General features: G+C 46.9%; 1 protein-coding gene and 1 long non-coding RNA gene across 2 annotated transcripts; both read left to right on the forward strand.

The window, feature by feature from the left end:
- Positions 1-10276: 10276 nt before the first annotated feature.
- On the forward strand, positions 10277-11126 carry LOC124023966 (probable glycosidase CRH1; the record flags this gene model as incomplete). The annotated part of the gene is given in 2 exon segments (XM_046338127.1): positions 10277-10402; positions 11067-11126. Coding segments are annotated over 2 exon segments (186 nt in total), but the record flags the coding sequence as incomplete, so codon positions are not given.
- Positions 11127-13765: 2639 nt separating this feature from the next.
- LOC124023965 lies at positions 13766-34359 on the forward strand. Its single transcript, XR_006836817.1, has 3 exons — positions 13766-13962; positions 33652-33749; positions 34144-34359. It is a non-coding gene; the product is annotated as an uncharacterized LOC124023965 (long non-coding RNA).
- Positions 34360-72089: the final 37730 nt, after the last annotated feature.

Consider the following 72089-nt stretch of genomic DNA (forward strand, 5'->3'; position numbering starts at 1 on the left):
CTCCCTTCATACTGTCATCTAATACCTCACACAGTGGTTCTCCCTTCATACTGTCATCTAATACCTCACACAGTGGTTCTCCCTTCACACTGTCATCTAATACCTCACACAGTGGTTCTACCTTCATACTGTCATCTAATACCTCACACAGTGGTTCTACCTTCATACTGTCGTTGTCTTATCTAATACCTCACACAGTGGTTCTCCCTTCATACTGTCGTTGTCTTCTTCTCTAATACCTCACACAGTGGTTCTACCTTCATACTGTCGTTGTCTTATCTAATACCTCACACAGTGGTTCTCCCTTCATACTGTCGTTGTCTTCTTCTCTAATACCTCACACAGTGGTTCTCCGTTCATACTGTCGTTGTCTTATCTAATACCTCACACAGTGGTTCTCCCTTCATACTGTCATCTAATACCTCACACAGTGGTTCTCCCTTCATACTGTCGTTGTCTTCTTCTCTAATACCTCACACAGTGGTTCTACCTTCATACTGTCGTTGTCTTCTTATCTAATACCTCACACAGTGGTTCTCCCTTCATACTGTCGTTGTCTTCTTCTCTAATACCTCACACAGTGGTTCTCCCTTCATACTGTCGTTGTCCTATCTAATACCTCACACAGTGGTTCTCCCTTCATACTGTCATCTAATACCTCACACAGTGGTTCTCCCTTCATACTGTCGTTGTCTTCTTCTCTAATACCTCACACAGTGGTTCTACCTTCATACTGTCGTTGTCTTCTTATCTAATACCTCACACAGTGGTTCTCCCTTCATACTGTCGTTGTCTTCTTATCTAATACCTCACACAGTGGTTCTACCTTCATACTGTCGTTGTCTTATCTAATACCTCACACAGTGGTTCTCCCTTCATACTGTCGTTGTCTTCTTCTCTAATACCTCACACAGTGGTTCTACCTTCATACTGTCGTTGTCTTCTTGTCTAATACCACACACAGTGGTTTTAGTGTTAACAGAGAATTTTAATATTTCATCTGACAGTTAAGCTCTCTCTGTTCTCTCTGTTCTCTCTGTTCCCCAAACCTCCTCATGCCTCCTGTCAACAGATATATTGTAAAATATGATTAGTCAACAAGTAGTCAAGTATTTCTACACTCATAAAGAGATGACCCCCACCCCCCAACCCTCATAAAGAGGTGACCCCCCCACACACACTCATAAAGAGGTGACCCCCACGCACACACTCATAAAGAGGTGCCCCCCACTCATAAAGAGGTGACCCCCCACACTCATAAAGAGGTTACCCCCTCCCCCACACTCATAAAGAGGTGACCCCCCACCCACACACTCATAAAGAGGTGCCCCCCACTCATAAAGAGGTGACCCCCCACCCACACACTCATAAAGAGGTGCCCCCCACACTCATAAAGAGGTTACCCCCCCTCCCCCACACTCATAAAGAGGTGACCCCCCACCCACACACTCATAAAGAGGTTACCCCCTCCCCCCACACTCATAAAGAAGTGACCCCCTCCTCCCACACTCATAAAGAGGTAACCCCCCCCCGCCCACACTCATAAATAGGTGACCCCCCAACCCACACTCATAAAGAGGTGACCCCCCACACTCATAAAGAGGTGACCCCCCCACACACACACCCTAAACATCTCTCCATCCAACACCCAAACCTTCACTATGCAATATGTCAACAACAGGCTAGCTAGCGTAATTCATGTCTTCACAAGGCTCCTCTACAATTGTGGTGACACACCGTGGTAACGTTAGTGTGTTGGGTTGTGTTTATGTCCAGCATACTACAACCAGGGTAAAGGTGACATAGAAATGTATTTTACCTCGTGGGGTCACTCAATATGGCCGACTATTTATTTCTATAGGGGGGAGATGGTGAGTTCCCCGTGTCTGACTGCTGAAGGCAACCAGGTCAGGCCACCATCATGTCTGGTTCCTGGGTCTCAAATGTTCCTCAAATTAGATCCTTCGAACCAATAGTGTGTGTGTGTGTGTGTGTGTGTGTGTGTGTGTGTGTGTGTGTGTGTGTGTGTGTGTGTGTGTGTGTGTGTGTGTGTGTGTGTGTGTGTGTGTGTGTGTGTGTGTGTGTGTGTGTGTGTGTGTGTGTGTGTGTGTTAACTAACTAATAGGGTCCGCTGATGGAGGTGAGGTGACTACTCAACCAAACGTTTGAAACCTCAAACCTGACACAGAGAAGCCTCTAAACGGTGCTTTCCTTCTTTCACCAAGCAGCAGAACACGTTCGGGACAGAAGGGGACAAACCACAATGTAAAAAAAAGTGCTTTAACTGGAAATGGTGGAGAGAAAAGAAAAATGAGGGGAAAAAATGAAAGGTCCAGTCGTCTGTCTCTTTAAAAATCTAGATTTAGGTCTTTTAGATAATTGTGTTTGTCTGTGTCCCAGACCTGCCCTCTTAAGTGATTTCCACCCTGTTTGTCAAACATCTGTAGCCCGACACGTCACCATTTATAGTCAGTAATCAATGGAGAAAACATCTTTAGCCCGACACGTCACCATTTATAGTCAGTAATTAATGGAGAAAACATCTTTAGCCCGACACGTCACCATTTATAGTCAGTAATCAATGGAGAAAACATCTTTAGCCCGACACGTCACCATTTATAGTCAGTAATCAATGGAGAAAACATCTTTAGCCCGACACGTCACCATTTATAGTCAGTAATCAATGGAGAAAACATCTTTAGCCCGACACGTCACCATTTATAGTCAGTAATCAATGGAGAAAACATCTTTAGCCCGACACGTCACCATTTATAGTCAGTAATCAATGGAGAAAACATCTTTAGCCCGACACGTCACCATTTATAGTCAGTAATCAATGGAGAAAACATCACGTCACCATTTATAGTCCGATCACGTCACCATTTATAGTCAGTAATCAATGGAGAAAACATCTTTAGCCCGACACGTCACCATTTATAGTCAGTAATCAATGGAGAAAACATCTTTAGCCCGACACGTCACCATTTATAGTCAGTAATCAATGGAGAAAACATTTATCTTTAGCCCGACACGTCACCATTTATAGTCAGTAATCAATGGAGAAAACATCTTTAGCCCGACACGTCACCATTTATAGTCAGTAATCAATGGAGAAAACATCTTTAGCCCGACACGTCACCATTTATAGTCAGTAATCAATGGAGAAAACATCTTTAGCCCGACACGTCACCATTTATAGTCAGTAATCAATGGAGAAAACATCATTTTTAGCATCCGACACGTCACCATTTATAGTCAGTAATCAATGGAGAAAACATCTTTAGCCCGACACGTCACCATTTATAGTCAGTAATCAATGGAGAAAACATCTTTAATTGTCACGTCACCATTTATAGTCAGTAATTTTAAATCTATTGATGAGTGTCTGAAATAGTCTTCTCTGAAATAGTCTTCTCTGAAATAGTCTTCTCTGGAATTGTCCAAACAACCCCTGGCTGTCATTGACCACTGTCTGTACGATTACAATTTCAGGGAGAGAGAACGAGAACAGAACTGAAACAATTATTTTAACTTCAGGACTTTCCCCAGGAACCATTTATAGTCAGTAATCAGAAAACATCCCCGGGTGATGTTGTCAGTAATCATGGGATGTCTCCCAAACGGAACCATTTATTCCATAATCAATAGTGCACTACTTTTGACCAGAGTCCATTTATAGGTAATCCTGATGAAAAAGTAGTGCACCATTTATAGTCAGGAATAGGGTTCCATTTGAGATGTAGCCCAAACCTCTACATGTTAAGGAGCATTTCTGACATGGTTGTTTTGAACATCCCACATTTGTTCTTTCTCTGGCTATTTCTGCTTCATTCCACCATGACACACAATAGGTATCCTTTCCCTCTCTCTCTTTCTCCACCCTCGCTCTCTCTCTTTCTCACCCCCTCTCTCTTTCTCCACCCTCGCTCTCTATCTCTCTCTCTTTCTCACCTCCCTCTCTCTCTCTTTCTCACCCCCCCTCTCTCTCTCTCTCTCTCTCACTCTCTCTCTCTTTCTCCACCCTCGCTCTCTCTCTTTCTCACCCCCTCTTCTCTTTCTCCACCCCCGCTCTCTCTCTCTCTCTTTCTCACCCCATTTCTCTCTTTTCTCTCTTTTTCACCCCCCTCTCTCTCTCTCTCTCTCTCTGACACACAATCTCTTTCTCACCCCTCTCTCTCTCTCTCTTTTCACCCCCATCTCTCCTCTCTCTTTCTCTCCCCCTCTCTCTCTCTCTCTTTCTCACCCTCTCTCTCTCTCTTTTTCACCCCCCCTCTCCTCTCTCTCTTTCTCCCCCTCTCTCTCTCTCTTTTTCACCCCCTCTCTCTCTCTTTCTCACCCCCCTCTCTCTCTTTCTCCACCCTCGCTCTAGTCTCTCTCTCTTTCTCCCCCTCTCTCTCTCTCTTTCTCACCCTCTCTCTTTTCCACCCTCGATCTCTATCTCTCTCTTTCTCCCCCTCTCTCTCTCTCTTTCTCACCCCCTCTCTCTCTTTCTCCCCCTCTATCTCTCTCTCTCTTTCTCACCCCCTTGTCTCTCTCTCTCCCCCCCTCCCTCTCTCTTTCTCCCCCCTCTCTCTCTCTTTCTCACCCCACTCTCTCTCTCTTTCTCACCCCTCTCTCTCTCTTTCTCACCCCCCCTCTCTCTCTCTTTCTCCCCCCTCTCTCTCTCTTTCTCCCCCCCTCTCTCTCTTTCTCACCCCACTCTCTCTCTCTTTCTCACCCCCTCTCTCTCTTTCTCACCCCCCCTCTCTCTCTCTCCCCCTCCTCTCTCTCTCTTTCTCACCCCCCTCTCTCTCTTTCTCACCCCCTCTCTCTCTTTCTCACCCCCCCCTCTCTCTTTCTCACCTCCCCCTCTCTCTTCTGCTCTCTCTCTCTTGTGCTCTCTCTCTCTTTGTACTCTCTCTCTCTTGTACTCTCTCTCTCTTGTACTCTCTCTCTCTTGTGCTCTCTCTCTTGTGCTCTCTCTCTTGTACTCTCTCTCTCTTGTACTCTCTCTCTCTTGTGCTCTCTCTCTCTTGTGCTCTCTCTCTCTCTCTTGTGCTCTCTCTCTCTTGTACTCTCTCTCTCTCTTGTACTCTCTCTCTCTTGTACTCTCTCTCTCTTGTACTCTCTCTCTTGTACTCTCTCTCTCTTGTACTCTCTCTCTCTTGTACTCTCTCTATTGTACTCTCTCTCTCTCTTGTACTCTCTCTCTTGTACTCTCTCTCTCTTGTACTCTCTCTCTTGTGCTCTCTCTCTTGTGCTCTCTCTCTTGTGCTCTCTCTCTCTTGTACTCTCTCTCTTGTACTCTCTCTCTTGTACTCTCTCTCTCTTGTACTCTCTCTCTCTCTTGTACTCTCTCTCTTGTGCTCTCTCTCTCTTGTGCTCTCTCTCTTGTACTCTCTCTCTTGTACTCTCTCTCTCTCGTACTCTCTCTCTTGTACTCTCTCTCTCTTGTACTCTCTCTCTTGTGCTCTCTCTCTCTCTTGTGCTCTCTCTCTTGTACTCTCTCTCTTGTACTCTCTCTCTCTCTCTTGTACTCTCTCTCTTGTACTCTCTCTCTCTTGTGCTCTCTTGTCTCTTTCTCTCTCTCTCTCTTGTGCTCTCTCTCTCTCTCTGCTCTCTCTCTCTCTTGTACTCTCTCTCTCTTGTACTCTCTCTCTCTTGTCTCTCTCTCTCTCTTGTGCTCTCTCTCTTGTCTCTCTCTCTCTCTTGTCTCTCTCTCTCTTGTACTCTCTCTCTCTTGTGCTCTCTCTCTCTTGTACTCTCTCTCTTGTGCTTCTCTCTCTCTTGTACTCTCTCTCTTGTACTCTCTCTTGTCTCTCTCTTGTACTCTCTCTCTTGTGCTCTCTCTCTTGTACTCTCTCTCTCTTGTCTCTCTCTCTCTCTCTTGTACTCTCTCTCTCTACTCTCTCTCTCTCTTGTACTCTCTCTCTTGTACTCTCTCTCTCTTGTACTCTCTCTCTCTTGTACTCTCTCTCTTCTCTCTCTCTTGTGCTCTCTCTCTCTTGTACTCTCTCTCTCTTGTACTCTCTCTCTTGTACTCTCTCTCTCTTGTACTCTCTCTCTTGTACTCTCTCTCTCTCTTGTACTCTCTCTCTCTTGTACTCTCTCTCTCTTGTACTCTCTCTCTCTTGTGCTCTCTCTCTCTCTTGTACTCTCTCTCTCTTGTGCTCTCTCTCTTGTACTCTCTCTCTCTTGTGCTCTCTCTCTCTTGTACTCTCTCTCTTGTGCTCTCTCTCTCTTGTACTCTCTCTCTTGTACTCTCTCTCTTGTACTCTCTCTCTCTTGTACTCTCTCTCTCTTGTGCTCTCTCTCTCTTGTACTCTCTCTCTTGTACTCTCTCTCTTGTACTCTCTCTCTCTGTACTCTCTCTCTCTTGTCTCTCTTGTACTCTCTCTCTTGTGCTCTCTCTCTCTTGTCTCTCTCTTGTGCTCTCTCTCTCTTGTGCTCTCTCTCTCTTGTCTCTCTCTCTCTCTTGTGCTCTCTCTCTCTTTCTTTCTTTCGGTCTTTCTCAGAAGCTGGAGGCTGGAACACTCTGAATGTTCCAGATCGGTCCCAAACACAGTCACCCAAAATGTCCACGTTTTTCCCCCTGCCTGTTATTTTAGTGAAAGTGTGACTGTGTTTCTCTGACCACAATGCCTTGAAAAACAAATTTTTTTCCTTCTGGAATAAACACACACACCTAAATGACACTCTATTTCCTATATAAGTGCACATATGTTGACCAAGCCCCATAAAGGCTCTCATTAAAAGTAGTGCACTATATCTCTCTAGGGTGTGATTTGGGATACACGATAACACACAGCACACTTGGTTAAACTAGACACAATAAGCTCAGTTCCAGCCCTTTAGCTTTAAGGGATAATACACATCATGTCTTCTGCTGTGAGCAGACCCAATGACCGAGTAGTAGATAAACATCCCCTGCATGATTACTGTGGTGTTCAGAGAAAGACAGGGAACCTGTGAGCACACAGCAAGGCAGATAGTGTTGCCATCTTCTGTTCCTAAGGGGTCCGTGTTGATATCCCCTGCATGATTACTGTGGTGTTCAGAGAAAGACAGGGAACCTGTGAGCACACAGCAAGGCAGATAGTGTTGCCATCTTCTGTTCCTAAGGGGTCCTGTTGATATCCCCTGCATGATTACTGTGGTGTTTGATATGCCATCCCCTGTGAGATTCCCCTGCATGATTACTGTGGTGTTCAGAGAAAGACAGGGAACCTGTGAGCACACAGCAAGGCAGATAGTGTTGCCATCCTCTGTTCCTAAGGGGTCCGTGTTGATATCCCCTGCATGATTACTGTGGTGTTCAGAGAAAGACAGGGAACCTGTGAGCACACAGCAAGGCAGATAGTGTTGCCATCCTCTGTTCCTAAGGGGTCCGTGTTGATATCCCCTGCATGATTACTGTGGTGTTCAGAGAAAGACAGGGAACCTGTGAGCACACAGCAAGGCAGATAGTGTTGCCATCTTCTGTTCCTAAGGGGTCCGTGTTGATATCCCCTGCATGATTACTGTGGTGTTCAGAGAAAGACAGGGAACCTGTGAGCACACAGCAAGGCAGATAGTGTTGCCATCCTCTGTTCCTAAGGGGTCCGTGTTGATATCCCCTGCATGATTACTGTGGTGTTCAGAGAAAGACAGGGAACCTGTGAGCACACAGCAAGGCAGATAGTGTTGCCATCTTCTGTTCCTAAGGGGTCCGTGTTGATATCCCCTGCATGATTACTGTGGTGTTCAGAGAAAGACAGGGAACCTGTGAGCACACAGCAAGGCAGATAGTGTTGCCATCTTCTGTTCCTAAGGGGTCCGTGTTGATATCCCCTGCATGATTACTGTGGTGTTCAGAGAAAGACAGGGAACCTGTGAGCACACAGCAAGGCAGATAGTGTTGCCATCTTCTGTTCCTAAGGGGTCCGTGTTGATATCCCCTGCATGATTACTGTGGTGTTCAGAGAAAGACAGGGAACCTGTGAGCACACAGCAAGGCAGATAGTGTTGCCATCCTCTGTTCCTAAGGGGTCCGTGTTGATATCCCCTGCATGATTACTGTGGTGTTCAGAGAAAGACAGGGAACCTGTGAGCACACAGCAAGGCAGATAGTGTTGCCATCTTCTGTTCCTAAGGGGTCCGTGTTGACATCACCTGCATGATTACTGTGGTGTTCAGAGAAAGACAGGGAACCTGTGAGCACACAGCAAGGCAGATAGTGTTGCCATCTTCTGTTCCTAAGGGGTCCTTGTTGATATCCCCTGCATGATTACTGTGGTGTTCAGAGAAAGACAGGGAACCTGTGAGCACACAGCAAGGCAGATAGTGTTGCCATCCTCTGTTCCTAAGGGGTCCGTGTTGATATCCCCTGCATGATTACTGTGGTGTTCAGAGAAAGACAGGGAACCTGTGAGCACACAGCAAGGCAGATAGTGTTGCCATCCTCTGTTCCTAAGGGGTCCGTGTTGATATCCCCTGCATGATTACTGTGGTGTTCAGAGAAAGACAGGGAACCTGTGAGCACACAGCAAGGCAGATAGTGTTGCCATCCTCTGTTCCTAAGGGGTCCGTGTTGATATCCCCTGCATGATTACTGTGGTGTTCAGAGAAAGACAGGGAACCTGTGAGCACACAGCAAGGCAGATAGTGTTGCCCATCTTCCGTTTCTAAGGGGTCCGTGTTGATATCAACAAAGCCAAAACAATGAACCTGTGAGCACACAGCACGGCAGATAGTGTTGCCATCTTCCGTTTCTAAGGGGTCCGTGTTGATATCAACAAAGCCAAAACAATGATTCTCAACCTTATATACCGAGTGGGGTTGTTTGTTGTGTTGGGTGCCCAACATAGATATCTCTGCCACTCGTGGGGGTGCCCTGATTTGTTATGGGTGTTCCCAGAGCCCCCCCCCCCCCGAACCCACCTTGGGGGTGCCCTGATTTGTTCTGGGTGTTCCCAGAGCCCCCCCCCCCGAACTCACCTGTAAGTTGAACCCTGCTGTCAACACAACTAATGTACTGTAACCGAAATGGTACGTCTTGGAGAAAGACACCAAATAGCTCCTTCTCACTAGTTTCAAATGAACAAGACAATCTCACCACTCAAAATAAGGAACCGTTCCTCATCCCGGATGATGCTGGGGCACAATTGGCCCAGCGTCGTCCGGGGTTTGGCCCGGGGGTAGGCCGTCATTGTAAATACGAATTTGTTCTTTAACTGACTAGCCTATTTAAAAAAAAAAAACATCTGTTCATTACAAAGATTCTGATGTTGGACTCCTGATCAAAACCTGTCACTTTACTGCCATCTATTGGCAGGATTAAGTCACCATTTGTTATAATTTCCCATTTATTTTCTTGACCAGACAGAGTCAACACTTTAGGGTAATTCTAACCTCATCACAAGACTAATTGCGGATAGCAATAGGAGGAAGTGTCTGGTAAATGAGATTAGGGTGAATCCGTATTAAAAACAACGTAAACAGGACGTGCTGACTGGACTCCTGTCCTGTGGTAATGACTCAGTGATTTAACATTGAAGTCAAGGTGATGGGTTGTGATGAACTTTCTGCTCCATCCTGCTCACTGCATCACAAAGTCCTCATGGAGAAAAGCAGCCCAGACTGTCAGTGGTGGATGTATGTGTTCATGGTCTCTGTGCAAACTGCCTCGGCACTTCATGTGAGGTTTCAATGGCTCAGGACCGATTCATCTGAGTAGAAACATAGAAACATTGATCCTCAATATCACCTCTGCCTCCTCATCCCCTCCTCCCCCATCTCCACCACCACCATCCTCCTCCTCTTCCTCCCCCATCTCCACCACCACCATCCTCTTCCTCATCCACCACCAACATCGTCTTCCTCCTCCACTTCCTCCTCCTCCACCACCACCACCCTCATCCACCTCCACCATCCTCTTCCTCATCAACCACCACCATCTTCTTCCTCCTCCTCTTCCTCCTCCACCACCACCATCCTCATCCACCACCACCATCCTCTTCCTCATCAACCACCACCAACTTCTTCCTCCTCCTCTTCCTCCCCCTCCTCCACCACCACCATCCTCTTCCTCCTCCTCCCTCTCCTCCTCCATCACAATCCTCTTCCCCCTCCTCTTCCTCCCCCTCCTCCACCACCACCATCCTCTTCCTCCCCTCTCCTCCTCCATCACAATCCTCTTCCTCCGTCCTCATCCACCACCACCATCCTCTTCCTCCTCCTCTTCCTCCCCTCCTCCTCCACATACACAATCATCTTCCTCCTCCTCCTCCTCCCCCCTCCTCCACCACCACAATCATCTTCCTCCTCCTCTTCCTCATCCCAATCAGCTTCATAATCATTCTCTTCATGATCCTCCTCCTCCGTTTCTTCCTCAATATCCTCCTCTTCATTACCATCGTCATCAACATTACTTACCCCATCAACATCAACATTACCTTCCCCATTAACATTACCTTCCCCATCAACATCAACATTACCTTCCCCATCAACATTACTTTCCCCATCAACATCAACATTACCCCCCCATCAACAGCACCATTACCCCCCAGCAACATCACCATTACCCCCCCATCAACATCAACATTACTTTCCCCATCAAAACATCACCATTACTTTCCCCATCAACATCAACATTACCTTCCCCATCAACATCACCATTACTTTCCCCATCAACATCAACATTACCTTCCCCATCAACATCAACATTACCTTCCCCATCAACATCAACATTACCTTCCCCATCAACATCAACATTACCTTCCACATCAACATCAACATTACCCCCCATCAACATCACCATTACCCCCCCATCACCATTACCTTCCCCGTCAACATTACTTACCCCATCAACATCACCATTACCTTCACCATCAACATTACCTCCCCCATCAACATCACCATTACCTTCCCCATCAACATCACCATTACCTTCCCCATCAACATTACCTTCCCCATTAACATCAACATTACCTTCCCCATCAACATCAACATCACCTTCCCCATCACCATCAACATCACCTTCCCCATCACCATTACCTTCCCCATCAACATTACTTTCCCCATCATCAACATTACCTTCCCCGTCAACATTACTTACCCCATCAACATCACCATTACCTTCACCATCAACATTACCTCCCCCATCAACATCACCATTACCTTCCCCATCAACATCACCATTACCTTCCCCATCAACATTACCTTCCCCATCAACATCAACATTACCTTCCCCATCAACATCAACATCACCTTCCCCATCACCATTACCTTCCCCATCAACATTACTTTCCCCATCATCAACATTACCTTCCCCATCAACATTACTTTCCCAATCATCAACATGACTTTCCCCATCACCATTACCATTACCTTCCCCAACACCATTACCTTCCCCATCACCATTACCTTCCCCATCAACATTACTTTCCCCATCATCAACATTACCATTACCTCCCCCATCAACATTACCATTACCTTCCCTATCAACATTGCTTTCCCCATCAACATTACCATTACCTCCCCCCTCAACATTACCTTCCCCATCAACATTACCTTCCCCATCAACATTACCTTTCCCATCAACATTACTTTCCCCACCATCGTCATCAACATTACCTTCCCCATCACCATCAACATTACCTTCCCCGTCAACATTACCTTCCCCATCAACATTACTTTCCCCACCATCAACATCAACATTACCTTCCCCATCAACATCAACATTACCTTCCCCATCAACATCAGCATTACCTTCCCCGTCAACATTACTTTCCCCATCATCAACATTACCTTCCCCATCAACATTAATTTCCCCATCAACATTACCTTCCCCATCATCAACATTACCTTCCCCGTCAACATTACCATTACCTTCCCCATCAACATTACCATTACCTTCCACATCAACATTACCATTACCTTCCCCATCAACATTACTTTCCCCATCATCAACATTACCTTCCCCATCAACATTACCATTACCTCCCCCATCAACATCACCATTACCCTCCCCATCAACATTACCTTCCCCATCAACGTTACCATTACCCCCCCATCAACATCAACATTACCTTCCCCATCAACATCACCGTTACCTTCCCCATCAACATCACCATTACCTTCCCCATCAACATTACCTTCCCCATCAACATCAACATCACCTTCCCCATCACCATTACCTTCCCCATCAACATTACTTTCCCCATCATCAACATTACCTTCCCCATCAACATTACTTTCCCAATCATCAACATGACTTTCCCCATCACCATTACCATTACCTTCCCCAACACCATTACCTTCCCCATCACCATTACCTTCCCCATCAACATTACTTTCCCCATCATCAACATTACCATTACCTCCCCATCAACATTACCATTACCTTCCCTATCAACATTGCTTTCCCCATCAACATTACCATTACCTCCCCCCTCAACATTACCTTCCCCATCAACATTACCTTCCCCATCAACATTACCTTTCCCATCAACATTACTTTCCCCACCATCGTCATCAACATTACCTTCCCCATCACCATCAACATTACCTTCCCCGTCAACATTACCTTCCCCATCAACATTACTTTCCCCACCATCAACATCAACATTACCTTCCCCATCAACATCAACATTACCTTCCCCATCAACATCAACATTACCTTCCCCATCAACATCAGCATTACCTTCCCCGTCAACATTACTTTCCCCATCATCAACATTACCTTCCCCATCAACATTAATTTCCCCATCAACATTACCTTCCCCATCATCAACATTACCTTCAACATTACCATTACCTTCCCCATCAACATTACCATTACCTTCCACATCAACATTACCATTACCTTCCCCATCAACATTACTTTCCCCATCATCAACATTACCTTCCCCATCAACATTACCATTACCTCCCCCATCAACATCACCATTACCCTCCCCATCAACATTACCTTCCCCATCAACGTTACCATTACCCCCCCATCAACATCAACATTACCTTCCCCATCAACATCACCGTTACCTTCCCCATCAACATCACCATTACCTTCCCCATCAACCATCACCATTACCTTCTCCATCAACATCACCATTACCTTCCCCATCAACATCATCATTATTTTTTCCACCCCATCAACTTCATCACATTCATCTCCATCATCTTCACAATCATCAAATTCCTCCTCATCCTCTTCCTCATCATCATCATCATCATCTCTAGGCCAACCCTCATCTCCACTTCCACTTACCCCTTTATCCCTATAGCAGGTAATGTAAAGCAGGTAGCCTTGTGCTTAAGAGTGTTGGGCCAGTAACTGAAAGGTCACTGGTTCGAATCCCCGAGCCAAATATGTGGACACAAATCTGTCAATGTGCCCTTGAGCAAGGCACTTCAAACCTTATAATACAGCATTAATACACAGTACAGCATGTAGCTTCACACAGCGCCAGCAGATGTCCCCTTCTCCTCGCTGCTGCTGCGCTCCTTGACCCGTCTACAGCCAGCCGCGACGGCCCGGGCGTCGCAGGAGAGGAGGGGCTGGCACATCACGGTCTGTAACGTACAACGAGGGCTCTGTGTGAGGTTGTGTGATTCTTCCGGTGGCGGTTCATTCTCGCGAGGTGAGCCCTGAATGGTGTCATCTACTAGCCGTTAATCAGTGGATTCTCTGAGGAAATCTGTTATTTTTAAATGTATGATTTTCCTATCCTGAGTTTTAGAAGCGGACAGGAAACGGAGGGATATGCGCCTAGGCAAATGTGGATACATCTTACCGAAAACGCGAGGAGGGAGACATGTAACCGGGCGTTCGGAGCGGCACCTGACACTTCGCGAGCAGGACTCTCTGTCTGTTGTATCCACCCGTTATTTTATTATTTGAATTATTGACACACGGTATTTTTGTGTTTTTCGTTGGATATTATCGTCGAGCCAAGACTGCAAAAATGAGCGAGGAAGTATCGGAGGTCCCCAAAGAACTGCTGGGTAAGACATGTGAACACCGGTCTGTTAACGGTAGCTATTAACGGCTAGTAAAGGCAACCCGCGGTGTCTTATTGTGATCCAGGGAAACCCACGGGCTTGTAATGATGCGGGATTTTACTGTGTGGCAAAATGTAGTTACTGATATTTCAGTAATAACCATCCAACAGAGAAACGCTGTATTCGGGGAATTCCATTGTTAGACTATAATTTAACATTTATCCAGACTGGCTGGGTTTAGCGACATAAAATCGTATATTAGCAGAAAACCCGTTTAGATAGAGAGGCATCCCAGTGTAGTCTCAGTGAGATTGTCTTTCATCCCTTTTTAAATCGTGTCTTTATCCCAGTAAGTCATTGTCCCGTTGTATTGGGCTACAGCATTATTAAACCCGTGAGTTCATCTCTAACCGTTTGGAAACCTCAGGCATGGATGGCCGAGTGCAGCTTCAGACGGTCTTTGTAGGTGTTGTTTTGGTGTTTCTCTCTGGTAATCACCTTGTAAAACGTAGAAATGTCTGAGCTAATGTCACCTACGTGTAACATCAGTCAGGTAACTCATCTCGTTCAAACCTCACGGTCCACGTGTGTGTCTATGTTATTAGTCCCCAGCTACGACACCAGATGGACCTGCACCTGCTGGATGTAGAGGAGTTAATGTAAAGGACAAGTCATGATACAGTGTAGTCCTAAAGCATGGTGTGTGTTCATTGGCCTTCATGCTATACAGTGTAGTCCTACAGCAGGGTGTGTGTTCATTGGCCTTCATGCTATACAGTGTAGTCCTAAAGCAGGATGTGTGTTCATTGGCCTTCATGCTATACAGTGTAGTCCTACAGCAGGGTGTGTGTTCATTGGCCTTCATGCTATACAGTGTAGTCCTAAAGCAGGGTGTGTGTTCATTGGCCTTCATGCTATACAGTGTAGTCCTACAGCATGGCCTTCATGCTATACAGTGTAGTCCTAAAGCAGGGTGTGTGTTCATTGGCCTTCATGCTATACAGTGTAGTCCTACAGCATGGCCTTCATGCTATACAGTGTAGTCCTAAAGCATGGTGTGTGTTCATTGGCCTTCATGCTATACAGTGTAGTCCTAAAGCATGGTGTGTGTTCATTGGCCTTCATGCTATACAGTGTAGTCCTACAGCATGGCCTTCATGCTATACAGTGTAGTCCTAAAGCATGGTGTGTGTTCATTGGCCTTCATGCTATACAGTGTAGTCCTACAGCATGGTGTGTGTTCATTGGCCTTCATGCTATACAGTGTAGTCCTAAAGCAGGGTGTGTGTTCATTGGCCTTCATGCTATACAGTGTAGTCCTAAAGCAGGGTGTGTGTTCATTGGCCTTCATGCTATACAGTGTAGTCCTAAAGCAGGGTGTGTGTTCATTGACCTTCATGCTATACAGTGTAGTCCTAAAGCATGGTGTGTGTTCATTGGCCTTCATGCTATACAGTGTAGTCCTAAAGCATGGTGTGTGTTCATTGGCCTTCATGCTATACAGTGTAGTCCTAAAGCAGGGTGTGTGTTCATTGGCCTTCATGCTATACAGTGTAGTCCTAAAGCAGGGTGTGTGTTCATTGACCTTCATGCTATACATTGTAGTCCTACAGCATGGTGTGTGTTCATTGGCCTTCATGCTATACAGTGTAGTCCTACAGCATGGCCTTCATGCTATACAGTGTAGTCCTACAGCATGGTGTGTGTTCATTGGCCTTCATGCTATACAGTGTAGTCCTACAGCATGGTGTGTGTTCATTGGCCTTCATGCTATACAGTGTAGTCCTAAAGCAGGGTGTGTGTTCATTGGCCTTCATGCTATACAGTGTAGTCTTAAAGCAGGGTGTGTGTTCATTGGCCTTCATGCTATACAGTGTAGTCCTACAGCAGAGTGTGTGTTCATTGGCCTTCATGCTATACAGTGTAGTCCTACAGTATGGTGTGTGTTCATTGGCCTTCATGCTATACAGTGTAGTCCTACAGCAGGGTGTGTGTTCATTGGCCTTCATGCTATACAGTGTAGTCCTACAGTATGGTGTGTGTTCATTGGCCTTCATGCTATACAGTGTAGTCCTACAGCATGGCCTTCATGCTAGACAGTGTAGTCCTACAGCAGGGTGTGTGTTCATTGGCCTTCATGCTATACAGTGTAGTCCTACAGTATGGTGTGTGTTCATTGGCCTTCATGCTATACAGTGTAGTCCTACAGCAGGGTGTAGTAAAGGCAACCCGCGGTGTCTTATTGTGATCCAGGGAAACCCACGGGCTTGTAATGATGCGGGATTTTACTGTGTGGCAAAATGTAGTTACTGATATTTCAGTAATAACCATCCAACAGAGAAACGCTGTATTCGGGGAATTCCATTGTTAGACTATAATTTAACATTTATCCAGACTGGCTGGGTTTAGCGACATAAAATCGTATATTAGCAGAAAACCCGTTTAGATAGAGAGGCATCCCAGTGTAGTCTCAGTGAGATTGTCTTTCATCCCTTTTTAAATCGTGTCTTTATCCCAGTAAGTCATTGTCCCGTTGTATTGGGCTACAGCATTATTAAACCCGTGAGTTCATCTCTAACCGTTTGGAAACCTCAGGCATGGATGGCCGAGTGCAGCTTCAGACGGTCTTTGTAGGTGTTGTTTTGGTGTTTCTCTCTGGTAATCACCTTGTAAAACGTAGAAATGTCTGAGCTAATGTCACCTACGTGTAACATCAGTCAGGTAACTCATCTCGTTCAAACCTCACGGTCCACGTGTGTGTCTATGTTATTAGTCCCCAGCTACGACACCAGATGGACCTGCACCTGCTGGATGTAGAGGAGTTAATGTAAAGGACAAGTCATGATACAGTGTAGTCCTAAAGCATGGTGTGTGTTCATTGGCCTTCATGCTATACAGTGTAGTCCTACAGCAGGGTGTGTGTTCATTGGCCTTCATGCTATACAGTGTAGTCCTAAAGCAGGATGTGTGTTCATTGGCCTTCATGCTATACAGTGTAGTCCTACAGCAGGGTGTGTGTTCATTGGCCTTCATGCTATACAGTGTAGTCCTAAAGCAGGGTGTGTGTTCATTGGCCTTCATGCTATACAGTGTAGTCCTACAGCATGGCCTTCATGCTATACAGTGTAGTCCTAAAGCAGGGTGTGTGTTCATTGGCCTTCATGCTATACAGTGTAGTCCTACAGCATGGCCTTCATGCTATACAGTGTAGTCCTAAAGCATGGTGTGTGTTCATTGGCCTTCATGCTATACAGTGTAGTCCTAAAGCATGGTGTGTGTTCATTGGCCTTCATGCTATACAGTGTAGTCCTACAGCATGGCCTTCATGCTATACAGTGTAGTCCTAAAGCATGGTGTGTGTTCATTGGCCTTCATGCTATACAGTGTAGTCCTACAGCATGGTGTGTGTTCATTGGCCTTCATGCTATACAGTGTAGTCCTAAAGCAGGGTGTGTGTTCATTGGCCTTCATGCTATACAGTGTAGTCCTAAAGCAGGGTGTGTGTTCATTGGCCTTCATGCTATACAGTGTAGTCCTAAAGCAGGGTGTGTGTTCATTGACCTTCATGCTATACAGTGTAGTCCTAAAGCATGGTGTGTGTTCATTGGCCTTCATGCTATACAGTGTAGTCCTAAAGCATGGTGTGTGTTCATTGGCCTTCATGCTATACAGTGTAGTCCTAAAGCAGGGTGTGTGTTCATTGGCCTTCATGCTATACAGTGTAGTCCTAAAGCAGGGTGTGTGTTCATTGACCTTCATGCTATACATTGTAGTCCTACAGCATGGTGTGTGTTCATTGGCCTTCATGCTATACAGTGTAGTCCTACAGCATGGCCTTCATGCTATACAGTGTAGTCCTACAGCATGGTGTGTGTTCATTGGCCTTCATGCTATACAGTGTAGTCCTACAGCATGGTGTGTGTTCATTGGCCTTCATGCTATACAGTGTAGTCCTAAAGCAGGGTGTGTGTTCATTGGCCTTCATGCTATACAGTGTAGTCTTAAAGCAGGGTGTGTGTTCATTGGCCTTCATGCTATACAGTGTAGTCCTACAGCAGAGTGTGTGTTCATTGGCCTTCATGCTATACAGTGTAGTCCTACAGTATGGTGTGTGTTCATTGGCCTTCATGCTATACAGTGTAGTCCTACAGCAGGGTGTGTGTTCATTGGCCTTCATGCTATACAGTGTAGTCCTACAGTATGGTGTGTGTTCATTGGCCTTCATGCTATACAGTGTAGTCCTACAGCATGGCCTTCATGCTAGACAGTGTAGTCCTACAGCAGGGTGTGTGTTCATTGGCCTTCATGCTATACAGTGTAGTCCTACAGTATGGTGTGTGTTCATTGGCCTTCATGCTATACAGTGTAGTCCTACAGCAGGGTGTAGTAAAGGCAACCCGCGGTGTCTTATTGTGATCCAGGGAAACCCACGGGCTTGTAATGATGCGGGATTTTACTGTGTGGCAAAATGTAGTTACTGATATTTCAGTAATAACCATCCAACAGAGAAACGCTGTATTCGGGGAATTCCATTGTTAGACTATAATTTAACATTTATCCAGACTGGCTGGGTTTAGCGACATAAAATCGTATATTAGCAGAAAACCCGTTTAGATAGAGAGGCATCCCAGTGTAGTCTCAGTGAGATTGTCTTTCATCCCTTTTTAAATCGTGTCTTTATCCCAGTAAGTCATTGTCCCGTTGTATTGGGCTACAGCATTATTAAACCCGTGAGTTCATCTCTAACCGTTTGGAAACCTCAGGCATGGATGGCCGAGTGCAGCTTCAGACGGTCTTTGTAGGTGTTGTTTTGGTGTTTCTCTCTGGTAATCACCTTGTAAAACGTAGAAATGTCTGAGCTAATGTCACCTACGTGTAACATCAGTCAGGTAACTCATCTCGTTCAAACCTCACGGTCCACGTGTGTGTCTATGTTATTAGTCCCCAGCTACGACACCAGATGGACCTGCACCTGCTGGATGTAGAGGAGTTAATGTAAAGGACAAGTCATGATACAGTGTAGTCCTAAAGCATGGTGTGTGTTCATTGGCCTTCATGCTATACAGTGTAGTCCTACAGCAGGGTGTGTGTTCATTGGCCTTCATGCTATACAGTGTAGTCCTAAAGCAGGATGTGTGTTCATTGGCCTTCATGCTATACAGTGTAGTCCTACAGCAGGGTGTGTGTTCATTGGCCTTCATGCTATACAGTGTAGTCCTAAAGCAGGGTGTGTGTTCATTGGCCTTCATGCTATACAGTGTAGTCCTACAGCATGGCCTTCATGCTATACAGTGTAGTCCTAAAGCAGGGTGTGTGTTCATTGGCCTTCATGCTATACAGTGTAGTCCTACAGCATGGCCTTCATGCTATACAGTGTAGTCCTAAAGCATGGTGTGTGTTCATTGGCCTTCATGCTATACAGTGTAGTCCTAAAGCATGGTGTGTGTTCATTGGCCTTCATGCTATACAGTGTAGTCCTACAGCATGGCCTTCATGCTATACAGTGTAGTCCTAAAGCATGGTGTGTGTTCATTGGCCTTCATGCTATACAGTGTAGTCCTACAGCATGGTGTGTGTTCATTGGCCTTCATGCTATACAGTGTAGTCCTAAAGCAGGGTGTGTGTTCATTGGCCTTCATGCTATACAGTGTAGTCCTAAAGCAGGGTGTGTGTTCATTGGCCTTCATGCTATACAGTGTAGTCCTAAAGCAGGGTGTGTGTTCATTGACCTTCATGCTATACAGTGTAGTCCTAAAGCATGGTGTGTGTTCATTGGCCTTCATGCTATACAGTGTAGTCCTAAAGCATGGTGTGTGTTCATTGGCCTTCATGCTATACAGTGTAGTCCTAAAGCAGGGTGTGTGTTCATTGGCCTTCATGCTATACAGTGTAGTCCTAAAGCAGGGTGTGTGTTCATTGACCTTCATGCTATACATTGTAGTCCTACAGCATGGTGTGTGTTCATTGGCCTTCATGCTATACAGTGTAGTCCTACAGCATGGCCTTCATGCTATACAGTGTAGTCCTACAGCATGGTGTGTGTTCATTGGCCTTCATGCTATACAGTGTAGTCCTACAGCATGGTGTGTGTTCATTGGCCTTCATGCTATACAGTGTAGTCCTAAAGCAGGGTGTGTGTTCATTGGCCTTCATGCTATACAGTGTAGTCCTAAAGCAGGGTGTGTGTTCATTGGCCTTCATGCTATACAGTGTAGTCCTACAGCAGAGTGTGTGTTCATTGGCCTTCATGCTATACAGTGTAGTCCTACAGTATGGTGTGTGTTCATTGGCCTTCATGCTATACAGTGTAGTCCTACAGCAGGGTGTGTGTTCATTGGCCTTCATGCTATACAGTGTAGTCCTACAGTATGGTGTGTGTTCATTGGCCTTCATGCTATACAGTGTAGTCCTACAGCATGGCCTTCATGCTAGACAGTGTAGTCCTACAGCAGGGTGTGTGTTCATTGGCCTTCATGCTATACAGTGTAGTCCTACAGTATGGTGTGTGTTCATTGGCCTTCATGCTATACAGTGTAGTCCTACAGCAGGGTGTAGTAAAGGCAACCCGCGGTGTCTTATTGTGATCCAGGGAAACCCACGGGCTTGTAATGATGCGGGATTTTACTGTGTGGCAAAATGTAGTTACTGATATTTCAGTAATAACCATCCAACAGAGAAACGCTGTATTCGGGGAATTCCATTGTTAGACTATAATTTAACATTTATCCAGACTGGCTGGGTTTAGCGACATAAAATCGTATATTAGCAGAAAACCCGTTTAGATAGAGAGGCATCCCAGTGTAGTCTCAGTGAGATTGTCTTTCATCCCTTTTTAAATCGTGTCTTTATCCCAGTAAGTCATTGTCCCGTTGTATTGGGCTACAGCATTATTAAACCCGTGAGTTCATCTCTAACCGTTTGGAAACCTCAGGCATGGATGGCCGAGTGCAGCTTCAGACGGTCTTTGTAGGTGTTGTTTTGGTGTTTCTCTCTGGTAATCACCTTGTAAAACGTAGAAATGTCTGAGCTAATGTCACCTACGTGTAACATCAGTCAGGTAACTCATCTCGTTCAAACCTCACGGTCCACGTGTGTGTCTATGTTATTAGTCCCCAGCTACGACACCAGATGGACCTGCACCTGCTGGATGTAGAGGAGTTAATGTAAAGGACAAGTCATGATACAGTGTAGTCCTAAAGCATGGTGTGTGTTCATTGGCCTTCATGCTATACAGTGTAGTCCTACAGCAGGGTGTGTGTTCATTGGCCTTCATGCTATACAGTGTAGTCCTAAAGCAGGATGTGTGTTCATTGGCCTTCATGCTATACAGTGTAGTCCTACAGCAGGGTGTGTGTTCATTGGCCTTCATGCTATACAGTGTAGTCCTAAAGCAGGGTGTGTGTTCATTGGCCTTCATGCTATACAGTGTAGTCCTACAGCATGGCCTTCATGCTATACAGTGTAGTCCTAAAGCAGGGTGTGTGTTCATTGGCCTTCATGCTATACAGTGTAGTCCTACAGCATGGCCTTCATGCTATACAGTGTAGTCCTAAAGCATGGTGTGTGTTCATTGGCCTTCATGCTATACAGTGTAGTCCTAAAGCATGGTGTGTGTTCATTGGCCTTCATGCTATACAGTGTAGTCCTACAGCATGGCCTTCATGCTATACAGTGTAGTCCTAAAGCATGGTGTGTGTTCATTGGCCTTCATGCTATACAGTGTAGTCCTACAGCATGGTGTGTGTTCATTGGCCTTCATGCTATACAGTGTAGTCCTAAAGCAGGGTGTGTGTTCATTGGCCTTCATGCTATACAGTGTAGTCCTAAAGCAGGGTGTGTGTTCATTGGCCTTCATGCTATACAGTGTAGTCCTAAAGCAGGGTGTGTGTTCATTGACCTTCATGCTATACAGTGTAGTCCTAAAGCATGGTGTGTGTTCATTGGCCTTCATGCTATACAGTGTAGTCCTAAAGCATGGTGTGTGTTCATTGGCCTTCATGCTATACAGTGTAGTCCTAAAGCAGGGTGTGTGTTCATTGGCCTTCATGCTATACAGTGTAGTCCTAAAGCAGGGTGTGTGTTCATTGACCTTCATGCTATACATTGTAGTCCTACAGCATGGTGTGTGTTCATTGGCCTTCATGCTATACAGTGTAGTCCTACAGCATGGCCTTCATGCTATACAGTGTAGTCCTACAGCATGGTGTGTGTTCATTGGCCTTCATGCTATACAGTGTAGTCCTACAGCATGGTGTGTGTTCATTGGCCTTCATGCTATACAGTGTAGTCCTAAAGCAGGGTGTGTGTTCATTGGCCTTCATGCTATACAGTGTAGTCCTACAGCAGAGTGTGTGTTCATTGGCCTTCATGCTATACAGTGTAGTCCTACAGTATGGTGTGTGTTCATTGGCCTTCATGCTATACAGTGTAGTCCTACAGCAGGGTGTGTGTTCATTGGCCTTCATGCTATACAGTGTAGTCCTACAGTATGGTGTGTGTTCATTGGCCTTCATGCTATACAGTGTAGTCCTACAGCATGGCCTTCATGCTAGACAGTGTAGTCCTACAGCAGGGTGTGTGTTCATTGGCCTTCATGCTATACAGTGTAGTCCTACAGTATGGTGTGTGTTCATTGGCCTTCATGCTATACAGTGTAGTCCTACAGCAGGGTGTGTGTTCATTGGCCTTCATGCTATACAGTGTAGTCCTAAAGCATGGTGTGTGTTCATTGGCCTTCATGCTATACAGTGTAGTCCTACAGTATGGTGTGTGTTCATTGGCCTTCATGCTATACAGTGTAGTCCTACAGCAGGGTGTGTGTTCATTGGCCTTCATGCTATACAGTGTAGTCCTACAGCAGGGTGTGTGTTCATTGGCCTTCATGCTATACAGTGTAGTCCTACAGCATGGCCTTCATGCTATACAGTGTAGTCCTACAGCAGGGTGTGTGTTCATTGGCCTTCATGCTATACAGTGTAGTCCTACAGTATGGTGTGTGTTCATTGGCCTTCATGCTATACAGTGTAGCCCTACAGCAGGGTGTGTGTTCATTGCTGATTGGGTAGCGTATTAAACACTTTGCATTAATTGGCCTTTATGCCAGTAATCACATCCAAATGTTATTTATCACATGTGCTGAATACAACAGGTGTAGTAGACCTTACAGTGAAATGCTGAATACAACAGGTGTAGGTAGACCTTACAGTGAAATGCTGAATACAACAGGTGTAGGTAGACCTTACAGTGAAATGCTGAATACAACAGGTGTAGGTAGACCTTACAGTGAAATGCTGAATACAACAGGTGTAGGTAGACCTTACAGTGAAATGCTGAATACAACAGGTGTAGATAGACCTTACAGTGAAATGCTGAATACAACAGGTGTAGTAGATCTTACAGTGAAATGCTGAATACAACAGGTGTAGGTAGACCTTACAGTGAAATGCTGAATACAACAGGTGTAGGTAGACCTTACAGTGAAATGCTGAATACAACAGGTGTAGTAGACCTTACAGTGAAATGCTGAATACAACAGGTATAGTAGACCTTACAGTGAAATGCTGAATACAACAGGTGTAGTAGACCTTACAGTGAAATGCTGAATACAACAGGTGTAGTAGACCTTACAGTGAAATGCTGAATACAACAGGTGTAGTAGACCTTACAGTGAAATGCTGAATACAACAGGTGTAGTAGACCTTACAGGGAAATGCTGAATACAACAGGTGTAGGTAGACCTTACAGTGAAATGCTGAATACAACAGGTGTAGTAGACCTTACAGTGAAATGCTGAATACAACAGGTGTAGTAGACCTTACAGTGAAATGCTGAATACAACAGGTGTAGTAGACCTTACAGTGAAATGCTGAATACAACAGGTGTAGTAGACCTTACAGGGAAATGCTGAATACAACAGGTGTAGGTAGACCTTACAGTGAAATGCTGAATACAACAGGTGTAGTAGACCTTACAGTGAAATGCTGAATACAACAGGTGTAGTAGACCTTACAGTGAAATGCTGAATACAACAGGTGTAGTAGACCTTACAGTGAAATGCTGAATACAACAGGTGTAGTAGACCTTACAGTGAAATGCTGAATACAACAGGTGTAGGTAGACCTTACAGTGAAATGCTGAATACAACAGGTGTAGTAGACCTTACAGTGAAATGCTGAATACAACAGGTGTAGTAGACCTTACAGTGAAATGCTGAATACAACAGGTGTAGTAGACCTTACAGTGAAATGCTGAATACAACAGGTGTAGGTAGACCTTACAGTGAAATGCTGAATACAACAGGTGTAGTAGACCTTACAGTGAAATGCTGAATACAACAGGTGTAGTAGACCTTACAGTGTAATGCTGAATACAACAGGTGTAGTAGACCTTACAGTGAAATGCTGAATACAACAGGTGTAGTAGACCTTACAGTGTAATGCTGAATACAACAGGTGTAGTAGACCTTACAGTGAAATGCTGAATACAACAGGTGTAGTAGACCTTACAGTGAAATGCTGAATACAACAGGTGTAGTAGACCTTACAGTGAAATGCTGAATACAACAGGTGTAGTAGACCTTACAGTGAAATGCTGAATACAACCGGTGTAGTAGACCTTATAGTGAAATGCTGAATACAACCGGTGTAGTAGACCTTACAGTGAAATGCTGAATACAACCGGTGTAGTAGACCTTACAGTGAAATGCTGAATACAACAGGTGTAGTAGACCTTACAGTGAAATGCTGAATACAACCGGTGTAGTAGACCTTATAGTGAAATGCTGAATACAACCGGTGTAGTAGACCTTACAGTGAAATGCTGAATACAACCGGTGTAGTAGACCTTACAGTGAAATGCTGAATACAACTGGTGTAGTAGACCTTATAGTGAAATGCTGAATACAACAGGTGTAGTAGACCTTACAGTGAAATGCTGAATACAACAGATGTAGGTAGACCTCACAGTGAAATGCTGAATACAACAGGTGTAGTAGACCTTACAGTGAAATGCTGAATACAACAGGTGTAGATAGACCTTACAGTGAAATGCTGAATACAACAGGTGTAGATAGACCTTACAGTGAAATGCTGAATACAACAGGTGTAGATAGACCTTACAGTGAAATGCTGAATACAACAGGTGTAGATAGACCTTACAGTGAAATGCTGAATACAACAGGTGTAGATAGACCTTACAGTGAAATGCTGAATACAACAGGTGTAGATAGACCTTACAGTGAAATGCTGAATACAACAGGTGTAGATAGACCTTACAGTGAAATGCTGAATACAACAGGTGTAGATAGACCTTACAGTGAAATGCTGAATACAACCGGTGTAGTAGACCTTACAGTGAAATGCTGAATGCAACAGGTGTAGGTAGACCTCACAGTGAAATGCTGAATACAACAGGTGTAGGTAGACCTTACAGTGAAATGCTGAATACAACAGGTGTAGTAGACCTTACAGTGAAATGCTGAATACAACAGGTGTAGTAGACCTTACAGGGAAATGCTGAATACAACAGGTGTAGTAGACCTCACAGTGAAATGCTGAATACAACAGGTGTAGTAGACCTTACAGTGACATGCTGACTGACAAGCCCTTAACCAACAATGCAGATTCAAGAAAAATACGTGATAATAAATTATTCACTAAAATAAACTGAAGTAAAACATAAATAAATAATTTAAAAAATACAAATGAAAAGATAATAGAAAAATAACAAATAATTAAAGAGCGGGGTCGCCGGTTAGTGGAGGTAATTGAGGTAATATGTACATGAATGTATAGTTAAAGTGACTATGCATAGATGATAAACAGAGAATAGCAGCAGAGTAACAATTGGCAGGAGGTGGGGGGGTCAATGCAAATAGTCTGGGTAGCCATTTGATTGGCTGTTCAGCAGTCTTATGGCTTGACGCTAGAAGCTGTTTAGAAGCCTCTTGGACCTGGACTTGTCTCTCCTGTAACATCTAAACAATGTAGGACTACGATGTAAACAAATATGTGATTGAATTGTATTGAAATGAAGCTGGTCAAATCCTGACTCCAGTTACTAGTTTAGTTGCATGTAAGGACACCAGATTACACCAAAGCCCGTGGATAAAGACCTCTCTGTTTCAGAGTGATATGATAGGATTCGGCTTGGTGACGTTTACCCTCCCGATATGACACCAGACGTGTGTAGTTGACGTGAGACGTTTCTAGATTCCAGTATCATTGAGGTTGATCGACCAGCTCCTGATAAACTCACACTCTGTCCTCATGATGGAATTCTGTTTGGAAGCACCACAGTAACACAAGCAGTTGTAAAAGCAGAACAGTATTGGGGCCAGTTCTCCCATCAGAACAATCATGCATTGTGATGGTGTGACTGAGAGAATGAGGGCTGACAACATCATGTGTTGTGATGGTGTGACTGAGAGAACGAGGGCTGACATAACATCATGTGTTGTGATGGTGTGACTGAGAGAATGAGGGCTGACAACATCATGTGTTGTGATGGTGTGACTGAGAGAATGAGGGCTGACAACATCATGTGTTGTGATGGTGTGACTGAGAGAACGAGGGCTGACATAACATCATGTGTTGTGATGGTGTGACTGAGAGAATGAGGGCTGACATAACATCATGTGTTGTGATGGTGTGACTGAGAGAACGAGGGCTGACATAACATCATGTGTTGTGATGGTGTGACTGAGAGAACGAGGGCTGACATAACATCATGTGTTGTGATGGTGTGACTGAGAGAATGAGGGCTGACATAACATCATGTGTTGTGATGGTGTGACTGAGAGAACGAGGGCTGACATAACATCATGTGTTGTGATGGTGTGACTGAGAGAATGAGGGCTGACATAACATCATGTGTTGTGATGGTGTGACTGAGAGAATGAGGGCTGACATAACATCATGTGTTGTGATGGTGTGACTGAGAGAACGAGGGCTGACATAACATCATGTGTTGTGATGGTGTGACTGAGAGAACGAGGGCTGACATAACATCATGTGTTGTGATGGTGTGACTGAGAGAACGAGGGCTGACATAACATCATGTGTTGTGATGGTGTGACTGAGAGAATGAGGGCTGACATAACATCATGTGTTGTGATGGTGTGACTGAGAGAATGAGGGCTGACATAACATCATGTGTTGTGATGGTGTGACTGAGAGAACGAGGGCTGACATAACATCATGCATTGTGACATCACAGTCAACGGCAATAGAACAGAACAGGGGAGTCACGGCAGAATGAGGATCTCATTTCTTCTAGGAGCTGTTGTAACACAGAGCAGCACGGAACAGTCAGTCAGCACGCAGCAGTCAGTCAGCATCAGCAGTCAGCCAGCATGAAGCAGTCAGCCAGCATGAAGCAGTCAGCCAGCATGAAGCAGTCAGCCATCACGGAGCAGTCAGTCAGCACGCAGCAGTCAGTCAGCATCAGCAGTCAGCCAGCATGAAGCAGTCAGCCAGCATGAAGCAGTCAGCCAGCATGAAGCAGTCAGCCATCACGGAGCAGTCAGCCAGCATCAGCAGTCAGCCAGCATCAGCAGTCAGCCAGCATGAAGCAGTCAGCAGTCAGTCAGCACGCAGCAGTCAGTCAGCACGGAGCAGTCAGTCAGCACGGAGCAGTCAGTCAGCACGCAGCAGTCAGTCAGCACGCAGCAGTCAGTCAGCACGCAGCAGTCAGTCAGCACGGAGCAGCCAGCACAGAGCAGTCAGTCAGCACAGAGCAGTCAGTCAGCACGGAGCAGTCAGTCAGCACGGAGCAGTCAGTCAGCACGGAGCAGTCAGTCAGCACGGAGCAGTCAGTCAGCATGGAGCAGCCAGCACAGAGCAGTCAGTCAGCACGCAGCAGTCAGCCAGCACAGAGCAGTCAGTCAGCACGGAGCAGTCAGCACGCAGCAGTCAGTCAGCACGGAGCAGTCAGTCAGCACGGAGCAGTCAGTCAGCACGGAGCAGTCAGTCAGCACGGAGCAGTCAGTCAGCACGGAGCAGTCAGTCAGCACGCAGCAGTCAGTCAGCACGCAGCAGTCAGTCAGCACGGAGCAGTCAGTCAGCATGGAGCAGCCAGCACAGAGCAGTCAGTCAGCACGGAGCAGTCAGCACAGAGCAGTCAGTCAGCACGGAGCAGTCAGTCAGCACGGAGCAGCCAGTCAGCACGGAGCAGTCAGCACAGAGCAGTCAGTCAGCACGCAGCAGTCAGCCAGCACAGAGCAGTCAGTCAGCACGGAGCAGTCAGCACAGAGCAGTCAGTCAGCACAGAGCAGTCAGTCAGCACGCAGCAGTCAGCCAGCACAGAGCAGTCAGTCAGCACGGAGCAGTCAGCACGCAGCAGTCAGTCAGCACAGAGCAGTCAGTCAGCACGGAGCAGTCAGTCAGCACGGAGCAGTCAGTCAGCACGGAGCAGTCAGTCAGCACGGAGCAGTCAGTCAGCACAGAGCAGTCAGTCAGCACGGAGCAGTCAGTCAGCACGGAGCAGTCAGTCAGCATGGAGCAGTCAGCCAGCATGAAGCAGTCAGCACAGAGCAGTCAGCCAGCATGAAGCAGTCAGCACAGAACAGTCAGCATGAGAATTCTCTGTCAGAACACAAGAGGAAGAGAAAGTAGCTGCATTGTCTGAGTGATGCTCATTGTTCTGTTCTCTCTCTCTCACACACAACCAAGAGGATGCTCTCATAGCCCTCACCTGGATTGTGTGTGTGTGTGTGTGTTTGTGTGTGAGAGAGAGAGAGAGGGGGGTGAGAGAGAGAGAGAGAGAGAGAGAGAGAGAGAGAGAGAGAGAGCGAAAGGGGGGATGAGAGAGAGAGAGAGAGCAAGTGAAAGAGCAACAGCGAGAGGAGAACACTGATTTGCCTGAACAACTTTCTCTTTGTCTGACGACTCTGAGGCTTGTCTTATCACCAGCTGGCACAAGGCCAAGCACCAGGGTGAAAGGGTCACATCCAGGGAAGTTTACAGATCATGGCTCCTAATTGATTGTTACAACAACAGAACAACACCTGTGTTCCCAGAGAGGGTTTGACCCAGGCCCAGTCACAGTGAAGGGGTTAGCTAATGTTGGAGCAGTCACACAGTCACAGCCAGAACAGTTATACCAACCTCCCCCATACAGACCAGACTCCAGAATTAGGAGTACAGTGTGAAGAGAGGGGTAGAGACAGAGAGAAAAAGAGAGAGACAAAGAGAGAAAGTTTATTTTGCTTTTGTTTATTATTTATTTCACTTCCTTTGGCAATGTTAACATATGTTTCCTATGCCAATAAAGCCCTTGAATTGGAGAGAGAGAGAGAGAGAGCTACAGAGAGAGACAGAAAGAGAGCTACAGAGACAGAGAGCAACAGAGAGACGGAGAGAGAGCAACAGAGAGACGGAGAGAGAGCAACAGAGAGACGGAGAGAAAGCTACAGAGAGACGGAGAGAGACCTACAGAGAGACGGAGAGAGAGCTACAGAGAGACGGAGAGAGAGCTACAGAGAGACGGAGAGAGAGCTACAGAGAGACGGAGAGAGAGCTACAGAGAGCTACAGAGAGAGAGCTACAGAGAGACAGAGAGAGAGCTACAGAGAGACAGAGAGAGAGCTACAGAGAGACAGAGAGAGAGCTACAGAGAGACAGAGAGAGAGCTACAGAGAGAGAGAGAGAGAGCTACAGAGAGACAGAGAGAGAGCTACAGAGAGAGAGAGAGGGAGCTACAGAGAGACAGAGAGAGAGCTACAGAGAGACAGAGAGAGAGAGAGCTACAGAGAGAGAGAGAGCTACAGAGAGACAGAGAGCGCTACAGAGAGACAGAGAGAGAGCTACAGAGAGACAGAGAGAGAGCTACAGAGAGAGAGAGCTACAGAGAGACAGAGAGAGCGCTACAGAGAGCTACAGAGAGACAGAGAGAGAGCTACAGAGAGACAGAGAGCTACAGAGAGACAGAGAGAGAGCTACAGAGAAGGAGAGGGAGCTACAGAGAGACAGAGAGAGAGCTACAGAGAGACAGAGAGAGAGCTACAGAGAGACAGAGAGAGAGCTACAGAGAGACAGAGAGAGAGCTACAGAGAGAGAGAGAGCTACAGAGAGAGAGAGCTACAGAGAGAGAGCTACAGAGAGACAGAGAGAGCGCTACAGAGAGACAGAGAGAGAGCTACAGAGAGACAGAGAGAGCTACAGAGAGACAGAGAGAGAGCTACAGAGAGAGAGCTACAGAGAGACAGAGAGACAGAGAGCTACAGAGAGACAGAGAGAGAGCTACAGAGAGACAGAGAGAGAGCTACAGAGAGACAGAGAGAGAGCTACAGAGAGACAGAGAGAGAGCTACAGAGAAGGAGAGGGAGCTACAGAGAGACAGAGAGAGAGCTACAGAGAGACAGAGAGAGAGCTACAGAGAGACAGAGAGAGAGCTACAGAGAGAGAGAGAGAGAGCTACAGAGAGACAGAGAGAGAGCTACAGAGAGAGAGAGCTACAGAGAGAGAGCTACAGAGAGAGAGAGCTACAGAGAGACAGAGAGAGAGCTACAGAGAGACAGAGAGAGAGCTACAGAGCTACAGAGAGAGAGAGCTACAGAGAGACAGAGAGAGCGCTACAGAGAGCTACAGAGAGACAGAGAGAGAGCTACAGAGAGACAGAGAGAGAGCTACAGAGAGACAGAGAGAGCTACAGAGAGACAGAGAGAGAGCTACAGAGAGACAGAGAGAGAGCTACAGAGAGACAGAGAGAGAGCTACAGAGAGAGAGAGCTACAGAGAGACAGAGAGAGTGCTACAGAGAGACAGAGAGAGAGCTACAGAGAGACAGAGAGAGAGCTACAGAGAGACAGAGAGAGAGCTACAGAGAGAGAGAGCTACAGAGAGACAGAGAGAGCGCTACAGAGAGCTACAGAGAGACAGAGAGAGAGCTACAGAGAGACAGAGAGAGAGCTACAGAGAGACAGAGAGAGAGCTACAGAGACAGAGAGAGAGCTACAGAGAGACAGAGAGAGAGCTACAGAGAGACAGAGAGAGAGCTACAGAGAGACAGAGAGAGAGCTACAGAGAGAGACAGAGAGAGTGAAAGAGGGACAGAAGCTTCTGATAGGAAGAAGCTAGAAGCTTCTGATAGGCTAATTGACCTCATTTGAGGCTTTTGGAGGTGTACCTGTGGATGTATTTCAAGCCCTACCTTCAAACCCAGTGCCTCTTTGCTTGACATAATGGGAAAATCAAAAGAAATCAGCCAAGACCTCAGAAAAAAAATTGTAGACCTCCACAAGTCTGGTTCATCCTTGGGAGCAATTTCCAAATGCCTGAAGGTACCACGTTCATCTGTACAAAAAACAGTATTCAAGTATAAACACCATGGGACCATGCAGCCATCATACTGCTCAGGAAGGAGACACTTTCTGTCTCCTAGAGATGAACGTACTTTGGTGCGAAAAGTGCAAATCAATCCCAGAACAACAGCCAAGGACCTTGTGAAGATGCTGGAGGAAAGAGGTACCAAAGTATCTATATCCACAGTAAAACAAGTTCTTTATCAACATAACCTGAAAGGCTCGGCAAGGAAGAAGCCACTGCTCCAAAACCGCCATAAAAAAGCCAGACTACGGTTTGCAACTACACATGGGGAGAAAGATCGTACATTTTGGAGAAATGTCCTCTGGTCTGATGAAACAAAACTATTTGGCCATACAGACCATCGTTATGTTCCACCATAATTTGCAAATAAATTCATTAAAAATCCTACAATGTGATTTTCTGGATTTTTTTCCCCTCTCATTTTATCTGTCATAGTTGAAGTGCACCTATGATGAACATTACAGGCCTCTCATCTTTTTAAGTGGGAGAACTTGCACAATTGGTGGCTGACTAAATACTTTTTTTGCCCCATTGTGTGTGTGTGTGTGTGTGTGTGTGTGTGTGTGTGTGTGTGTGTGTGTGTGTGTGTGTGTGTGTGTGTGTGTGTGTGTGTGTGTGTGTGTGTGTGTGTGTACACACGCAGAGAGAGAGGCAGAGAGAGAGAGAAAGAGGGAGGCAGAGAGAGAGAGAAAGAGGGAGGCAAAGAGGGAGAGAAAGAGGCAGAGAGCGAGAGAGGGGCAGAGAGACACAGAGGCAGAGAGAGAGAGAGGCAGAGAGACAGAGAGAGACACAGAGGCAGAGAGAGAGGCAGAGAGAGAGAGAAAGAGGGAGGCAGAGAGAGAGAGAAAGAGGGAGGCAAAGAGGGAGAGAAAGAGGCAGAGAGCGAGAGAGGGGCAGAGAGAGAGAGAGGCAGAGAGAGAGAGGCAGAGAGAGAGAGAGGCAGAGAGAGAGAGAGGCAGAGAGACAGAGAGAGACACAGAGGCAGAGAGAGAGGCAGAGAGACAGAGAGAGAGGCAGAGAGACAGAGAGCGAGAGGCAGAGAGACAGAGAGCGAGAGGCAGAGAGACAGAGAGCGAGAGGCAGGCAGAGAGCGAGAGGCAGGCAGAGAGAGAGGCAGAGAGAGGCAGAGAGAGAGAGAGAGAGGCAGAGAGAGAGAGAGAGAGAGAGACAGAGGCAGAGAGAGAGGCAGAGAGAGAGAGGCAGAGAGAGAGAGGCAGAGAGAGAGAGGCAGAGAGAGAGAGGCAGAGAGAGAGAGGCAGAGAGAGAGAGGCAGAGAGACAGAGGCAGAGAGACAGAGGCAGAGAGAGAGAGAGGCAGAGAGAGAGAGAGGCAGAGAGAGAGAGAGAGGCAGAGAGAGAGCAGAGAGAGAGAGAGGCAGAGAGAGAGAGAGCAGAGAGAGAGAGAGAGGCAGAGAGAGAGAGAGAGCAGGCAGAGAGAGAGAGAGGCAGAGAGAGAGAGAGAGGCAGAGAGAGAGAGAGGCAGAGAGAGAGAGAGGCAGAGAGAGAGAGAGGCAGAGAGAGAGAGAGAGGCAGAGAGAGAGAGGAGAGAGAGAGAGAGGCAGAGAGAGAGAGAGGCAGAGAGAGACAGAGAGAGGCAGAGAGAGAGAGGACAGAGAGAGACAGAGAGAGAGGCAGAGAGACAGAGAGAGACAGAGAGAGAGGCAGAGAGAGACAGAGAGAGAGGCAGAGAGAGACAGAGAGAGAGGCAGAGAGAGACAGAGAGAGAGGCAGAGAGAGAGACAGAGGCAGAGAGAGAGAGAGAGAGACAGGGAGAGAGACAGAGACAGGGAGAGAGACAGAGACAGGGAGAGAGACAGAGACAGGGAGAGAGACAGAGAGGCAGAGAGGCAGAGAGACAGAGAGACAGAGAGACAGAGAGAGAGGCAGACAGAGAGAGAGAGTCAGAGAGACAGAGAGAGAGGCAGAGAGACAGAGAGAGAGAGTCAGAGAGACAGAGAGAGAGAGAGAGGTAGAGAGACAGAGAGAAAGAGATGACCCAGTTCCTCTATAAGCCAATTCTCATTGGATGAGCTTCCAGAGGGTGTGGAGAATCAATTTGAACAGCAGAAGCTGAAGTAAATATGACTGGTGACAAGGTTTAAATCTCCACCAGGCAGGTGGGGGATCAAAGCTAATAAAACACCACTATTTAGACCTTTTTAAAACATGACTTTCTTCCACTGTGGTTTGTGTGAATTATGGATTTAATTAGTTTTTTATTTATTTTTGGTTTAAATGTTTTTTTAATGCTTTTTTTATAGCTTTGGAAAGTTGGCCGATTTAATCAAGTTATTTAATCAAATGAATACATTCAAAATGTTATGTCCTGGTGCTCACCTCTCTCTCCTCTCCTCTCCTCTCCTCTTGTAGAGAGTGTGAAGGATGCAGTGGGGAGGAAGATGAGGCTCTCGGTGAAGAAGAGAGTCAAACTAGAGATCAAAGGAGACAAGGTGGAGAACAGAGTCTTGGTAAGTCACACAGATAACCTCTGATATGTTCTCTTCTGAATGGGTCTTTCCTTTAGCGTTCTCGCTCTCTCTCTGCTCTCTCTCTCTCTCTCTCTCTCTCCTCTCCTCTCTCTCTCTCTCTCTGCTCTCTCCCTCTCTGCTCTCCTCTCTCCCTCTCTGCTCTCCTCTCTCTCTGCTCTCCTCTCTCTCTCTCTGCTCTCCTCTCTCCTCTCTCTGCTCTGCTCTCTCTGCTCTCCTCTCTCTCTGCTCTCCTCTTTCTGCTCTCCTCTCTCTCTCTCTGCTCTCCTCTCTCCTCTCTCTGCTTTGCTCTCTCTGCTCTCCTCTCTCTCTGCTCTCGTCTCTCTCCTCCCTCTGCTACCCTTCACTCATAGCTATGTCTTTGTGTTGTGGAAAGGAACATCAGTGGCCTGAACAGTGATACAATCCTAGGAGACTTCCTTACATTCATCCCACAGCCCAGGGGGCATCTTTCACTCCACTGTGAGTAATGGTCAAAGAAGTCTGACCGTATGATTTTGTTGAGATCAATGTTGGGCGTTTGTTACTCTCACACCAGTTGTGTATATGTAGCATGAGGAAAATGGGTTTTCTCCAATTAAATGTTTGTCAAGAGTGCAGTAAAATCTTCAGTCCATTTAATCATTCATTTCCATGGGCACTTTAAAATTGCATGTTGTCATTTTCTGTGTTTAATGGGACTGAGCACTGAGGATAGTTATCTGAAATGTCTTCTGTAAATCTTTGGGGGGATTAGACTCTGGAGAGATATTAAGGAGGGGGGATAGGTATAGGGAATAGACACTGGAGAGTTATTAAGGAGGGGGAATAGGTATAGGGAATAGACACTGGAAAGATATTAAGGAGGGGGAATAGGTATAGGGAATAGACACTGGAAATATATTAAGGAGGGGGAATAGGTATAGGGAATAGACTCTGGAGAGTTATTAAGGAGGGTGAATATGTATAGGGAATAGACACTGGAAATATATTAAGGAGGGGGAATAGGTATAGGGAATAGACTCTGGAGAGTTATTAAGGAGGGGGGGTATAGGGAATAGACACTGGAGAGATATTAAGGAGGGGGAATACGTATAGGGAATAAAAACTGGAGAGTTATTAAGGAGGGGGAATGGGTATAGGGAATAGACTCTGGAGAGTTATTAAGGAGGGGGTATAGGGAATAGACACTGGAGAGATATTAAGGAGGGGGAATACGTATAGGGAATAAAAACTGGAGAGTTATTAAGGAGGGGGAATGGGTATAGGGAATAGACTCTGGAGAGTTATTAAGGAGGGGGAATAGGTATAGGGAATAGACTCTGGAAAAATATTAAGAAGGGGGAAGCTACTGGTTTAATTTGGCAAACTACTGGTTTAATTTGGCAAGCTACTGGTTTAATTTGGCAAGCTACTGGTTTAATTTGGCAAGCTACTGGTTTCATTTGGCAAGCTACTGGTTTCATTTGGCAAGCTACTGGTTTCATTTGGCAAGCTACTGGTTTCATTTGGCAAGCTACTGGTTTCATTTGGCAAGCTACTGGTTTCATTTGGCAAGCTACTGGTTTCATTTGGCAAGCTACTGGTTTCATTTGGCAAGCTACTGGTTTCATTTGGCAAGCTACTGGTTTCATTTGGCAAGCTACTGGTTTCATTTGGCAAGCTACTGGTTTCATTTGGCAAGCTACTGGTTTCGTTTGGCAGCCACTGGTTTTGTTTTACTACAGGTGTAAATATGCTATGAGAGAGACATATTATGTTTCTAGAGAGACGTGTGTGTGTGTGTGTGTGTTTGTGTAGTCCTACCATCATTGATCCTAATAGATAGCAGTATAGTGGTAGTGAGCTGGCTGTAGACTGCTGAGGTGGTCACTGAGGTCACTGAGGTCACTGAGCCCTGTGATTGAAGGGTAAATTCAACTCCATCGGCTGCCTGAATTCTATTGTTCTGGATTATATTGTTCTATATTCTATTGTTCTATATTCTTTTGTTCTAGATTCTTTTGTTCTAGAATTATACCCATACGTAGAATGTATGCACACATGACTGTAAGTCGCTTTGGATAAAAGCGTCTGCTAAATGGCATATATTAGTATATTATTATATTATATTGTTCTATATTCTATTGTTCTATATTCTATTGTTCTATATTATATTGTTTGAGAATTATATTGTTCTATAATCTATTGTTCTATATTATATTGTTCTATATTCTATTGTTCTATATTATATTGTTCTATATTCTATTGTTCTATATTCTATTGTTCTATATTCTTTTGTTCTAGATTCTTTTGTTCTAGAATTATACCCATACGTAGAATGTATGCACACATGACTGTAAGTCGCTTTGGATAAAAGCGTCTGCTAAATGGCATATATTATTATATTATTATATTATATTGTTCTATATTCTATTGTTCTATATTCTATTGTTCTATATTCTATTGTTCTATATTCTATTGTTCTATATTCTATTGTTCTATATTCTATTGTTCTATATTCTATTGTTCTATATTCTATTGTTCTATATTCTATTGTTCTATATTCTATTGTTCTATTGTCACGCCCTGGTCTAAGTATTTTGTGTTTTTCTTCATGTATTTGGTCAGGCCAGGGTGTGGCATGGAGTTTTTGTATTGTGGTGTGTTTTGTCTTGGGGTTTTGGTGTGTATGTATTTGGGATTGTAGCTAGTGGGGTTATCTAGCAAAGTCTATGGCTGTCTGGAGTGGTTCTCAATCAGAGGCAGGTGCTTATCGTTGTCTCTGATTGGGAACCATATTTAGGCAGCCATATTCTTTGGTTGTATTGTGGGTGATTGTCCTGAGTGTCTTGACATCCTTATTCTGTGTTAGTTTGCACCAGTTTAGGCTGTTTCGGTTTTCATTACGTTTATTGTTTTGTAGAGTTTGTGTTTTGGATTCGTGTTACGTTTGTTTTATTAAACATGGATCACAATATACACGCTGCAGTTTGGTCCGACTCTCCTTCACCATTAGAAAACCGTGACATCTATATTCTATTGTTCTATATTCTATTGTTGTAGATTTAATGCTGCTAGTGCCAACAGACAGACAGAAGCAGGGGTTTGAGTCCCAGAGCCTAACAGACAGACAGACAGAAGCAGGGGTTTGAGTCCCAGAGCCTGACAGACAGACAGACAGAAGCAGGGGTTTGAGTCCCAGAGCCTAACAGACAGACAGACAGAAGCAGGGGTTTGAGTCCCAGAGCCTGACAGACAGACAGAAGCAGGGGTTTGAGTCCCAGGGCCTGACAGACAGACAGAAGCAGGGGTTTGAGTCCCAGGGCCTGACAGACAGACAGAAGCAGGGGTTTGAGTCCCAGGGCCTGACAGACAGACAGAAGCAGGGGTTTGAGTCCCAGGGCCTGACAGACAGACAGAAGCAGGGGTTTGAGTCCTAGGGCCTGACAGACAGACAGAAGCAGGGGTTTGAGTCCCAGAGCCTGACAGACAGACAGAAGCAGGGGTTTGAGTCCCAGAGCCTGACAGACAGACAGAAGCAGGGGTTTGAGTCCCAGGGCCGGACAGACAGACAGAAGCAGGGGTTTGAGTCCCAGGGCCGGACAGACAGACAGAAGCAGGGGTTTGAGTCCCAGGGCCTGACAGACAGACAGAAGCAGGGGTTTGAGTCCCAGGGCCGGACAGACAGACAGAAGCAGGGGTTTGAGTCCCAGGGCCTGACAGCAGTTGACTCTTTCTCCCTCCACAGCTCATTGCTCCAGTCTAGTGACTATTTTCCTCATGCGATTCCTTCAACATCAACTACTTGTATTGTGTTTGATGGCACCGGCCCAACCAATCATCTCTTCATCTCCGACGTTCAGCTATACTCTTAGGAAGAAAGGTGGTTTGTAGAACCTAAAAGGGTTCTTCGACCGTCCCCAGACGTCTGAGGGTCAGAACGTTTGTAGAACCTAAAAGGGTTCTTCGACCGTCCCCAGACGTCTGAGGGTCAGAACGTTTGTAGAACCTAAAAGGGTTCTTCGACCGTCCCCAGACGTCTGAGGGTCAGAACGTTTGTAGAACCTAAAAGGGTTCTTCGACCGTCCCCAGACGTCTGAGGGTCAGAACGTTTGTCAAGCCGTGTTTTCTTTTCTTAGTGTTGTAGATCTACTGTAGTATTATGGGGAAACCCTGAATGGAGGCAGTCAGGAGGAGTTTTACGACACAGACACAGACAGTATCATACTAGCTGGGGCTTGTGTTGGCTGTGTGCTCATACAGAGAACAATATTATCATGTAGGAGTCCGTTATACAGTAGAAATGGAACACTGGAATTTATCTGAAGTCTGTGGAATTCAATTTACTCCACCCAGGCGGAAAAACAGAGAGAGAGAGAGGGGGGGGGGGGAGAGAGAGAGGGGAGAGAGAGAGAGAGAGAGAGGGGGAGAATGGGAGGGGGAGAGAGAGGGGGGTGGGAGGGGAGGGAGAGAGAGAGAGAGAGGGGGGGGGGAGTGGGAGGGGGAGAGAGGGAGAGAGAGAGAGAGAGAGAGAGAGAGAGAGGGGGAGAATGGGAGGGGAGAGAGAGGGGGTGGGAGGGGAGGGAGAGAGAGAGAGAGAGAGGGAGGGGGAGTGGGAGGGGAGAGAGGGAGAGAGAGAGAGAGAGAGAGAGGGGGGGGAGAATGGGAGGGGAGAGAGAGAGAGAGGGTGGGAGGGAGAGAGAGAGAGAGGGGGGAATGGGAGGGGAGAGAGAGAGAGGGTGGGAGGGGAGGGAGAGAGAGAGGGGGGAGAGTGGGAGGGGAGGGAGAGAGAGAGAGGGGAGGGGAGAGAGAGAGGGAGGGGGGAGAGAGAGGGAGGGGAGGAGAGAGGGAGCGGAAGACTGAAGGAGAGAGCGAGAGGAGAAAGAGAGACCTAGGGAGAGAGGGAGAGACAGCATGAGACTGAAATGCTGACTTCACATAACAGCCGTTCAGCTCGGCTCACTGAACAAATAAGTGACTGTTTAAAGTATTTGTTATTCCACTAGAGAGAATATAATTAGGGAGGAAGTGGCATAGAGAGAATATAATTAGGGAGGAAGTGACATAGAGAGAATATAATTAGGGAGGAAGTGGCATAGAGAGAACGAAACAGAGGCAGACGGGCAACCATTGTCTGACCTCCCTGTTCAAGATTTTATTACATTTCATTAAAAAAGAGTAAAACAAAAAGCTACATTATTACGTCTCTGGGCTCGTGTGACAGAGAGAAAAACAGGAGGGATGAAGGAAGAGTGATGGAGGGATGAAGGAAGAGGGATGGAGGGATGAAGGAAGAGGGATGATGGGATGAAGGAAGAGGGATGGAGGGATGAAGGAAGAGGGATGATGGGATGAAGGAAGAGGGATGATGGGGTGAAGGAAGAGGGATGATGGGATGAAGGAAGAGGGATGATGGGATGAAGGAAGAGGGATGATGGGATGAAGGAAGAGGAGATGGAGGGATGAAGGAAGAGGGATGGAGGGATGAAGGAAGAGGGATGAAGGAAGAGTGATGGAGGGATGAAGGAAGAGGGATGACGGGATGAAGGAAGAGGGATGGAGGGATGAAGGAAGAGGGATGAAGGAAGAGGGATGGAGGGATGAAGGAAGAGGAGATGGAGGGATGACAGGATGAAGAAAGAGGATGGAGGGATGACAGGATGAAGGAAGAGGGATGACAAGATGAAGGAAGAGGAGATGGAGGGATGAAGGAAGAGGAGATGGATTCAAAACTGTTCCAGCATCTCTGGTTCACCTGATTCAAAACTGTTCCAGCATCACTGGTTCACCTGATTCAAAACTGTTCCAGCATCACTGGTTCACCTGATTCAAAACTGTTCCAGCATCTCTGGTTCACCTGATTCAAAACTGTTCCAGCATCTCTGGTTCATCTGATTCAAAACTGTTCCAGCATCACTGGTTCACCTGATTCAAAACTGTTCCAGCATCTCTGGTTCACCTGATTCAAAACTGTTCCAGCATCTCTGGTTCACCTGATTCAACACTGTTCCAGCATCACTGGTTCATCTGATTCAACACTGTTCCAGCATCTCTGGTTCACCTGATTCAAAACTGTTCCAGCATCTCTGGTTCACCTGATTCAAAACTGTTCCAGCATCTCTGGTTCATCTGATTCAAAACTGTTCCAGCATCACTGGTTCACCTGATTCAAAACTGTTCCAGCATCACTGGTTCACCTGATTCAAAACTGTTCCAGCATCTCTGGTTCACCTGATTCAAAACTGTTCCAGCATCTCTGGTTCATCTGATTCAAAACTGTTCCAGCATCACTGGTTCACCTGATTCAAAACTGTTCCAGCATCTCTGGTTCACCTGATTCAAAACTGTTCCAGCATCACTGGTTCACCTGATTCAACACTGTTCCAGCATCACTGGTTCATCTGATTCAACACTGTTCCAGCATCTCTGGTTCACCTGATTCAAAACTGTTCCAGCATCTCTGGTTCACCTGATTCAAAACTGTTCCAGCATCACTGGTTCATCTGATTCAAAACTGTTCCAGCATCACTGGTTCATCTGATTCAAAACTGTTCCAGCATCACTGGTTCACCTGATTCAACACTGTTCCAGCATCTCTGGTTCACCTGATTCAAAACTGTTCCAGCATCTCTGGTTCACCTGATTCAAAACTGTTCCAGCATCACTGGTTCACCTGATTCAACACTGTTCCAGCATCACTGGTTCACCTGATTCAACACTGTTCCAGCATCACTGGTTCACCTGATTCAAAACTGTTCCAGCATCTCTGGTTCACCTGATTCAAAACTGTTCCAGCATCTCTGGTTCACCTGATTCAAAACTGTTCCAGCATCACTGGTTCATCTGATTCAAAACTGTTCCAGCATCTCTGGTTCATCTGATTCAAAACTGTTCCAGCATCACTGGTTCATCTGATTCAAAACTGTTCCAGCATCACTGGTTCACCTGATTCAACACTGTTCCAGCATCTCTGGTTCACCTGATTCAAAACTGTTCCAGCATCACTGGTTCACCTGATTCAACACTGTTCCAGCATCACTGGTTCACCTGATTCAACACTGTTCCAGCATCACTGGTTCACCTGATTCAACACTGTTCCAGCATCACTGGTTCACCTGATTCAAAACTGTTCCAGCATCTCTGGTTCACCTGATTCAAAACTGTTCCAGCATCTCTGGTTCACCTGATTCAAAACTGTTCCAGCATCACTGGTTCATCTGATTCAAAACTGTTCCAGCATCACTGGTTCATCTGATTCAAAACTGTTCCAGCATCTCTGGTTCACCTGATTCAAAACTGTTCCAGCATCACTGGTTCGTCTGATTCAAAACTGTTCCAGCATCTCTGGTTCGTCTGATTCAAAACTGTTCCAGCATCACTGGTTCACCTGATTCAAAACTGTTCCAGCATCTCTGGTTCATCTGATTCACATTCCCAGTTTGCACATTGGTTGGAAAGTGGCAACGTTAATGTGTACCGTTTCCTTTCATATGTCTGGCTTGTGGTGGTGCATTATACATGAGACTGTCATTAGTGGTTAGGTTAGCCACAGCTCTGTAACACTGTCTCAGGTGACCCTGTGCTAACTGGGTATCCTACAGTAATGTCTGGCTAGCTGGGCTAGTGGACCGTACGCTGCTGTGAGGTGGGACTGACTCTTACTGTACAACCTTTAGCAGTTAGCCCCAGCTAGCACTGCATTCCTCAGAGAGAGAGAGAGAGAGAGAGGAGAGAGAGAGAGAGAGGGGAGAGAGGGAGGAGAGAGTGAGAGGGAGGAAAGAGGGAGGAGAGAGAGGGAGGAGAGAGAGGGAGGGGAGAGAGAGAGGGGTGTTTATCATTAACCATACACATTAATACCATTGACATGGTAATATATCTGGTCAGAATGTCTGAAAAGCCTGTAGAATCTGGGAGTGGGTATTCAGCCTGGGGTTACACTCTATAGTAGAGGTTAAGCCCATCATGACTGTGTAGTGAGGGGAAGTAGAGGTGGAGGAGCCAAGCCAGTCCTTTAGTCCTCTCTGCTCTGGGTTTAGTCTAGTGAACCAACCACCTGGGACACTGCTGGGACCTGCTTACTGTGGACAATTTAAACAAATACTGTCACCACCTGGCTGTACAACCAAGGTACATGAACAGAGTACAAAACTGGGTTTTAGCTTACTCAGTTCACAGGGGAGGAGGTGTAACAGAATGTGTCTCCCTACCTCCCAGCATGCATCAGGCCCAGTCTCAGAGAACAGTCATGGACCGTTGTGTTTGTTTTTGCTCTTGTGTGGTTCATGGGCATTGTTCCCTGCAGAGGAAACTAGGCTTGTCAGCTCAACTCTGACTGGGAGCTGGTCCAGTGGCTTACTTCCTCTACAGCCCTGGGTAAACACACACACACACACACACACACACACACACACACACACACACACACACACACACACACACACACACACACACACACACACACACACACACACACACACACACACACACACACACACACACACACACACACACACACACACACACACACACACACTGGGCCTGCCAGGGAGGGGATGGGAGCACAGGCAGGGTGGGAGGGGCATGGGAGTGCAGGCAGGGTGGGAGGGGCATGGGAGTGCAGGCATTGTGGGAGGGGCATGGGAGTGCAGGCAACCTATCTGTGTGTTCTCCATCAACCTGTCTGTGTGTTCTCCATCAACCTATCTGTGTGTTCTCCATCAACCTATCTGTGTGTTCTCCATCAACCTATCTGTGTGTTCTCCATCAACCTGTCTGTGTGTTCTCCATCAACCTATCTGTGTGTTCTCCATCAACCTATCTGTGTGTTCTCCATCACCTATCTGTGTGTTCTCCATCAACCTATCTGTGTGTTCTCCATCAACCTATCTGTGTGTCCTCCATCAACCTATCTGTGTGTTCTCCATCAACCTGTCTGTGTGTTCTCCATCAACCTGTCTGTGTGTTCTCCATCAACCTATCTGTGTTCTCCATCAACCTATCTGTGTTCTCCATCAACCTATCTGTGTTCTCCATCAACCTATCTGTGTGTTCTCCATCAACCTGTCTGTGTGTTCTCCATCAACCTATCTGTGTTCTCCATCAACCTATCTGTGTGTTCTCCATCAACCTATCTGTGTGTTCTCCATCAACCTATCTGTGTGTTCTCCATCAACGGTTAATGAAGTATCACATTGGTTCCGTTGCACCAGGCAAGAAAACAACTAGTATTTGAAGCCATGTCTACTGGCCTGGTCTGTGTCTGTCCTCTCCATACCTATGTTTAGCTTCAGAGACCACGCTTATCACGGTCCACTAATGGTTGACTTCTTTATGTAGTCTCTGTTTGCTCTCTCTCTGTAGAGGAGTGGCAGAGAGTTAGCCTCAGCCAGCAGACCTCAGACCTGGGATGAGACGGGCTTTAATTTGGGTCAAATTACATGGTGTTTCATCCACCATCAGCCACATGACTACGACTGGTTTAAGCTGCTTTTAAAGAGAACAGGCCATCGTGGTGTCCTGATCCGAAGGCCTTTTATAGCTGACCACTGACAAGACTCGATGACGTTATGAGGTCATATCCTGGTTTAATCAGGGGGGGGGGGTGTTCACATTGATAAATCCAGTTAATTCGATACTATAAAATATTGGTTGAAATGGAATCCTGTGTGTATTGTCATGCAGCTTTTTGGGCTTTGATGAAGTGGACAAAGTCTGGAATGACGTTCTCAAGCTGTTGTTCTGGTAGTTCTCTTATTCAGCGTACAGTATATTGTAGGTCACTCCAGAAGTCCAGATTTGCAGTACTACTACCACTGCCCTGCTACCACTGCCCTACTACCACTGCCCTGCTACCACTGCTCTACTACCACTGCCCTACTACCACTGCCCTGCTACCACTGCTCTACTACCACTGCCCTGCTACCACTGCCCTTCTACCACTGCCCTGCTACCACTGCTCTACTACCACTACCCTGCTACCACTGCCCTACTACCACTGCCCTGCTACCACTACCCTGCTACCACTGCTCTACTACCACTGCCCTGCTACCACTGCCCTTCTACCACTGCCCTGCTACCACTGCCCTACTACCACTGCCCTGCTACCACTGCCCTACTACCACTGCCCTACTACCACTACCCTACTACCACTGCCCTTCTACCACTGCCCTACTACCACTGCTCTACTACCACTGCTCTGCTACCACTGCCCTACTACCACTGCCCTGCTACCACTGCCCTACTACCACTGCCCTGCTACCACTACCCTGCTACCACTGCTCTACTACCACTGCCCTGCTACCACTGCCCTTCTACCACTGCCCTGCTACCACTGCTCTACTACCACTACCCTGCTACCACTGCCCTACTACCACTGCCCTGCTACCACTACCCTGCTACCACTGCTCTACTACCACTGCCCTGCTACCACTGCCCTTCTACCACTGCCCTGCTACCACTGCCCTACTACCACTGCCCTGCTACCACTGCCCTACTACCACTGCCCTGCTACCACTGCTCTACTACCACTGCCCTTCTACCACTGCCCTGCTACCACTGCCCTGCTACCACTGCTCTACTACCACTGCTCTACTACCACTGCCCTACTACCACTGCTCTACTACCACTGCCCTGCTACCACTGCTCTACTACCACTGCTCTACTACCACTGCCCTACTACCACTGATCTACTACCACTGCTCTACTACCAATGCCCTACTACCACTGCCCTGCTACCACTGCCCTACTACCACTGCTCTACTACCACTGCCCTACTACCACTACCCTACTACCACTGCTCTACTACCACTACCCTACTACCACTGCTCTACTACCACTGCCCTACTACCACTACCCTACTACCACTGCTCTACTACCACTGCTCTACTACCACTGCCCTGCTACCACTGCTCTACTACCACTGCCCTACTACCACTGCTCTACTACCACTGCCCTGCTACCACACCCTACTACCACTGCTCTACTACCACTGCTCTACTACCACTGCTCTACTACCACTGCCCTACTACCACTGCCCTGCTACCACTGCTCTACTACCACTGCTCTACTACCACTGCTCTACTACCACTGCCCTACTACCACTGCTCTACTACCACTGCCCTGCTACCACTGCTCTACTACCACTGCCCTGCTACCACTGCTCTACTACCACTGCCCTGCTCTACTACCACTGCTCTACTACCACTGCTCTACTACCACTGCTCTACTACCACTGCCCTACTACCACTGCTCTACTACCACTGCCCTGCTACCACTGCTCTACTACCACTGCTCTACTACCACTACCCTACTACCACTGCCCTGCTACCACTGCCCTGCTACCACTACCCTACTACCACTGCCCTACTACCACTGCTCTACTACCACTGCCCTGCTACCACTGCTCTACTACCACTACCCTACTACCACTGCCCTGCTACCACTGCCCTGCTACCACTGCTCTACTACCACTGCTCTACTACCACTGCTCTACTACCACTGCCCTGCTACCACTGCCCTACTACCACTGCCCTGCTACCACTGCTCTACTACCACTGCTCTACTACCACTGCTCTACTACCACTGCTCTACTACCACTGCCCTGCTACCACTGCCCTGCTACCACTACCCTACTACCACTGCCCTACTACCACTGCTCTACTACCACTGCCCTGCTACCACTGCTCTACTACCACTACCCTACTACCACTGCCCTGCTACCACTGCCCTGCTACCACTGCTCTACTACCACTGCTCTACTACCACTACCCTACTACCACTGCCCTGCTACCACTGCCCTACTACCACTGCCCTGCTACCACTGCTCTACTACCACTGCTCTACTACCACTGCCCTACTACCACTGCCCTTCTACCACTGCCCTACTACCACTGCTCTACTACCACTGCTCTACTACCACTGCCCTACTACCACTGCTCTACTACCACTGCCCTGCTACCACTGCTCTACTACCACTACCCTACTACCACTGCCCTGCTACCACTGCCCTGCTACCACTGCTCTACTACCACTGCTCTACTACCACTGCCCTACTACCACTGCCCTACTACCACTGCTCTACTACCACTGCTCTACTACCACTGCCCTACTACCACTGCCCTACTACCACTGCCCTGCTACCACTGCTCTGCTACCACTGCCCTGCTACCACTGCTCTACTACCACTGCTCTACTACCACTGCTCTACTACCACTGCTCTACTACCACTGCCCTACTACCACTGCCCTACTACCACTGCCCTGCTACCACTCCTCTACTACCACTGCTCTACTACCACTGCCCTACTACCACTGCTCTACTACCACTGCCCTACTACCACTGCTCTACTACCACTGCCCTGCTACCACTGCCCTGCTACCACTGCCCTGCTACCACTGCCCTACTACCACTGCCCTACTACCACTGCCCTGCTACCACTGCTCTACTACCACTGCCCTACTACCACTGCTCTACTACCACTGCCCTACTACCACTGCCCTACTACCACTGCCCTACTACCACTGCCCTACTACCACTGCCCTGCTACCACTGCCCTACTACCACTGCCACTCCCCTGTGTGTTGGTCCCTTGGCTGAGAGAGAGAGGGGGCTGGCTATAAAAAGGTCAGGTTCTAATGAATCAAACCAGTCAACTTCCTCATAGCAGATCCCATCAAGATCTGCCCTGTGGACTGTTATTTCTGTTAGGCCCTACCTGTCAACACAGGGCCACATGGACTGATTAGTGGGGAGTGGGAACCATTTCATGGACTGATTAGTGGGGAGTGGGAACCATTTCATGGACTGATTAGTGGGGAGTGGGAACCAGTTCATGGACTGATTAGTGGGGAGTGGGAACCATTTCATGGACTGATTAGTGGGGAGTGGGAACCATTTCATGGACTGATTAGTGGGGAGTGGGAACCATTTCATGGACTGATTAGTGGGGAGTGGGAACCATTTCATGGACTGATTAGTGGGGAGTGGGAACCATTTCATCGACTGATTAGTGGGGAGTGGGAACCATTTCATGGACTGATTAGTGGGGAGTGGGAACTATTTCATGGACTGATTAGTGGGATCTCTTGGGAACTATTTCATGGACTGATTAGTGGGGAGTGGGAACCATTTCATGGACTGATTAGTGGGGGAGTGGGAACCATTTCATGGACTGATTAGTGGGGAGTGGGAACCATTTCATGGACTGATTAGTGGGGAGTGGGAACCATTTCATGGACTGATTAGTGGGGAGTGGGAACCATTTCATGGACTGATTAGTGGGGAGTGGGAACCATTTCATGGACTGATTAGTGGGGAGTGGGAACCATTTCATGGACTGATTAGTGGGGAGTGGGAACCATTTCATGGACTGATTAGTGGGGAGTGGGAACCATTTCATGGACTGATTAGTGGGGAGTGGGAACCATTTCATGGACTGATTAGTGGGGATTGGGAACCATTTCATGGACTGATTAGTGGGGAGTGGGAACCATTTCATGGACTGATTAGTGGGGAGTGGGAACTATTTCATGGACTGATTAGTGGGGAGTGGGAACCATTTCATGGACAGATTAGTGGGGAGTGGGAACCATTTCATGGACTGATTAGTGGGGAGTGGGAACCATTTCATGGACTGATTAGTGGGGAGTGGGAACCATTTCATGGACTGATTAGTGGGGAGTGGGAACTATTTCATGGACTGATTAGTGGGGAGTGGGAACCATTTCATGGACTGATTAGTGGGGAGTGGGAACCATTTCATGACTGATTAGTGGGGAGTGGGAACTATTTCATGGACTGATTAGTGGGGAGTGGGAACCATTTCATGACTGATTAGTGGGGAGTGGGAACCATTTCATGGACTGATTAGTGGGGAGTGGGAACTATTTCATGGACTGATTAGTGGGGAGTGGGAACCATTTCATGACTGATTAGTGGGGAGTGGGAACCATTTCATGGACTGATTAGTGGGGAGTGGGAACCATTTCATGGACTGATTAGTGGGGAGTGGGAACCATTTTTGAATTCTTTGTATCACTGTATATTTTCTATCTGGCCACATAAGCCTATGATGTCCACAATGATAAAGCACTAATCGTTAGCATGATGAAGATTAGCTCACATAGCTAGTTCTCTATGATGTCCACAATGATAAAGCACTAATTGTTAGCATGATGAAGATTAGCTCACATAGCTAGTTCTCTATGATGTCCACAATGATAAAGCACTAATTGTTAGCATGATGAAGATTAGCTCACATAACTAGTTCTCTATGATATCCACAATGATAAATGCACTAATCGTTAGCATGATGAAGATTAGCTCACATAGCTAGTTCTCTATGATGTCCACAATGATAAAGCACTAATTGTTAGCATGATAAAGACTAGCTCACATAGCTAGTTCTCTATGATATCCACAATGATAAATGCACTAATTGTTAGCATGATGAAGACTAGCTCACATAGCTAGTTCTCTATGATGTCCACAATGATAAATGCACTAATTGTTAGCATGATAAAGACTAGCTCACATAGCTAGTTCTCTAGTTTGTTTGTGTGTTATGACTTGACTTAAGTCAAGTCCTTGTAACCTTGGTTCACAGGCGCATGAAGTGTAATATAGCCTCCCTCCCTCCCTTCCTTCCTCCCTCCCTTCGTCCTCAAGTGTTGCTCCATTATGAAGCTATCTGATAATGTTATAATGAGGCCCAGCTGGGAGGCAGTTAGCTGACTGTTTCATAACAAATTTTGTCAATTCCAGAAGAATCTGACTGTTTCTATATTCACACACACACACACACACACACACACACACACACACACACACACACACACACACACACACACACACACACACACACACACACACACACACACACACACACACACACACAGAGTGTTGTTCAGCTGAGGAGTTCTGGGTTGTTACTATGTTCAGTCCTGCAGTCAGAGAGATCTCTTTATGTAAAACCAGATCTGGAGTTCAGCATGGTGAGGGATTGGCTGACTGTTTCTATATTCAGTATGGTGAGGGATTGGCTGACTGTTTCTATGTTCAGCATGGTGAGGGGGTGGCTGACTGTTTCTATATTCAGTATGTTGAGGGGTTGGCTGACTGTTTCTCTGTTCAGTATGGTGAGGCATTGGCTGACTGTTTCTCTGTTCAGTATGGTGAGGGATTGGCTGACTGTTTCTATATTCAGTATGGTGAGGGATTGGCTGACTGTTTCTATGTTCAGCATGGTGAGGGGTTGGCTGACTGTTTCTCTGTTCAGTATGGTGAGGGATTGGCTGACTGTTTCTCTGTTTAGTATGGTGAGGGATTGGCTGACTGTTTCTATGTTCAGTGTGGTGAGGGATTGTTTGACTGTTAAATTCCACATCTCTGTGCTTCTCTTTCAACTCCCCCTCTCAGCTTGTCTTGACATGACAGCCCAGATTACAGAGTATGGTCACAGGCAGGGGTCCATCTTGAAGCCAACCTCCCTGGCTCTGTCCACACTGGATAACTTCCTCCCTGGGTCTTAGTTCACAGTGGATAACTTCCTCTCTGGGTCTTAGTTCACAGTGGATAACTTCCTCTCTGGGTCTTAGTTCATTCAGTGGATTTAACAGTTCCGTGAGAGTGATTGTTGCTGGATTGTCTTAGTCCACAGTGGATAACTTGCCCTACAGCACCTGGGTCTTAGTTCACAGTGGATATAGGTCCTGATATATAATCCTCGTGGTCTGGGTCTTAGTGAGAGAGACCACAGTGAATCACTGGGAACACTCCCTGGGTCTGATGTCCAGGACAGTGGATAACTAGACCCTGTCTGGTCTGGGTCTTAGTCCACAGTGGATACCTCTACAGTACCTCTCTGGGTCTTAGTTCACAGTGTATAGACCTGTCTGGTCTCTCTGGGTCTTAGTTCAGACCTGTCTGGATAATCTTCCTCAGACCTCTGGGTCTTAGTCCACAGTGGATAACTTCTGGTCTACCTCTGGGTCTTAGTCCACAGTGGATCACTTCCTCCCTGGGTCTTAGTCCACAGTGGATAACTTCCTCTCTACAGTACCTCAGGTCTTAGTTCACAGTGGATAACTTCCTCTCTGGGTCTTAGTCCACAGTGGATAACTTCCTCTCTGGGTCTTAGTCCACAGTGGATCACTTCCTCCCTGGGTCTTAGTCCACAGTGGATCAACTTCCTCTCTGGGTCTTAGTTCACAGTGGATAACTTCCTCTCTGGGTCTTAGTTCACAGTGGATAACTTCCTCTCTGGATCTTAGTGCCAGTTTCTCTGCTATAAACTAAAGTTCTCTCAGTGGCAGTGACCAGTCATTACATTCAGTGGTTTATAACTTAGACAGTTCAGAGTATAGTGTTTGCGTGAGAGTGATTGTTGCTGTGATTGTTGCTTAGGGGTTGTGTGAAAACATGTGTTAGATTAGAATGCCTAACCATGCCACATGTACAGCACCAGAGGGGAGACCTCTACATTTAGATCTGGTCACACACAGACACTATGGTCAGTATAATTATAGGTCCTGATATATAATCCAGACCGTGGTCATATAAAGAGCTTCATGTGCTTCATCTAGAGACCTCAGAGAGACAGAGAGACCTCAGACCTGTCTGGTCTACCTCCAGGGAACACAAGTGTTCCCATGGTCTGATGCATTTCCACAGGACAGTGAGGAGTGATGATAGAGTGTTGTCTAGACCACTGTCTGGTCTGCCTCCAGGCTCCCTGCATATCTACAGTACCTCAGACCTGTCTGGTCTACCTCCCTGGTCTCAGACCTGGTCTGCCTGCATATCTACAGTACCTCAGACCTGTCTGGTCTACCTCCAGACTCCCTGCACCTCTACAGTACCTCAGACCTGTCTGGTCTACCTCCCTGCACCTCTACAGTATCTCAGACCTGTCTGGTCTGCCTCCAGGCATCTCTACAGTACCTCAGACCTGTCTGGTCTACCTCCCTGCACCTCTACAGTACCTCAGACCTGTCTGGTCTGCCTCCAGACTCCCTGCACCTCTACAGTACCTCAGACCTGTCTGGTCTACCTCCAGGCATCTCTACAGTACCTCAGACCTGTCTGGTCTGCCTCCAGACTCCCTGCACCTCTACAGTACCTCAGACCTGTCTGGTCTACCTCCAGGCATCTCTACAGTACCTCAGACCTGTCTGGTCTACCTCCAGGCATCTCTACAGTACCTCAGACCTGTCTGGTCTGCCTCCAGACTCCCTGCACCTCTACAGTACCTCAGACCTGTCTGGTCTGCCTCCCTGCATCTCTACAGTACCTCAGACATGTCTGGTCTGCCTCCAGACTCCCTGCACCTCTACAGTACCTCAGACCTGTCTGGTCTACCTCCAGGCACCTCTACAGTACCTCAGACCTCTGGTCTGCCTCCAGACTCCCTGCACCTCTACAGTACCTCAGACCTGTCTGGTCTGCCTCCAGGCATCTCTACAGTACCTCAGACCTGTCTGGTCTACCTCCCTGCATCTCTACAGTATCTCAGACCTGTCTGGTCTACCTCCAGGCATCTCTACAGTACCTCAGACCTGTCTGGTCTACCTCCCTGCATCTCTACAGTACCTCAGACCTGTCTGGTCTGCCTCCAGTCATCTCTACAGTACCTCAGACCTGTCTGGTCTGCCTCCAGGCATCTCTACAGTACCTCAGACCTGTCTGGTCTACCTCCCTGCATCTCTACAGTACCTCAGACCTGTCTGGTCTACCTCCCTGCATCTCTACAGTACCTCAGACCTGTCTGGTCTGCCTCCAGTCATCTCTACAGTACCTCAGACCTGTCTGGTCTGCCTCCAGTCATCTCTACAGTACCTCAGACCTGTCTGGTCTACCTCCCTGCATCTCTACAGTACCTCAGACCTGTCTGGTCTGCCTCCAGGCATCTCTACAGTATCTCAGACCTTAGCTCTTATCCTTGAGAAGAGTAATTAGCATTCACCTCTAATGAGTCCTCCTGGGAACCAACCAGTAACACTACAACAACCCTGTCATCTCGTCACAGCATCTGTCTGGGAAACAGACCACACTGCAGGAAACCCCCTCTGCTAGTGGGAATCAGTCCTATCGCCATTGGTTGGTTTTTACTTCTACTGCAGATAGATTTAGTGGTTTTCAGATTCAACATGTGGGTTCTATAAACAAAGCTGTTCTTTCATCAAGCCCACTGTTTCTGTTGCTGTCATACTTTATCTCGTGCCAATTCTGTGTTTTGGTTTTAGGAGATAACCTACAGTCCTCCATACATCAGACAGTATTGTCAGCATGTCTGTTGTTCTCCTGTATCCATTAGATATGCATATTCTCCTCCTGTATCCATTAGATATGTCTGTTCTCCTCCTGTATCCATTAGATATGTCTGTTGTTCTCCTGTATCCATTAGATATGTCTGTTATCCTCCTGTATCCATTAGATATGTCTGTTCTCCTCCTGTATCCATTAGATATGTCTGTTCTCCTCCTGTATCCATTAGATATGTCTGTTCTCCTCCTGTATCCATTAGATATGTCTGTTCTCCTCCTGTATCCATTAGATATGCCTGTTCTCCTCCTGTATCCATTAGATATGTCTGTTCTCCTGTATCCATTAGATATGTCTGTTCTCCTCCTGTATCCATTAGATATGTCTGTTCTCCTCCTGTATCCATTAGATATGTCTGTTATCCTCCTGTATCCATTAGATATGTCTGTTATCCTCCTGTATCCATTAGATATGTCTGTTCTCCTCCTGTATCCATTAGATATGTCCTGTATCCATTCTCCTCCTGTATCCATTAGATATGTCTGTTATCCTCCTGTATCCATAAGATATGTCTGTTCTCCTCCTGTATCCATTAGATATGTCTGTTCTCCTGTATCCATTAGATATGTCTGTTCTCCTCCTGTATCCATTAGATATGTCTGTTCTCCTCCTGTGTCCATTAGATATGTCTGTTATCCTCCTGTGTCCATTAGATATGTCTGTTATCCTCCTGTATCCATTAGATATGTCTGTTATCCTCCTGTATCCATTAGATATGTCTGTTATCCTCCTGTATCCATTAGATATGTCTGTTCTCCTCCTGTATTCATTAGATATGCCTGTTCTCCTCCTGTATCCATTAGATATGTCTGTTATCCTCCTGTATCCATTAGATATGTCTGTTCTCCTCCTGTATCCATTAGATATGTCTGTTCTCCTCCTGTATCCATTAGATATGTCTGTTCTCCTCCTGTATCCATTAGATATGTCTGTTCTCCTCCTGTATCCATTAGATATGTCTGTTCTCCTCCTGTATCCATTAGATATGTCTGTTCTCCTCCTGTATCCATTAGATATGTCTGTTCTCCTCCTGTATCCATTAGATATGTCTGTTCTCCTCCTGTATCCATTAGATATGTCTGTTCTCCTCCTGTATCCATTAGATATGTCTGTTCTCCTCCTGTATCCATTAGATATGTCTGTTCTCCTCCTGTATCCATTAGATATGTCTGTTCTCCTCCTGTATCCATTAGATATGTCTGTTATCCTCCTGTATCCATTAGATATGTCTGTTCTCCTCCTGTATCCATTAGATATGTCTGTTCTCCTCCTGTATTCATTAGATAAAATAAGAAAATGCATGTAACTCCCAGAATAAAGGAAACCCCAACATCAAGTGGCTTAATATTGGGTTGGGCCACCATGAGCCAGAACAGCTTCAATGTGCCTTGGCATAGATTCTACAACTGCCTGGAACTCTATTGGAGGGATATGACATCATTCTGCCATGGGAAAATCCATCAGTTGGTGTCTTCTTGTTGATGGTAGAAGAAAATTCTGTCTCAGGCGTGTTGAGATCCGGTGACTGACACACACACACACACACACACACACACACACACACACACACACACACACACACACACACACACACACACACACACACACACACACACACACACACACACACACACACACACACACACACACACACACACACACACACACACACACACACACACCCTCTATGCTTTTTTGAAACCCTCTTTGAGACCCCTCTTTCAAAGTTACTGAGATCACTTCTTGCAGCCAAAACAATAGGCAACTTAATTACTTCAAGAACCACACTTGTGTTGAAGCACTTGTTTTCAATATACTTGGTTTCCATAATTTACTCAAGTGTTTCCTTTATTTAGCCAGTTACCTTTATGTTTAGCTGAAAATCCATTTCCCCCCATAGAGTAGCTATCTAGACTTCATGGTGCGATTTGTCCTCATAGAGTAGCTATCTTGACTACATGGTGCTATTTGTCCTCATAGAGTAGCTATCTAGACTACATGGTGCTATTTGTCCTCATAGAGTAGCTATCTAGACTACATGGTGCTATTTGTCCTCATAGAGTAGCTATCTAGACTACATGGTGCTATTTGTCCTCATAGAGTAGCTATCTAGACTACATGGTGCTATTTGTCCTCATAGAGAAGCTAGCTAGACTACATGGTGCTATTTGTCCTCATAGAGTAGCTAGCTAGACTACATGGTGCTATTTGTTCTCATAGGGTAGCTAGCTAGACTACATGGTGCTATTTGTCCCCATAGAGTAGCTGGCTAGACTACATGGTGCTATTTGTCCTCATAGAGAAGCTAGCTAGACTACATGGTGCTATTTGTCCTCATAGAGAAGCTAACTAGACTACATGGTGCTATTTGTCCTCATAGAGTAGCTAGCTAGACTACATGGTGCTATTTCTCCTCATAGAGTAGCTAGCTAGACTACATGGAGCTATTTCTCCCCATAGAGTAGCTAGCCAGACTACATGGAGCTATTTCCCCCCCATAGAGTAGCTAGCCAGACTACATGGAGCTATTTCCCCCCCATAGAGTAGCTAGCCAGACTACATGGAGCTATTTCCCCCCCATAGAGTAGCTAGCCAGACTACATGGAACTATTCCCCCCCCATAGAATAGCTAGCCAGACTACATGGAACTATTTCCCCCCATAGAGTAGCTAGGCAGACTACATGGTGCTATTTCCCCCATAGAGTAGCTAGCCAGACTACATGGTGCTATTTCCCCCATAGAGTAGCTAGCCAGACTACATGGTGCTATTTCTCCCCATAGAGTAGCTAGCCAGACTACATGGTGCTATTTCTCCCCATAGAGTAGCTAGCCAGACTACATGGTGCTATTTCCCCCCCATAGAGTAGCTAGCCAGACTACATGGTGCTATTTCCCCCCATAGAGTAGCTAGCTAGACTACATGGAGCTATTTCCCCCCATAGAGTAGCTAGCCAGACTACATGGTGCTATTTCCCCCCATAGAGTAGCTAGCCAGACTACATGGAGCTATTTCCCCCCATAGAGTAGCTAGCCAGACTACATGGTGCTATTTCCCCCCATAGAGTAGCTAGCCAGACTACATTGCAGTATACCTTCTTTCATTATCCCTCACTGGTTCACATCTCTTCCTTGTATCTAATTCCCTGTTTAATTTAGCCAGTTACCTTTATGTTTAGCTGAAAATCCATTTCCCCCCATAGAGTAGCTATCTAGACTTCATGGTGCGATTTGTCCTCATAGAGTAGCTATCTTGACTACATGGTGCTATTTGTCCTCATAGAGTAGCTATCTAGACTACATGGTGCTATTTGTCCTCATAGAGTAGCTATCTAGACTACATGGTGCTATTTGTCCTCATAGAGTAGCTATCTAGACTACATGGTGCTATTTGTCCTCATAGAGTAGCTATCTAGACTACATGGTGCTATTTGTCCTCATAGAGAAGCTAGCTAGACTACATGGTGCTATTTGTCCTCATAGAGTAGCTAGCTAGACTACATGGTGCTATTTGTTCTCATAGGGTAGCTAGCTAGACTACATGGTGCTATTTGTCCCCATAGAGTAGCTGGCTAGACTACATGGTGCTATTTGTCCTCATAGAGAAGCTAGCTAGACTACATGGTGCTATTTGTCCTCATAGAGAAGCTAACTAGACTACATGGTGCTATTTGTCCTCATAGAGTAGCTAGCTAGACTACATGGTGCTATTTCTCCTCATAGAGTAGCTAGCTAGACTACATGGAGCTATTTCTCCCCATAGAGTAGCTAGCCAGACTACATGGAGCTACATGGAGCTATTTCCCCCTTAGAGTAGCTAGCCAGACTACATGGAGCTATTTCCCCCATAGAGTAGCTAGCCAGACTACATGGAGCTATTTCCCCCATAGAGTAGCTAGCCAGACTACATGGAACTATTTCCCCCATAGAATAGCTAGCCAGACTACATGGAACTATTTCCCCCATAGAGTAGCTAGGCAGACTACATGGTGCTATTTCCCCCATAGAGTAGCTAGCCAGACTACATGGTGCTATTTCCCCCATAGAGTAGCTAGCCAGACTACATGGTGCTATTTCTCCCCATAGAGTAGCTAGCCAGACTACATGGTGCTATTTCTCCCCATAGAGTAGCTAGCCAGACTACATGGTGCTATTTCCCCCATAGAGTAGCTAGCCAGACTACATGGTGCTATTTCCCCCATAGAGTAGCTAACCAGACTACATGGTGCTATTTCCCCCATAGAGTAGCTAGCCAGACTACATGGTGCTATTTCCCCCATAGAGTAGCTAGCCAGACTACATGGAGCTATTTTCCCCCATAGAGTAGCTAGCCAGACTACATGGAGCTATTTCCCCCATAGAGTAGCTAGCCAGACTACATGGAGCTATTTCCCCCATAGAGTAGCTAGCCAGACTACATGGAACTATTTCCCCCATAGAGTAGCTAGCCAGACTACATGGAACTATTTCCCCCCATAGAATAGCTAGCCAGACTACATGGAACTATTCCCCCCATAGAGTAGCTAGCCAGACTACATGGAGCTATTTCCCCCATAGAGTAGCTAGCTAGACTACATGGAGCTATTTCCCCCCATAGAGTAGCTAGCCAGACTACATGGTGCTATTTCCCCCATAGAGTAGCTATCCAGACTACATGGTGCTATTTCTCCCCATAGAGTAGCTAGCCAGACTACATGGTGCTATTTCTCCCCATAGAGTAGCTAGCCAGACTACATGGTGCTATTTCCCCCATAGAGTAGCTAGCCAGACTACATGGTGCTATTTCCCCCATAGAGTAGCTAGCCAGACTACATGGTGCTATTTCCCCCATAGAGTAGCTAGCCAGACTACATGGTGCTATTTCCCCCATAGAGTAGCTAGCCAGACTACATGGTGCTATTTCCCCCCATAGAGTAGCTAGCCAGACTACATGGTGCTATTCCCCCCCATAGAGTAGCTAGCTAGACTACATGGTGCTATTTCTCCCCATAGAGTAGCTAGCTAGACTACATGGTGCTATTTCTCCCCATAGAGTAGCTAGCTAGACTACATGGTGCTATTTCTCCCCATAGAGTAGCTAGCTAGACTACATGGTGCTATTTCTCCCCATAGAGTAGTTAGCTAGACTACATGGAGCTATTTCCCCCCATAGAGTAGCTAGCCAGACTACATGGAGCTATTTCCCCCCATAGAGTAGCTAGCTAGACTACATGGTGCTATTTCCCCCCATAGAGTAGCTAGCTAGACTACATGGTGCTATTTCCCCCCATAGAGTAGCTAGCTAGACTACATGGTGCTATTTCCCCCCATAGAGTAGCTAGCTAGACTACATGGTGCTATTTCCCCCATAGAGTAGCTAGCCATACTACATGGAGCTATTTCCCCCATAGAGTAGCTAGCTAGACTACATGGAGCTATTTCCCCCATAGAGTAGCTAGCCAGACTACATGGAGCTATTTCCCCCCATAGAGTAGCTAGCCAGACTACATGGTGCTATTTCCCCCCATAGAGTAGCTAGCCAGACTACATGGAGCTATTTCCCCCCATAGAGTAGCTAGCTAGACTACATGGTGCTATTTCTCCCCATAGAGTAGCTAGCTAGACTACATGGTGCTATTTCCCCCTCATAGAGTAGCTAGCTAGACTACATGGTGCTATTTCTCCCCATAGAGTAGCTAGCCAGACTACATGGAGCTATTTCCCCCTCATAGAGTAGCTAGCTAGACTACATGGAGCTATTTCCCCCTCATAGAGTAGCTAGCTAGACTACATGGTGCTATTTCCCCCCATAGAGTAGCTAGCTAGACTACATGGAGCTATTTCCCCCCATAGAGTAGCTAGCCATACTACATTGCAGTATACGTTCTTTCATTATCCCTCCCTGGTTCACATCTCTTCCTTGTATCTAATTCCCTGTTTAATGCTTCTAGCAGATCATACCAAACATCTGCTGATTCTCTTTGAAGACCTCAGCCAGTGACGTCTGCCTTGTCAATAGCTTAGATGTAGACGGAGCCTGGCTCACCAGGTGAAAGTAACAGCAGGTGAAAGACACATGGTTGGGAATATGAATAGCCTAGATCTACCTCTTGCTGGGTAGGATTCCTGATATGAATCCAAGGAGCACTGTGAAGCCAGACAGCAAGACAAAGTCCTGCTCAAGCAGACAATACAGGATCATTTCATGTTGTCATCCACTACCAGCTATTGTGCTGTTGTTCGTATGTATGTATACACTGTTCAAAGGGTAGTTCAAAGGTCAAGTGGACGTTATTGAAGAGCAAATACAAACAGGCAGAACCTTTTGCTTTGCTGGTTACTGTTGTAGTGTCGCAGGGGCTTAAACTGTGTGACATGATGAACTGAAGTGGATGAGTACTTCACTAGGGGGTTGTTTTGTTGTGTTTGTGTGTGTGTGTGTGTGTGTGTGTGTGTGTGTGTGTGTGTGTGTGTGTGTGTGTGTGTGTGTGTGTGTGTGTGTGTGTGTGTGTGTGTGTGTGTGTGTGTGTGTGTGTGTGTGTGTGTGTGTGTGTGTGTGTGTGTTTTCTCACACTCTGTGGGATCAGTTTCGTCAGGAGAAGCTGTTATTGATCCTGTGGAGGGTTCAGCCTCCTCCTTCTCCTCCTTGAAACCAGCTCTGTGAGTCTGAATGCTAGCTGGCTCTGCTGGTGTGTGTCTACTCTGTGTTTGCTCAGCAGTGTGTGGCTTTGAAATGCCTTAAAGTGTGTGGAGGGAGTCAGTCACCCTTGAAACGGAGATCACACCTCTTTCTTCTCAGTCAGTACGATATCTTCAGAAGGTTTTTCTTTTGTTTTCTAAGAGCTGGAGATGGAAAAAGATTCTGAAGTATCTCAGTCCTCATGAACAGAAACTTATTTTCACAACCCAGAGACATTTTCAGTCAGTCAGTACTAGCTACATTCTGCTATGATACAGGGTTATAGTACTAGCTACATTCTGCTATGATAGAGGGTTATAGTACTAGATATGATACAGGGTTATAGTACTAGCTACATTCTGCTATGATACAGGGTTATAGTACTAGCTACATTCTGCTGATACAGGGTTATAGTACTAGCTACATTCTGCTATGATAGAGGGTTATAGTACTAGCTACATTCTGCTATGATACAGGGTTAAAGTACTAGCTACATTCTGCTATGATACAGGGTTATAGTACTAGCTACATTCTGCTATGATACAGGGTTATAGCACTAGCTACATTCTACTATTATACAGGGTTATAGCACTAGCTACATTCTGCTATGATACAGGGCCATAGTACTAGCTACATTCTGCCATGATACAGGGTTATAGTACTAGCTACATTCTACTATGATACAGGGTTATAGTACTAGCTACATTCTGCTATGATACAGGGTTATAGTACTAGCTACATTCTGCTATGGTACAGGGTTATAGTACTAGCTACATTCTGCTATGATACAGGGTTATAGTACTAGCTACATTCTGCTATGGTACAGGGTTATTGTACTAGCTACATTCTGCTATGATACAGGGTTATAGTACTAGCTACATTCTGCTATGATACAGGGTTATAGTACTAGGTACATTCTACTATGATACAGGGTTATAGTACTAGCTACATTCTGCTATGATACAGGGTTATAGTACTAGCTACATTCTGCTATGATACAGGGTTATAGTACTAGCTACATTCTGCTATGATACAGGGTTATAGTACTAGCTACATTCTACTATGATACAGGGTTAAAGTACTAGCTACATTCTGCTATGATACAGGGTTATAGTACTAGCTACATTCTGCTATGATACAGGGTTATAGTACTAGCTACATTCTACTATGATACAGGCTTATATTACTAGCTACATTCTGCTATGATACAGGGTTATAGTACTAGCTACATTCTGCTATGATACAGGGTTATAGTACTAGCTACATTCTGCTATGATACAGGGTTATATTACTAGCTACATTCTGCTATGATACAGGGTTATAGTACTAGCTACATTCTGCTATGATACAGGGTTATAGTACTAGCTACATTCTGCTATGATACAGGGTTATAGTACTAGCTACATTCTGCTATGATACAGGGTTATAGTACTAGCTACATTCTGCTATGATACAGGGTTATAGTACTAGCTACATTCTGCTATGATACAGGGTTAAAGTACATATTTGAAAGATTCTACTGTATCACCAGTGACATTCTATGTAGTGTGGAAAGGCCCCATTATCATTCTGTGGCTGGTGAGACATTCACAATGTTTTATTGCCTGTTATCTTCTATTATATAGTGTGTGTCCCAAATGTCACCCTATTCCCTATGGGCCCGGGTCAAAGGTAGTGCACTATGTAGGGAATAGGGTGCCATTTGGGACACAAGGGGGAAAGTTTGTTAATGTCTGTTCATGCAGTGAAAGGTAGATCTGAATGAGCAAGGTAAGTGAGGTGAAGTACCTGGTGTTTTCCCCAGTCGTTAGTTCAGGTACAATAGTTCACTGATGTGTACGTAAGGGTTGGGTTGATTCAGCCCTTTACACTCATATCTGTTTACCGGTTGAAAATGCCAGATTAGGGCTCTGATAAGCACCTAAATCAGAACGCAGTGGCTGTAGAGTAACATGCTATAAATTATGTCAGAGCTCAGTCTCTACTCCTCACAGCTCTGTAGTGGTTTTGACTGACAGGCCGATCAGAGCTCAGTCTCTACTCCTCACAGCTCTGTAGGGGTTATGACTGACAAGCCAGTCAGAGCTCAGTCTCTACTCCTCACAGCTCTGTAGGGGTTTTGACTGACAGGCCGGTCAGAGCTCAGTCTCTACTCCTCACAGCTCTATAGGGGTTTTGACTGACAGGCCGGTCAGAGCTCAGTCTCTACTCCTCACAGCTCTGTAGGGGTTATTACTGACAGGCCGGTCAGAGCTCAGTCTCTACTCCTCACAGCTCTGTAGGGGTTATGACTGACAGGCCGGTCAGAGCTCAGTCTCTACTCCTCACAGCTCTGTAGGGGTTTTGACTGACAGGCCGGTCAGAGCTCAGTCTCTACTCCTCACAGCTCTATAGGGGTTTTGACTGACAGGCCGGTCAGAGCTCAGTCTCTACTCCTCACAGCTCTGTAGGGGTTATTACTGACAGGCCGGTCAGAGCTCAGTCTCTACTCCTCACAGCTCTGTAGGGGTTATGACTGACAGGCCGGTCAGAGCTCAGTCTCTACTCCTCACAGCTCTGTAGGGGTTTTGACTGACAGGCCGGTCAGAGCTCAGTCTCTACTCCTCACAGCTCTATAGGGGTTTTGACTGACAGGCCGGTCAGAGCTCAGTCTCTACTCCTCACAGCTCTGTAGGGGTTATTACTGACAGGCCTGTCAGAGCTCAGTCTCTACTCCTCACAGCTCTGTAGGGGTTATGACTGACAGACCGGTCAGAGCTCAGTCTCTACTCCTCACAGCTCTGTAGGGGTTATGACTGACAGGCCGGTCAGAGCTCAGTCTCTACTCCTCACAGCTCTGTAGGGGTTATGACTGACAGGCCGGTCAGAGCTCAGTCTCTACTCCTCACAGCTCTGTAGGGGTTATGACTGACAGGCCGGTCAGAGCTCAGTCTCTACTCCTCACAGCTCTGTAGGGGTTTTGACTGACAGGCCGGTCAGAGCTCAGTCTCTACTCCTCACAGCTCTGTAGGGGTTTTGACTGACAGCTGTTCTGAACTTAAGCGCCTCAAGCGACAGGAAGTTGTCCACCATCCCTCCTGCTGATTGGACAACTTTTACACATGTTGTTGTTGTCTGAATGAGGGAAGTTCTGTACATCCTGAGGAGTCGACGTGTTCTGAAAGACGTTGAGGATTATAATAAATACCTCTCTGATGTCATACAAGCAAACCACACACCCTTCCAAACGTGGACTTTACATTTCCACATCATATAAAACTCATTTACAGTGTCATCACACCAGATGACCCTGAGTTGTTCCAAATCTATGTGGACTTTACATTTCCACATCATATAAAACTCATTTACAGTGTCAACGTTTATAATCACTATGTTAGATATACAGATACCAGATGACATGTTGTTATACCCTGAGTTGTTCTGAACAGAATGAACCTGTTTGTCTGTTGTGAAGAGCATTTGGCAGCAGAACTCTCCTGAATGCTCCCAGGTCTCCTTTCTGTACGCAAACAAAAGTACCACCTGTTTCTCTGAATTGTCTTGTGAAAGTCTAAACACTGTAAGATCCTATTATCTAACTGAGATAATCATGTTGGTCATAGAACAATCTTTCAAATGATGCCCACCAGACGCAGATTGTGATTTATAATGGGAGGGGTTTTTGGATTGCATAAAACAATAACAGTAGCCTAATTGTGTGACGGCGGGGATGCAGGGTTGTGTTCCAAACACAACAACTACAAGTGTGTTTGTTCTTAGTTCCTCAACGGTCACAGCTAGGAGAGTTCAAAAAGCACCTTATAGTTGAAGACTCTTCTTTCAGTCATAAAAGTGCATTGACATTACTTAGAAACTATGGAGAGGTGTGTGGCCACTTGAAGACACCAGTTAGTCCCCTCCCTCAAACCCCCTGTCTGGAGAGGTGTGTTACTGTAGACACCAGTTAGTCCTCTCCCTCAAACCCCCAGTCTGGAGAGGTGTGTTACTGTAGACACCAGTTAGTCCCCTCCCTCAAACCCCCAGTCTGGAGAGGTGTGTTACTGTAGACACCAGTTAGTCCTCTCCCTCAAACCCCCAGTCTGGAGAGGTGTGTTACTGTAGACACCAGTTAGTCCCCTCCCTCAAACCCCCAGTATGGAGAGGTGTGTTACTGTAGACACCAGTTAGTCCTCTCCCTCAAACCCCCAGTATGGAGAGGTGTGTTACTGTAGACACCAGTTAGTCCCCTCCCTCAAACCCCCAGTCTGGAGAGGTGTGTTACTGTAGACACCAGTTAGTCCTCTCCCTCAAACCCCCAGTCTGGAGAGGTGTGTTACTGTAGACACCAGTTAGTTCCCTCCCTCAAACCCCGAGTCTGGAGAGGTGTGTTACTGTAGACACCAGTTAGTCCCCTCCCTCAAACCCCCAGTCTGGAGAGGTGTGTACTGTAGACACCAGTTAGTCCTCTCCCTCAAACCCCCAGTCTGGAGAGGTGTGTTACTGTAGACACCAGTTAGTCCTCTCCCTCAAACCCCCAGTCTGGAGAGGTGTGTGGCCACTTGAAGACACCAGTTAGTCCTCTCCCTCAAACCCCCAGTCTGGAGAGGTGTGTGGCCACTTGAAGACACCAGTTAGTCCTCTCCCTCAAACCCCCAGTCTGGAGAGGTGTGTGGCCACTTGAAGACACCAGTTAGTCCTCTCCCTCAAACCCCCAGTCTGGAGAGGTGTGTGGCCACTTGAAGACACCAGTTAGTCCTCTCCCTCAAACCCCCAGTCTGGAGAGGTGTGTGGCCACTTGAAGACACCAGTTAGTCCCCTCCCTCAAACCCACAGTCTGGAGAGGTGTGTGGCCACTTGAAGACACCAGTTAGTCCCCTCCCTCAAACCCCCAGTCTGGAGAGGTGTGTACTGTAGACACCAGTTAGTCCCCTCCCTCAAACCCCCAGTCTGGAGAGGTGTGTGGCCACTGCTAACATGACCATGTGAATGTTTTTCATATTTCTTCTGTTAGAAACATTTCACTTCAGCTCCACCCATGTAGATCCATTCCCAGCAGTGTAAAGGGTTAACAGAGGACAGTACATTATGTCATATGAATTGAAGCACGGTGAGTGTTGTTGTTGTTGTAGATAATATGTGGAAACACATCAGTGTGAATCATTCACCATTTTAACAGACAGTGTTTTTTTCCCCTCCTGAATGTAATCTAACTGAGCTGAAGTCTATCCAGGATTCTGCTGTCTGCTTTCTCTTGATTGGGAAGTGTGCATGTGTGTGTTCCCAGTGTTGGCCCTCTAGGGATGAATAGGAAGGGTGTGTGTGTTCCCAGTGTTGGCCCTCTAGGGATGAATAGGAAGGGTGTGTGTGTTCCCAGTGTTGGCCCTCTAGGGATGAATAGGAAGGGTGTGTGTGTTCCCAGTGTTGACCCTCTAGGGATGAATAGGAAGGGTGTGTGTGTTCCCAGTGTTGGCCCTCTAGGGATGAATAGGAAGGGTGTGTGTGTTCCCAGTGTTGGTCCTCTAGGGATGAATAGGAAGGGTGTGTGTGTTCCCAGTGTTGGCCCTCTAGGGATGAATAGGAAGGGTGTGTGTGTTCCCAGTGTTGGTCCTCTAGGGATGAATAGGAAGGGTGTGTGTGTTCCCAGTGTTGACCCTCTAGGGATGAATAGGAAGGGTGTGTGTGTTCCCAGTGTTGGCCCTCTAGGGATGAATAGGAAGGGTGTGTGTGTTCCCAGTGTTGGTCCTCTAGGGATGAATAGGAAGGGTGTGTGTGTTCCCAGTGTTGGCCCTCTAGGGATGAATAGGAAGGGTGTGTGTGTTCCCAGTGTTGGCCCTCTAGGGATGAATAGGAAGGGTGTGTGTGTTCCCAGTGTTGGTCCTCTAGGGATGAATAGGAAGGGTGTGTGTGTTCCCAGTGTTGGCCCTCTAGGGATGAATAGGAAGGGTGTGTGTGTTCCCAGTGTTGGCCCTCTAGGGATGAATAGGAAGGGTGTGTGTGTTCCCAGTGTTGGTCCTCTAGGGATGAATAGGAAGGGTGTGTGTGTTCCCAGTGTTGACCCTCTAGGGATGAATAGGAAGGGTGTGTGTGTTCCCAGTGTTGGCCCTCTAGGGATGAATAGGAAGGGTGTGTGTGTTCCCAGTGTTGGTCCTCTAGGGATGAATAGGAAGGGTGTGTGTGTTCCCAGTGTTGGCCCTCTAGGGATGAATAGGAAGGGTGTGTGTGTTCCCAGTGTTGGTCCTCTAGGGATGAATAGGAAGGGTGTGTGTGTTCCCAGTGTTGGCCCTCTAGGGATGAATAGGAAGGGTGTGTGTTCCCAGTGTTGGCCCTCTAGGGATGAATAGGAAGGGTGTGTGTGTTCCCAGTGTTGGCCCTCTAGGGATGAATAGGAAGGGTGTGTGTGTTCCCAGTGTTGACCCTCTAGGGATGAATAGGAAGGGTGTGTGTGTTCCCAGTGTTGGCCCTCTAGGGATGAATAGGAAGGGTGTGTGTGTTCCCAGTGTTGGTCCTCTAGGGATGAATAGGAAGGGTGTGTGTGTTCCCAGTGTTGGCCCTCTAGGGATGAATAGGAAGGGTGTGTGTGTTCCCAGTGTTGGTCCTCTAGGGATGAATAGGAAGGGTGTGTGTGTTCCCAGTGTTGACCCTCTAGGGATGAATAGGAAGGGTGTGTGTGTTCCCAGTGTTGGCCCTCTAGGGATGAATAGGAAGGGTGTGTGTGTTCCCAGTGTTGACCCTCTAGGGATGAATAGGAAGGGTGTGTGTGTTCCCAGTGTTGACCCTCTAGGGATGAATAGGAAGGGTGTGTGTGTTCCCAGTGTTGACCCTCTAGGGATGAATAGGAAGGGTGTGTGTGTTCCCAGTGTTGGCCCTCTAGGGATGAATAGGAAGGGTGTGTGTGTTCCCAGTGTTGGTCCTCTAGGGATGAATAGGAAGGGTGTGTGTGTTCCCAGTGTTGGCCCTCTAGGGATGAATAGGAAGGGTGTGTGTGTTCCCAGTGTTGGTCCTCTAGGGATGAATAGGAAGGGTGTGTGTGTTCCCAGTGTTGGTCCTCTAGGGATGAATAGGAAGGGTGTGTGTGTTCCCAGTGTTGGTCCTCTAGGGATGGATAGGAAGGGTGTGTGTGTTCCCAGTGTTGGTCCTCTAGGGATGAATAGGAAGGGTGTGTGTGTTCCCAGTGTTGGTCCTCTAGGGATGAATAGGAAGGGTGTGTGTGTTCCCAGTGTTGGCCCTCTAGGGATGAATAGGAAGGGTGTGTGTGTTCCCAGTGTTGGTCCTCTAGGGATGAATAGGAAGGGTGTGTGTGTTCCCAGTGTTGGTCCTCTAGGGATGAATAGGAAGGGTGTGTGTGTTCCCAGTGTTGGTCCTCTAGGGATGAATAGGAAGGGTGTGTGTGTTCCCAGTGTTGGTCCTCTAGGGATGAATAGGAAGGGTGTGTGTGTTCCCAGTGTTGGTCCTCTAGGGATGAATAGGAAGGGTGTGTGTGTTCCCAGTGTTGGTCCTCTAGGGATGAATAGGAAGGGTGTGTGTGTTCCCAGTGTTGGTCCTCTAGGGATGAATAGGAAGGGTGTGTGTGTTCCCAGTGTTGGCCCTCTAGGGATGAATAGGAAGGGTGTGTGTGTTCCCAGTGTTGGTCCTCTAGGGATGAATAGGAAGGGTGTGTGTGTTCCCAGTGTTGGTCCTCTAGGGATGAATAGGAAGGGTGTGTGTGTTCCCAGTGTTGGTCCTCTAGGGATGAATAGGAAGGGTGTGTGTGTTCCCAGTGTTGGTCCTCTAGGGATGAATAGGAAGGGTGTGTGTGTTCCCAGTGTTGTCCTCTAGGGATGAATAGGAAGGGTGTGTGTGTTCCCAGTGTTGGTCCTCTAGGGATGAATAGGAAGGGTGTGTGTGTTCCCAGTGTTGGTCCTCTAGGGATGAATAGGAAGGGTGTGTGTGTTCCCAGTGTTGGTCCTCTAGGGATGAATAGGAAGGGTGTGTGTGTTCCCAGTGTTGGCCCTCTAGGGATGAATAGGAAGGGTGTGTGTGTTCCCAGTGTTGGCCCTCTAGGGATGAATAGGAAGGGTGTGTGTGTTCCCAGTGTTGACCCTCTAGGGATGAATAGGAAGGGTGTGTGTGTTCCCAGTGTTGGCCCTCTAGGGATGAATAGGAAGGGTGTGTGTGTTCCCAGTGTTGGCCCTCTAGGGATGAATAGGAAGGGTGTGTGTGTTCCCAGTGTTGGTCCTCTAGGGATGAATAGGAAGGGTGTGTGTGTTCCCAGTGTTGGCCCTCTAGGGATGAATAGGAAGGGTGTGTGTGTTCCCAGTGTTGGTCCTCTAGGGATGAATAGGAAGGGTGTGTGTGTTCCCAGTGTTGACCCTCTAGGGATGAATAGGAAGGGTGTGTGTGTTCCCAGTGTTGGCCCTCTAGGGATGAATAGGAAGGGTGTGTGTGTTCCCAGTGTTGACCCTCTAGGGATGAATAGGAAGGGTGTGTGTGTTCCCAGTGTTGACCCTCTAGGGATGAATAGGAAGGGTGTGTGTGTTCCCAGTGTTGACCCTCTAGGGATGAATAGGAAGGGTGTGTGTGTTCCCAGTGTTGGCCCTCTAGGGATGAATAGGAAGGGTGTGTGTGTTCCCAGTGTTGGTCCTCTAGGGATGAATAGGAAGGGTGTGTGTGTTCCCAGTGTTGGCCCTCTAGGGATGAATAGGAAGGGTGTGTGTGTTCCCAGTGTTGGTCCTCTAGGGATGAATAGGAAGGGTGTGTGTGTTCCCAGTGTTGGTCCTCTAGGGATGAATAGGAAGGGTGTGTGTGTTCCCAGTGTTGGTCCTCTAGGGATGGATAGGAAGGAAGGGTGTGTGTGTTCCCAGTGTTGGTCCTCTAGGGATGAATAGGAAGGGTGTGTGTGTTCCCAGTGTTGGTCCTCTAGGGATGAATAGGAAGGGTGTGTGTGTTCCCAGTGTTGGCCCTCTAGGGATGAATAGGAAGGGTGTGTGTGTTCCCAGTGTTGGTCCTCTAGGGATGAATAGGAAGGGTGTGTGTGTTCCCAGTGTTGGTCCTCTAGGGATGAATAGGAAGGGTGTGTGTGTTCCCAGTGTTGGTCCTCTAGGGATGAATAGGAAGGGTGTGTGTGTTCCCAGTGTTGGTCCTCTAGGGATGAATAGGAAGGGTGTGTGTGTTCCCAGTGTTGGTCCTCTAGGGATGAATAGGAAGGGTGTGTGTGTTCCCAGTGTTGGTCCTCTAGGGATGAATAGGAAGGGTGTGTGTGTTCCCAGTGTTGGTCCTCTAGGGATGAATAGGAAGGGTGTGTGTGTTCCCAGTGTTGGCCCTCTAGGGATGAATAGGAAGGGTGTGTGTGTTCCCAGTGTTGGTCCTCTAGGGATGAATAGGAAGGGTGTGTGTGTTCCCAGTGTTGGTCCTCTAGGGATGAATAGGAAGGGTGTGTGTGTTCCCAGTGTTGGTCCTCTAGGGATGAATAGGAAGGGTGTGTGTGTTCCCAGTGTTGGTCCTCTAGGGATGAATAGGAAGGGTGTGTGTGTTCCCAGTGTTGGTCCTCTAGGGATGAATAGGAAGGGTGTGTGTGTTCCCAGTGTTGGTCCTCTAGGGATGAATAGGAAGGGTGTGTGTGTTCCCAGTGTTGGTCCTCTAGGGATGAATAGGAAGGGTGTGTGTGTTCCCAGTGTTGGTCCTCTAGGGATGAATAGGAAGGGTGTGTGTGTTCCCAGTGTTGGTCCTCTAGGGATGAATAGGAAGGGTGTGTGTGTTCCCAGTGTTGGTCCTCTAGGGATGAATAGGAAGGGTGTGTGTGTTCCCAGTGTTGGTCCTCTAGGGATGAATAGGAAGGGTGTGTGTGTTCCCAGTGTTGGTCCTCTAGGGATGAATAGGAAGGGTGTGTGTGTTCCCAGTGTTGGTCCTCTAGGGATGAATAGGAAGGGTGTGTGTGTGCTTATTGTAGCCCCTCTCAGACTGTTACACCCTACTGTCTTCCTCTCAGACTGTTACACCCTACTGTCTCCCTCTCAGACTGTTACACCCTACTGTCTCCCTCTCAGACTGTTACACCCTACTGTCTCCCTCTCAGACTGTTACACCCTACTGTCTCCCTCTCAGACTGTTACACCCTACTGTCTCCCTCTCAGACTGTTATACCCTACTGTCTCCCTCTCAGACTGTTACACCCTACTGTCTCCCTCTCAGACTGTTATACCCTACTGTCTCCCTCTCAGACTGTTACACCCTACTGTCTCCCTCTCAGACTGTTACACCCTACTGTCTCCCTCTCAGACTGTTATACCCTACTGTCTCCCTCTCAGACTGTTACACCCTACTGTCTCCCTCTCAGACTGTTACACCCTACTGTCTCCCTCTCAGACTGTTACACCCTACTGTCTCCCTCTCAGACTGTTATACCCTACTGTCTCCCTCTCAAACTGTTACACCCTACTGTCTCCCTCTCAGACTGTTATACCCTACTGTCTCCCTCTCAGACTGTTACACCCTACTGTCTCACTCTCAGACTGTTACACCCTACCGTCTCCCTCTGACTGTTACACCCTACTGTCTCCCTCTCAGACTGGTACACCCTACTGTCTCCCTCTCAGACTGTTACACCCTACTGTCTCCCTCTCAGACTGTTACACCCTACTGTCTCCCTCTCAGACTGTTATACCCTACTGTCTCCCTCTGACTGTTACACCCTACTGTCTCCCTCTGACTGTTACACCCTACTGTCTCCCTCTCAGACTGTTACACCCTACTGTCTCCCTCCCAGACTGTTATACCCTACTGTCTCCCTCTCAGTGGGCTGTACAACACACAACCACACCAGTGTTGTTAGGGGATTGGGCTGTACAACACACAACACCAGTGTTACTAGGGGATTGGGCTGTACAACACACAACCACACCAGTGTTGCTAGGGGATTGGGCTGTACAACACACAACCACACCAGTGTTGCTAGGGGATTGGGCTGTACAACACACAACCACACCAGTGTTGCTAGGGGATTGGGCTGTACAACACACAACCACACCAGTGTTGCTAGGAGATTGGGCTGTACAACACACAACCACACCAGTGTTGCTAGGGGATTGGGCTGTACAACACACAACCACACCAGTGTTGCTAGGGGATTGGGCTGTACAACACACAACCACACCAGTGTTGCTAGGGGATTGGGCTGTACAACACACAACCACACCAGTGTTGCTAGGGATTGGGCTGTACAACACACAACCACACCAGTGTTGCAAGGGGATTGGGCTGTACAACACACAACCACACCAGTGTGGTTAGGGGATTGGGCTGTACAACACACAACCACACCAGTGTAGGGGATTGGGTTACAACACACAACCACACCAGTGTTGCTAGGGGATTGGGCTGTACAACACACAACCACACCAGTGTTGCTAGGGGATTGGGCTGTACAACACACAACCACACCAGTGTTGCTAGGAGATTGGGCTGTACAACACATAACCACACCAGTGTGGTTAGGGGATTGGGCTGTACAACACACAACCACACCAGTGTTGCTAGGGGATTGGGCTGTACAACACACAACCACACCAGTGTTGCTAGGGGATTGGGCTGTACAATATACATGGATTCTAAATCTGATTGTTGGGCCGGCTGGTTGTCGTTGTTGTCGTGATGTCATTATAGTCAGGAGGGCCGTAATCAAATCAATGGAATGTGTCCCTACTGTATGTCTCTCTGAGGAATCTGGTCAGAACTAGTGAATTACAGGGATAACGGTGCCGTTCTGGAAGCAGGCCCAGCCCTGTCAGCCTTGGTAGACTAGAGGAATCTGGTCAGAACTAGTGGATTACAGGGATAACGGTGCCGTTCTGGAAGCAGGCCCAGCCCTGTCCGCCTTGGTAGACTAGAGGAATCTGGTCAGAACTAGTGGATTACAGGGATAACGGTGCCGTTCTGGAAGCAGGCCCAGCCCTGTCAGCCTTGGTAGACTAGAGGAATCTGGTCAGAACTAGTGGATTACAGGGATAACGGTGCCGTTCTGGAAGCAGGCCCAGCCCTGTCAGCCTTGGTAGACTAGAGGAATCTGGTCAGAACTAGTGGATTACAGGGATAACGGTGCCGTTCTGGAAGCAGGCCCAGCCCTGTCAGCCTTGGTAGACTAGAGGAATCTGGTCAGAACTAGTGGATTACAGGGATAACGGTGCCGTTCTGGAAGCAGGCCCAGCCCTGTCAGCCTTGGTAGACTAGAGGAATCTGGTCAGAACTAGTGGATTACAGGGATAACGGTGCCGTTCTGGAAGCAGGCCCAGCCCTGTCAGCCTTGGTAGACTAGAGGAATCTGGTCAGAACTAGTGGATTACAGGGATAACGGTGCCGTTCTGGAAGCAGGCCCAGCCCTGTCAGCCTTGGTAGACTAGAGGAATCTGGTCAGAACTAGTGGATTACAGGGATAACGGTGCCGTTCTGGAAGCAGGCCCAGCCCTGTCCGCCTTGGTAGACTAGAGGAAATAGTTCCACCTGAAGCCTCTGGAATTGATCAGGGCCCACAGATCGTAATGGACTGAGGGTTCTTTATGTGAAGGATTCAAACTGCAGTAATATCTAGTGTTTTTGCAGCGTATATTGTGGTTTGAGACCCTGGTGTGTACTGTTTAAATACTGCATGTCCTTAAATAGTAAGGGAAGATGGTCTTCAGTCTGTAAAACCTTCTCTACGCAGGTTGAGGTTGGGGCTTGAGGTTTAGAATGAATGTCTGTGAACTTAATTTCCACTTTATAATGAATTTAGCCAGCAGCCATTTTCCTGTGTTTACCAAAGGAAACAGACTCCCTTCCTATCTGGGTGCTGACTGAAGACTGAGGGAGGATCTATAGAATACCATGGTCAGGAAACAGAATCCCTTCCTATCTGGGTGCTGACTGAAGACTGAGGGAGGATCTATAGAATACCATGGTCAGGAAACAAAATCCCTTCCTATCTGGCTGCAGACTGAGGGAGGATCTATAGAATACCATGGTCAGGAAACAGAATCCCTTCCCATCTGGCTGCTGACTGAGGGAGGATCTATAGAATACCATGGTCAGGAAACAGAATCCCTTCCTATCTGTCTGCTGACTGAGGGAGGATCTATAGAATACCATGGTCAGGAAACAGAATCCCTTCCTATCTGGGTGCTGACTGAGGGAGGATCTATAGAATACCATGGTCAGGAAACAGAATCCCTTCCTATCTGGGTGCTGACTGAGGGAGGATCTATAGAATACCATGGTCAGGAAACAGAATCCCTTCCTATCTGGGTGCTTACTGAGGGAGGATCTATAGAATACCATGGTCAGGAAACAGAATCCCTTCCTATCTGGCTGCTGACTGAGGATCTATAGAATACCATGGTCAGGAAACAGAATCCCTTCCTATCTGGCTGCTGACTGAAGACTGAGGGAGGATCTATAGAAT

This window comes from Oncorhynchus gorbuscha, unplaced genomic scaffold (genome assembly GCF_021184085.1).
Source record: "Oncorhynchus gorbuscha isolate QuinsamMale2020 ecotype Even-year unplaced genomic scaffold, OgorEven_v1.0 Un_scaffold_1741, whole genome shotgun sequence".
Taxonomy (NCBI): Eukaryota; Metazoa; Chordata; class Actinopteri; order Salmoniformes; family Salmonidae; genus Oncorhynchus; species Oncorhynchus gorbuscha.